Raw genomic sequence first — 72089 nt, 5'->3', positions numbered from 1 at the left:
CTGGGCACAGATTCCGCTGTCATATTCCCCCCTTCGCCTATTGGAATCTTTCTTGAATGATCGGACGAAACCTGCCTCTATTATGTCCTAGTTGTCAACTTTGGCATTAAGTTTCTCCTCAAGGTTAATGAATGGTAGCACTCTAATCAATAGTTATTTCACACTATAGGCATCTCTGCATCCTAATTTTTCCATGAAGGAGCTATTGTTCCTTAGGTCATTCTCAAAGATCCAACACTTGATTCCTTCTTCAGCTCCATCTATTTCCATCGTCACATGCGTGAAATGTTCAATGTACGAATGCACACTCTCTTTTTCCCCTGTGTTATCCTAGTGAGGGAAGTTATTGTCACATGTTTCCTTTTTTGAGCTGTGAAATGAGCGATGAAGCTTTCACACAGATTGTTCCAAGAATAGATGCTGTTAGAACAAGATTTGTTCTGATCAATATTCTTAGTTTTGATGATAACAATGTATATGAATTTTGCTTGAGATAATGTGGTACTCTAATCCTATGCAATTTCCATTTCAGGAAATATATAAGGAGTATGCACAAAATCAGCGCAAGAAGCACTGACTCAGAAGGTTCAAGTATGCAACATCAGAACATGCTCTCGCAAGACATTAGAAGATGATCAAGCAGAATCAGAACATGGTCTATTGAAGCATCAGAAGAACTTGAGATCAGAAGCAGAAGCACTGAAGTTCTCATGGTAACACGCTAGAAGCACTTCAAGGTCAGAAGACAAGAAGATGCTCTGCACCAAGCATCGGATCAAATGTTGTTTACACAAACATCAGATCAGAAGCAAGTACAAGATGGCAGGCTACGCTGACTGACAAAAGGAACGTTAGAAGTTATTAAAGGCAACGTTAGTTACAGCAGGAAAAGCAAGGCTCGAGGTAGTTGACAAAAGAGTGAAACATTAAATGCAATGCTGTACGGATCACGCAACACATTAAATGCTCCCAAGGGTCATCTTCTCAAACGCCTATAAATAGAAGTTCTGATGAGAAGCTGAATACAACACTTTGCGCAAACATACAGAAACGCTGTCAAATTCAAAAGCTCTCAAACTTCATCTTCAACCTCACTTCATTACTGTTGTAATATCTTAGTGAGATTAAGCTTAAACTTAAGAGAAAAATCATAGTTGTGATAATAGCTTATTAAGAAGCATTGTAACTCTTATAAGAATTTGTTTACATTCATTTGTAAGAACTAGAGGAGATCAAGTTGTGATCGGATTCTCTAGAAAGTCTTAGAGGGTATCTAAGCATTGTGTTCCTAGAGTGATCAGGTTGTGATCAGAACACTCTAGAAGACTTAGAGGTTATCTAAGTGGAAAACCATTGTAATCTTGTGTGATTAGTGGATTAAATCCTCAGGTGAGGTAAATCACTCCAAGGGGGTGGACTGGAGTAGTTTAGTTTACAACGAACCAGGATAAAAATCATTGTGCAAATTGTTTTTATCTTAAGAGTTTTAAAACTACACTTATTCAACCCCCCCCCCCCCCCCCTTTCTAAGTGTTTTTCTATCCTTCAATTGGCATCAGAGCGCCGGTTCTAAGGTGCAAGCACTTAACCGTGTTTAGGAAAGATTCAGGAAGAGAAAAATGCTTAAGTCAAGATGGCTGGTGAAGATCCAACACCTACATCTACATTTGGCTCTGCTGAGCAATACAATGGAAATGGTAACAATGGTTATACTAGACCACCAGTATTTGATGGTGAAAACTTTGAATATTGGAAAGATAGACTTGAAAGTTACTTTCTTGGTCAAGATGGTGACTTATGGGATCTTCTGGTGGATGGTTACAAACATCCAGTGAAAGCTAGAGGAGTAAAGCTAACAAGACAAGAAATGAGTGATGATCAAAAGAAAGAATTCAAAAATCATCACAAGTGTAGGACTATTCTGCTGAATGCTATTTCTCATGTTGAATATGAGAAGATATCAAACATAGAAACTGCCTATGATATATATGAATCATTGAAAATGACTCATGAAGGAAATGCCCAAGTCAAGGAGACCAAAGCTCTTGCCTTGATCCAGAAATATGAAGCCTTCAAGATGGAGGATGATGAAAACATTGAGAAAATGTTCTCAAGATTTCAAATGCTAACTGCTGGATTAAGAGTTCTTGACAAGGGATACACCAAGGCTGATCATGTCAAGAAGATCATCAGAAGCTAGCCAAGAAGATGGGGTCCTATGGTGACTGCTTTCAAAATTGCCAAGAATCTGAATGAAGTCTCTCTTGAAGAATTGATCAGTGCCCTGAGGAGTCATGAAATAGAGCTGGATGCTAATGAACCTCAGAAGAAAGGTAAGTCTATTGCATTAAAATCTAATTATAAAAGATGCACTAACGCTTTTCAGGCTGAAGACCAAGATTCTGAAGAATCAGAATCAGAAGAAGAAGATGAACTGTCCATGATCTCCAGAAGGGTAAACCAACTCTGGAAAAGCAAGCATAGGAAGTTCAAGAACTTCAGAAGTTCTAAGAAGCTTGAAAAAGGAGAATCTTCTGGAGGCAGAAGATCTGACAAGAAGAAGGTCACATGCTATGAATGCAATGAGCCTGGTCACTACAAGAATGAGTGTCCAAAACTTCAGAAGGAGAATCCCAAGAAGAAGTTTCATAAGAAGAAAGGTCTTATGGCAACATGGGATGATTCAGATTCAGAATCAGAATCAGACTCTGAAGGCGAGCAGGCAAACATTGCACTAATGGCCACAGTTGATGATGGATCAGAATCTACATCAGAATCAGATTCTGAAGAGGTATTTTCTGAACTATCTAGAGAAGAGTTAGTTTCTAGTTTAACAGAACTTTTGGAACTCAAGGCTCATCTTAGAATCAAATACAAAAAGCTGAAAAAGCTATTTGATTCTCAAACTAAGAAGCTGGAAGTGGAAAATTCTGAACTGAAGGAAAAAGTTTTAAAATTATCCAAAGATATTGGATCTCCTTCTGAATCAGAAAAATCCATTCCTAGTCTCAATCATATTCTGAAAGAATATGACTCGAGCTTCAGAAAGTTCTTATCTAGAAGTATTGGCAGAAGTCATATTGCTTCTATGATATATGGTGTTTCTGGAAACAAAAGGATTGGTGTTGGCTATGAGGGTGATACCCCACACAAATTTGAACCTGTAGATGATATGAAAATCACATACAAGCCATTGTATGATCAGTTCAAATATGGCCACTCACATGATATTAGGCTCACTTCACATGCCAAAAGCTTTCATCCTACACACACTAAGAAGCATGTGACACAACCTAGAAAATATCATGCTGCTAAACCTAAAGAATATCATGCTGTACCTCCTGTTGTTTATTATGCTAAACCCAAGTTCAATCAGAACTTGAGGAAAACTAACAAGAAAGGACCCAAGAAGATATGGGTACCTAAGGAGAAGATAATTTTTGTTGCAGATATCCTTGGCAGCAAAAAAGACAAAGCACAACATGTCATGGTACCTGGACTCTGGGTGCTCGCGACACATGACGGGAAGAAAGTCTATGTTCCAAGACCTGGTGCTTAAGTCTGGTGGAGAAGTCAAGTTTGGAGGAGATTAGAAGGGCAAGATAATTGGCTCTGGAACCATAAGTATTGGTAACTCTCCTTCCATATCTAATGTACTTCTTGTAGAAGGATTAGCGTATAACTTATTGTCCATAAGTCAATTAAGTGACAATGGTTATGACATAATCTTCAATCAAAAGTCTTGCAAGGCTGTAAGTCAGAAGGATGGCTCAATCCTATTTACAGGCAAGAGAAAGAACAACATTTATAAGATTGATCTTTCTGATCTTGAGAAGCAAAAGGTGACTTGCCTTATGTCTGTTTCTGAAGAGCAATGAGTCTGGCACAGAAGATTAGGCCATGCTAGTTTGAGAAAGATTTCTCAGATTAACAAACTAAATCTGGTCAGAGGACTCCCAAATCTGAAATACAAATCAGATGCTCTTTGCGAAGCATGTCAGAAGGGCAAGTTCTCCAAACCTGCATTCAAATCTAAGAATGTTGTCTCTTCCTCTAGGCCGCTAGAACTTCTGCACATTGATCTGTTTGGACCAGTCAAAACAGCATCTGTCAGAGGTAAGAAATATGGATTAGTCATCGTAGATGATTATAGCCGCTGGACATGGGTAAAGTTCTTAAAACACAAGGATGAGTCTCATTCAGTGTTCTTTGAATTCTGCACTCAAATTCAATCTGAGAAGGAGTGCAAAATCATAAAGGTCAGAAGTGATCATGGTGGCGAATTTGAGAACAGATTCTTTGAGGAGTTCTTCAAAGAAAATGGTATTGCCCATGATTTCTCTTGCCCTAGAACTCCACAGCAAAATGGAGTTGTAGAGCGAAAGAATAGGACTCTACAAGAAATGGCCAGAACCATGATCAATGAAACCAATATGGCTAAGCACTTATGGGCAGAAGCAATAAATACTGCATGTTATATTCTGAATAGAATCTCTATAAGACATATTCTAAATAAGAATCCTTATGAATTGTGGAAGAACAGAAAGCCCAACATTTCATATTTTCATCCTTTTGGATGTGTTTGTTTCATTCTGAATACTAAAGATCATCTTGGTAAGTTTGATTCTAAGGCACAAAAGTGTTTCCTTCTTGGATATTCTGAACGCTCTAAAGGCTACAGAGTATACAATACTGAAACATTGGCTGTAGAAGAATTAATCAATATCATATTTGATGATAAGCTTGGTCTTGAAAAGCCAAAGCAGTTTGAGAATTTTGCAGATATATATATATTGATATATCAGAAGCTGAAGAACCAAGAAGCAAAGTATTAGAAGCTGAAGATCTCAGAAGCAAAGGATCAGAAGATCAAGTTGCTGCGTCTTTAGAGAATCTCAGAATTTCTGAAGAGCCAACGGTCAGAAGATCTTCTAGACTAACCTCTGCTCACTCAGAAGATGTCATTCTTGGAAAGAAGGATGATCCTATTAGAACAATAGCATTCCTTAAGAACAATGCAGAATGTCAATTAGGTCTTGTCTCTTTGATCGAGCCAACTTCTGTTGATCAAACTCTAGAAGATGCAGACTGGATAATTGCCATGCAAGAGGAACTAAATCAGTTTACAAGGAATGATGTATGGGATCTTGTTCCTAGACCAAAAGGATTTAACATCATTGGTACAAAGTGGGTCTTTAGAAACAAACTAAGCGAAAAGGGAGAAGTGGTAAGAAACAAAGCCAGACTGGTAGCTCAGGGCTATAGTCAGCAAGAAGGGATTGACTATACAGAATCCTTTGCACCAGTGGCCAGGTTAGAATCTATTCGCTTATTGATTTCCTTTGCCACTCAGCATAACATCACTCTATATCAGATGGATGTTAAGAGTGCCTTTTTAAATGGTTATATAGATGAGGAAGTCTATGTCCACCAACCTCCCGGTTTTGAAGACTCTAACTCTCCAGAACATGTTTTCAAACTAAATAAATCATTGTATGGATTAAAGCAAGCTCCTAGAGCTTGGTATGAAAGATTAAGTTCTTTCCTTCTGAACAATGGTTTCACTAGAGGACAAGTGGATACTACTCTTTTCTGTAAAACATTTAAGAAAGATATTTTAATTTGTCAAATTTATGTTGATGATATTATCTTTGGAACATCTAATGCTACACTTGGTAAGGAGTTTGCTAAGTCTATGCAGGCTGAATTCGAGATGAGCATGATGGGAGAACTCAAGTATTTTCTTGGGATTCAAATCAATCAAACTTCTGATGGAACATATGTTCATCAAACGAAGTATGTGTAAGAACTTCTGAAGAAGTTTAATCTTTCTGAAAGCAAAGAAGCCAAAACTCCTATGCATCCAACGTGTATCCTAGGTAAGGATGAGGTAAGTAAGAAGGTAGATCAGAAGTTGTACAGAGGTATGATTGGATCTCTTCTATATTTAACTGCTTCTAGACCTGACATTTTATTCAGTGTTTGTTTGTGTGCAAGATTCCAATCAGATCCTAGAGAATCTCACTTAACAGTTGTTAAGAGAATTCTGAGGTATCTGAAAGGTACTACTAATGTTGGTTTAGTCTACAGAAGATCTAAAGAGTACAACTTAGTAGGATTTTGTGATGCTGACTATGCTGGAGATAGAGTTGAAAGGAAAAGCACTTCTGGAAGTTGTCAATTTCTTGGAAGTCACCTGATCTCCTGGTACAGCAAGAAGCAAGCTACCATTGCCCTCTCAACAACATAAGCGGAATATGTTGCTGCTGCTGGTTGTAGCACACAGATGCTCTGGATGAAGAGTCAGTTAGAAGATTATCAGATATATGAGAGTAACATTCCTATCTTCTGTGATAATACTTCTGCTATATGTTTATCTAAGAATCCTATCTTACATTCCAAATCTAAACATATTGAGATTAAACATCATTTCATTAGGGACTATGTTCAGAAGGGTGTTCTTTCTTTAAACTTTGTGGATACAGACCATCAATGGGCTGATATCTTTACAAAACCCCTTGCTGAAGATAGGTTTAAGTTCATTCTGAAGAATATCAGTATGGATTTATGCCCAGAATGAGAAGATGAGAAGTTCTGATGTATGGATTAGTTCTGAAATGATCTTGTGTTATCTTCTTATAAGAAGTTCTGATGGTGATCAATTAGAAGTTCCGATTCAGCCATCTCTGACGTTTCATTATCTAAGTTGATTCAGAAATTCCTTTAAAGCAAAACAGCTGTCACCAGCTTTCCAGAAAATGAACACATGTTCACTCTTTTTGGACAAGCATGCATACAGTTGAGGAGACGCCGCCCTAGGTAACTGTGCAAATCATTTCAAATTTCGCATTATCTCTTCTAACGTCATCTCTCATTAAATGCATTTGATTCCATGTTTTCTGTAATCATATTCATTCAAACACGTATTGCATTTCATTTCAAATCCGTTTCTTTATATACTCATCTCCTCATTCACTTCATCTTTTTTTTACTCTCTCTCTCCTCATTCATCTCTCTCTTTCTATTTTTTCTCATTGTTTGCATAAACCCTAGTTCGTAACCGAATCTCAGTGAATCTCCATGCTATCCTCATCAAATTCTTCAAAGATAGAAGAAATGTCTTCTGCTCATCTTGTTCATCGCAAGTATGGTTATGTCCCTTTGAAGACTTGTTCTATTCCTTCAACTGAACTGGAAGTCCTGTGTGAATCTTCAGTAGATTTTGAAAATCTAAGAATACATGGTTTCAACCCTACTACTGAGACAATGGCACAAGGCTGGTCAAACTACCTTGATAGATTGGTTGGACCAATTTATCCTGCTTTAGTAACAGATTTCTGGGCTCATGCAACGGTTACCCCAACTGCAATCATCTCCTTCGTGTTAGGGCATGAAGTTGTGATAACTGAGAAGTTAATCAGAAAGTTGTACAATCTAGATGACGAAGAAGGAAGCACAGGTGCTCTTCCTGGTAGAGTTGATTGGACAACAGTCGAGAGACAAATATCTAATCTTTGTGGTATTTCATCTCATCAAACTGGTTTGTTGAAGCCGTTCTACAAAGTTTGGGGTGAGATTATTCTAGGATCTCTCTATCATAGAAAGAGATCTTTTACCTCAACATACATCAATCCGAATCAGAAGTATGCTCTCTTCTGCATTGGAAGAGGGATTGAAGTCAACATCTCAAACATTCTATTTCAGAATTTGAAAACATATATTGAAGAGTCACGAGATGAAGAACGCAAGAAGTTTCCATACCTCAAGAAGAATGATGTTCCCTTCGCCAGAGTGATTTCAGACATTCTGATAGAAAGTGACATGTTGGAACCTCTGAGAACTGTTGGAACGTCAAGGTTCTCTAGTGTCATTCAAGGACATGTTATGAATGGTTTTGATCTTCAAAGGATGCGTCTGATTGAGAAGGTAACTTCTGCTCCAAGAATATTTCCAGATATTCTGACCAGAAGGGTTCCTGTTGAAGGCTTTGCTCCCTTGTTCAAAGAAGAGCTTAACAAGTCTGTTAAGCGTTATTTGAAAACTTCTGTAATAGCTCAATCTTCTGTTGTTCCTGCATGGATTCGAGGAAGAGTTCTTCCTTCTCTGGCTGAGCTGCAGCAGAAGGAACAAAAGAAGAAAGAAGCAAGACTCAAGAGAAAAGCTTTAGAAGAAGAAGCTAAGCAAGCTAAGAAGCAGAAGATTACTTATGATCCTCTCAAAGTAAATTCCAAAGAATATCGAGAGAAGCGCATCAGGGATTCTTTCCGTGCTTTAAGAACTGATAGTTCCTCTCAGCAAAAGCCTCCTTCTTCTGAACCTCAAAATACTCTCATCATCCCAAACAGTATCCAACCACCTCCTTCTCCTGTTATTCTTAATCCCCTGCAACTAAATGTCTTTCCCCCAACATCTTCTGATATCCCCTCTTCATCTACCCTCACCACAGAATCTCCACTTTCTTTAACCCTTTCCTTACGTGACAGAGAATCCAACCCTTATTCTCTTCTTTACCCTGACTATTGCTTCACCTTTAACCCTCCTGAACCCACCATTCCTATTGACTTTGCTTTGTTCAATTTAAAGTTCAGAAATAGAATGGAAGTTTTGAGAGCTACTTATGACTCCAAGCTGGATCATGCTGCTACTCGAAGCTTATGGAATCGCTTTAGAAGGGAATTTTGGAATGATGCACTGAAAATCCAGAGGAGATGTGTTGCTGAAGCATCTGGATCTTCTGGTTACTACTTGGATCTTGATGATGGCAAGTACTATCATCAAATCAGAAGCTGGAGACCTCTTGAGGAGAAGATGTTCACTGATGAGTTGGAAGATGAACCATGTCTGACTATGGTTGTTTGGAAGCCTCAATCTCCGGTTCTGACCGGAGATTTTCAATGGCTATTCAACTGGCTAAGAATGAATCCTTCTGAGGAAGCACCAGATATGGCCATTCCTGAAGTTGTCTACCCTTCAGAAGTTGCTGCTCCCATTCCTCCAAAGAATCTGGCTGAGATTCTTCAAGCTCTGGAGAATGAAGATTCTGAGATCCCTGATCCAGAATATGCTGAAGTTGTTTCTGAGTCAGACTCAGATGTTGAGATGGAAGATGCTGAGAATCATCCTGCTAAAGATGATATTCTCACTCTGGATGCTGCTGTTGGTAATGCTATCCCTCTGAATGATAGCAATGCATCTTCTTCTGCTGAACCCTCCGTTCTGGTGAACGCTATCAAGGCTATTCAACAGAATCAAGATGTTCTTGCTTCTCGCTTGGACAAGCATGATGTAGCACATGAAGAGTTCAGAAACTTCATGAAGGAACAGAAGGAAAGCAATGCTGGGATTCATGACCTTCTGGCCAAAATAGTTTCCAAACTAGGCTAGTCGTAGTCTTTTGTGTCTTAGTTGTCTCCTTATTCTTGCATCTGTTTCTTTGCATCTCCCTTGTATCCTCTGATTAATTCTGATGAATGAAATCTTTTATCTTCTCTCATATTGTTTGTTTTTAATCTGAATCTTTTATGCTTTTTGATGTTATGACAAAAAGGGGGAGAAAATGTGATAAATGATTTGATTTATATTATCAGTTGCTGGGAGTAAGTCTCCACATTTCTAACAGAATTTGCAAGTTTTATGTCTTTGAGTGTTTTGCAGGATTGAAGACATTCTAAAAAGCTCAACATGAGAAGAAAAGACATGGGGAAAAGCAATTCTATATAGAAACAAGCTCATGGAAATTGAAGCAAGCTTAGTGCTGTGAAGCTTCAAGATCAGAAGCAAGAAGGAAGAATGTTCTGATATTCTTGTGATAGAATATGCTCTAACACATTCTTACTCCTTATATGTTCTGATACATTTTTTTATATGTGCTATGATACATATTTTATGTTCTGATGCATTTTATGTGTTCTGATACATAGTATATGCTCTGAAACATATTTTATGTTCTGATTCATTCATGCTCTGACTTTTGTCGTTTAGTTTGTTCTGAAACATTTCAGGATGTAGAGATGCTCTGATAATGCTCTGGTACATTCAACAATGTTCTGATACAATCTAGCATGCAATGATTCAAGAAGAAATTCAAAGCTCTGAAGCTGTCTTATGGAAGCAAGAAGCAGAAGCTCTGAATGTTCTGAAGTTCTAAGCATATGTGATCGTCTCAACTGAAATGGAAAATACTCAGGGAAGTCCTTTATTTATAAATTTCTTCCAGTATTTATTTCACGGGGAGATTATTTATCTCAGGGGGAGATTGTTAACCTAAGGGGGAGACATATTGACACACTATGTTTATATGCTTATGCTATAACTGTGTAATTGTCTTTAGCCGTCAGATATTCTGATTGCAAATTCATATCATTTATATATGTTTTTGTCATCATCAAAAAGGGGGAGATTGTTGGAACAAGATTTGTTCTGATCAATATTCTTAGTTTTGATGATAATAATGTATATGAATTTTTCTTGAGATAATGTGGTACTCTAATCCTATGCAATTTCCATCTCAGGAAATATATAAGGAGTATGCACAAAATCAGCGCAAGAAGCACTAACTCAGAAGGTTCAAGTATGCAACATCAGAACATGCTCTCGCAAGACATCAGAAGATGATCAAGCAGAATCAGAACATGGTCTATTGAAGCATCAGAAGAACTTGAGATCAGAAGCAGAAGCACTGAAGTTCTCATGGTATCACGCTAGAAGCACTTCAAGGTCAGAAGACAAGAAGATGCTCTGCACCAAGCTGTTTGACTCTGATGATATTCAAACGCTGTTTACACAAACATCAGATCAGAAGCAAGTACAAGATGGCAGGCTACGCTGACTGACAAAAGGAACGTTAGAAGCTATTAAAGGCAACGTCAGTTACAGCAGGAAAAGCAAGGCTCGAGGTAGTTGACAAAAGAGTGAAACATTAAATGCAATGCTGTACGGATCACGCAACGCATTAAATGCTCCTAATGGTCATCTTCTCAAACGCCTATAAATAGAAGTTCTGATGAGAAGCTGAATACAACACTTTGCGCAAACATACAGAAACGCTGTCAAATTCAAAAGCTCTCAAACTTCATCTTCAACATCACTTCATTACTGTTGTAATATCTTAGTGAGATTAAGCTTAAACTTAAGAGAAAAATCACAGTTGTGATAATATCTTATTAAGAAGCAATGTAACTCTTATAAGAATTTTTTTACATTCATTTGTAAGAACTAGAGGAGATCAAGTTGTGATCGGATTCTCTAGAAAGTCTTAAAGGGTATCTAAGCATTGTGTTCCTAGAGTGATCAGGTTGTGATCATAATACTCTAGAAGACTTAGAGGTTATCTAAGTGGAAAACCATTGTAATCTTGTGTGATTAGTGGATTAAATCCTCAGGTGAGGTAAATCACTCCAAGGGGGTGGACTGGAGTAGTTTAGTTAACAACGAACCAGGGTAAAAATCATTGTGCAAATTATTTTTATCTTAAGAGTTTTAAAACTACACTTATTCAAACCCCCCCTTGTTTTTCTATCCTTCAGATGCTCCCGTTCGACAAAGCTTTAAACCAAAGTTTAGCAGATCTCTATAGTGTAACTAAGAATAGTTTGCATTTTGCTACCTCGTTAGTGTGGAAGTAGTTCAGGTGGTCATCAACGTGTTGTATATGCTCGTCGGGATCTCCTTTCCCATCATACTCCTTTAGCTTTGAAGGTTTTTTGAGCAAATCGGGTATTTGGTTCTCCAAGATACAGGCACAAAAGGCATGTTTCTACGGATTGTTCACTAAAGGTTTCTTTATGTCTCTTTCCCTTTTGGTGATTTTGAGGCTTCAGAGAAGCGTCTCTCTATGATGCGGATGGCTCGGTGACGATAATTCAGCTTCACTTAGAAACGGCTTCTTGCATTGTGTTCCCCTTTGGATTTGCATCGTGTTAGCTTCCTTCTAGACAAATTAATCTTTCATCGATTGCTTGTGAGTTTTGTTGCCGAACTATGTTATCCATATTGTTCATCAACTCGCTTGCATCTTGCATTTCGACCCTAGCTTGTAACAACTAAAAACCAGATAGAGCTTCCGGTCTTGAGTTTAATGGTGGTTGTGAAGGCCTGAGCGAAGGTTATCCTTGTTGGAATGGCGAAGCATTTCCTATGATCTAAGAAGGATAGATAAGATCTTGATGTAATTGTGTTCTCACAACGAATTCATTCACACCACCTTAAGAAAGAGGCAACGGATCTCCTGCGGCTTGAGCAACAACACCACCAGTGAGTGTTTCTCACTAAGAGGTGGAGCGAGTGACTTTAGATCCAGCCATTGCCGGAAAATCTAAAGATTAGAGATTTGAAAATTTTGAAACCTGAAGTTGATCTATTATTAGAGTAGATTGAAAATAGAAGATTTGAGATTCGATCTCAGGAACTCTGGACTAATAGTTTGAGAAAGCTTAAAATCGATGAATCATAGTAGGATTATTCAATCATGGAAAATGCAGGAATCCAAAGTCGAATTCCATAGATGGAGCCACTATTCAGTTATAGAACCACAAGTGATCATTGAATGAAAGTTGTGAGATACAAAAAATGACTTGAGCTTCTGATGCGATGGAGGAAGGGTTGATCGATAAGGTTAGAAACCCAACACCCAAGTCAGTATATGAAGGAATGAGTGAATGTAGTTTGAATTTGAATTGTATACCTAGAGAATGATGTGGTATCCATTTATATAGTAAGGAAATAGTAACAACTTACTACCCTTCATGCGTAAGACACGGGGAGCCATTAGATGTATGTTGGACTCTGATCTCCTACGCTCATCGACAGGGTAACACCCATATGCTGCATGTGATTTGTTGAATTATTACCTATTATGGATCGTGGTCATTGGCCTTTCTAGCCGTCCCAGAATAGGTGGAGATAGTCCAAAAAGGAATATTCGATAAAATAAACATATTCCTCGATTATGGATGGCCTGGCTTTCGGGGATATTGAAGCTAAGGATTTTGTGGTGGCTTGGAGTAAACTAGTTCCTTTAAAAGTATCAGTATTAATTTGGAGGCTTTGGAAAAATAAACTTCCGACTAGAGATAATTTAATCAAAACAGGCATCTTGGACGTTCCTCAAAATTCATGCTCGTTTGCCTATGGAAAAGAGGAGAGTGCGGTGCACTTGTTCTCTGAATGTCTGATAGATTTAGTGGCTTAGAGCGAGATCCTAAAATGGATGAATTTTTCTACCGCATTTCATAATTATGCTTTGCATAACTTATAATAGTTTTGAGGTTTTTCTAACGATGTTAGGTTAATTTAGGACAAGTTATGTGCAATTTGGTTCGTGTGCATTTGGTTTGTGTGAAGTAGGCGAAATGAGAAAATTTTCAAGAAGGAACGAGATGAAGTAACATTTATCAATGACATCAAGTTGACATATTGGAAGTGGCTTAAAAGTAAAGGTGGAAATTTCAATTACACTCTCAAACAATGGATAACAAACTCAAATGAGTGCTTCAAATGCAAAAATTAAAGGCTAAAGTGGTTGTTATGATGAATCAATCCTCTAAAAGTTCAAGGAGCAATTTGAAGGATGTTTGTTATGATATGTGTTGGCCTTGTAATCTGTGTGTACGCGGTTATGTAATTTTTTGGGATGGTAGGGAATTCTGATATATAGTAGATTCTTTTATGGTGTTCTATACTAGTTTTGGAGTTAGGTAGTGGTGGCATTTGCTTGGCGTTGTAGTGTTGTTTTACCATTTTAATGAATTATTAATGTTATTTTTTCTGCTTTACTCTTGATAATTCATTATTATCCTTTTTCAATTCTATAAATTTATGTTTTCCATATAATTAATGAAAGACAATTTTGTAAAATCCTTCATTTTTTTTCAAAATGATTATTTTTCTTAATACGTGTGAATTTTAAAATAAATTAAGATAGTATAATGTTTGTCTATATGCATTTAATATTGTTTTACTCTTTCATGATATATCTTTAATAGTGATGATTCACACTCAGATGTTTCTTTTGTGGCCACTTGCATATTGTTTATGCGAGTAAATAACAAAATGATAGTAGTTAAAGAGTTTGAGAACGAAGAGAGTAAACGATTGAGAAAAAGTGATCAAGAATAGTTTATTTTCTTGTTTAATCATTGATATTTAGATTAAGTAAAGTTAACATTGTACTATAAAACAACAACAACAACAACCAATACTTATCCCATTAAGTGAGGTCGGCTACATGGATCAACATTTGCCGTAATGTTTTATCTAGGATCTTGCTTTTATCCAAATCGTCAATATCAAGAACTTTCTTAGTAACTTCTCTTATAGTATTTCTAGGTATTCCTCTTCCTTTAGTTATTTGACTTCTCTATCTAGTCTACACTCCTTACCATAAAATCTATAAGTCTTCTCTATATATACCCAAACCACCTAAGTCTATTTCCCACAATCTTCTCTACTACAGACGCTACCCCAACACTCTCTCAAATATTTTCATTTATAATCTTATCATGTTGAGTCTTACCACACATACAATGCAAAATCTCATCTCTTCTACACTTACTTTGTTCTCATGTTGATTCTTAATTGCCCAATATTATGTCTCGCACAACATCGCAGGTCTTACTGTAGTCTGATAGAATATTCCCTTCAGCTTGAATGGTACCATTGCATCAAATTAAACACCTGAAGACATTTTTCCTTTCATCCACACATCTTGAATTCAATGGTGTACATCCCCTTTTATTTTTCCATCATTTTGAATTACGGACTCAAGATATTTAAACTGTGTGACTTGAGGAATTATATGGTCTCCAACTTTCACCTCTAGGTTAGAAACGCTTATTCTTTTGTTAAACTTACATTTCATACTCCGTCTTACTTTTTCTTAGGCAAAAACCATACATTTTTAAAACTCGTCTCCATGTCTCCAACCTCTCATTTAAGTCCTCCTCAACTCCCCAAGAAGGACTATATCATCTTCAAAAAGCATAATTCTCGATGCTAGCTCTTGGATGTGTTTTGTGAGTACATCAAAAATTAAGATAAAAAGATAAGGTCTTAAGGTTGAACAATGATCAAACCTATTGTAATGGGAAAATCGTATGTCTCTCCATCCTATGTATTCACACTAGTTGATACCCCCTTCAAACATATCTTAGACAGCTCGAATATATGCAACCCTAAGCCCTTTCTTCTCTAGGGATTTCCATAAAATCTCTTTAGGCACTCTATCATACGCCTTCTCCGAGTCAAAAAATTAAGTGCATGTCTTATTAGTCCATCTGATACTGCTCCATCACACACTGTAATAGATAGCTCGCTTTCATAACCGACCTTCCAAGCATAAAACTAAATTAATTCTCGGTGACTTGAGTCTCTTTTCTTAATATATGTTCAAACTCTCTTTTCGATAACATCATGGTATGACTCATAAGTTTAATCTCCCTATAATTTGCATTACTTTGTATATCCCTCTTGATCTTATAGATTGGAACTAAAATGCTTCTTCTCCATTCATCTGACATGTGCTTTGACCTCATAATTTCATTCAAGAGTTTGGTGAGCCACTTAATACGTCTATCTCCAAAAAAATTCCACACTTCAATAGGTATATTATCTTGCACAACCTCCTTATTGTTGCTCATTCTTTTTGGGTGCGTTTGATTTGCTAAAAAACGAGGTACTGGACAGGACAACTTTTTTGTACTCTGTTTGATGCAGAAACTAATCATGGTACTGGACAAAAAATATGGCAAGGTACTGGACAAAATCATAATTTTTTGTCCCCCACTAAACCATGGGACAACTTTTTGTCCTGTACTGTCTAGTACTATTCTGTCCAGTACTTCATAATTTACAAATCAAACGCACCCTTTAACTCTTTATCTACCTCTTGTTTCTGAATTTAACAATAGTAATTATAGTTTTAATCCTCTTCTCTAATGTTGAACCTTCTAGAATTTGTTTAGCCACTTTTCTAATCTCTTCGGCCATCTTATTCCACATATCATTTACACTTCCTTGTGGTTGTTCAAACCCTTCAAAATCTTATGTTAGAAAATTCCTTACTTTCCACCTTTTAATTGTCACAACTTGATCTATGACACTCTCATGTGACTTCTTCTCTTGGCTCTTCCTTTTATTCTTACTTCCATAACCAAAATTTTATGTTGGAGAGTCAAGTTCTCTTCCAGAACAACTTTACAATAGAAACAAATCTTCCTAACTGACTTATTGATAAGAAAGGAATCTATATGAGAACATGTCACCCCATTTTTATGTAGATTATCATCTCTTTTCATAAACATGTATTTGTTATTGTAAGATCCAAAGTCTACGAAAACTCCAAGATGGATTTACCATCCGTATTCACCTCCCCTAGACCAAACCTCCATAACCGCTCTCAAAACCCCTATATACTATCTCCATATTCATTAAGATCTCCTCCTAAAAAAAATCTTCTCTCGTCGGATATTTCTTAAAGTAAGCTTTCTTAATTCTCTCAAAATTCTCTCAATAATTCAATCTGAAATGTATAAGCACTAATACAAAGAAGAAGAAAATATTCTTCCCTAAATATTGAAATATTATTTTTACAAATTTATATTTTATATCTCCATTTCTATTTAAATTCAAAACAATTGTCACATTTTTTTTAACTATATTATATTTTTAAATTAGTACAGAATAGAAGGTATCACATTTCCATCAGTTTTCTATACTCAATATGTGTAATTTGCTTTTGTATTAGCATATTAGCTAATAAGCTCTCATAGTATAAAAATGTTATTTTAGAAATTAATACTAACCGATTTGAATATACACGAAAAAGTACTAAAACATTAATTTAGACAGATAGTTTAATATGAAATAAATATGATTCTGTTTCTCTTAAAGGTTAAATGTTGGATAGATCTCTTAAGCAATAGCATTTCATATGTTTAAGAAATTAATATAGCATTTATATATATTTACAACTTCGAGACAATAACAACAAATCCATTGTCGTCCAGCGGTTAGGATATCTGGCTTTCACCCAGGAGACCCGGGTTCGATTCCCGGCAATGGAACTTTTTTAATTTGTATTAAAAAAGTAAAAAAGTAAAAATTTCTTAATACAAGTGTTCAAGCAAAGTCGCTGATTATAGCGAAACCAGAAAATTTTCTTTTCTGAAAATTCAAAATCATTACATTTACATACCAGCTATATGAAAAGAAGAAAACCATATTAGCATCTCTTCAGAAAACATTTCAGCACGATGAGACTTTTCTTCAGCTCCCATTGGAAACCGACACAATGGACATGTTTTATGATGACCCTTTAGCCAACTATTCACACAAACCTTATGAAATTCGTGCGAACAAGGAAGCACACGAATTTCATCTTTGTTGTTTAACATAGACAAGCACACACAACACAATCCAACATCATTGGATGTTGTTGTTTTTGTTGTTGAAGATTCTGATGATTGTTGGTTGATTTTGTTTGGGAGAATTGATGTAGTGGCAACAAGGTATGGTAAAGTTGCATCATTGTTTGTGTGTGCTTCTTCTAGGCCAATAAAATTGAAGATAAGTGATACAAAGGCTTTGAGTGTCATATTGATTTTTGAAGGGTAAGCATTGCTATTAGAGAGAACCTTATTAAGAAACTGAGATGCTACTAATGGATGTTATTGGCACAATTATAGGATTGTTTAGTCATTGTTTGTGTTGTTTTGCTTGGTTTGGAAGGGTGGTTAGATGTTTGTGTGAAAGTTTCTATGGTCCATAGATAGTGTGGTTACACCAACACAAGAGTGTTACTCTTGACCTATATATATAAACTATTGGATGCCTAACTTCTTTATAGTATCTATTGTTATGTATGTATGTATTCATGTGCTAAATTATAAGTACTTTTTAACCTTATTACCCTTATTCCTTTCTTTTACTTTCTTAAATGTGTGTTAGAAAATGACAATTACATAAATAAATTTGAATTATTTTATATGATTAGTTTTTTACATTTACACATTGTTCAGTTAAATCCTAGTAGATGACTTTAAGACTTTGTTTGAATTGATGAAATTGGACAAAATAGAATGATATAGGACGGAATGAAGTAGTGTTTTATTATTTGGATGATTTAAAATCGGATGGAACAATACAGAATGAAGAGGTCTGGACTCCAATTCATTTCATTATTTACCACTATATGTCTTATTTTTGATTTGGGCAGAATGAAAAACTTACATCGTTCCTTTCTAAATTTTCTAAACGATGAAATCTTCATTCTGGTCCGTTCTATTTCGCTCCACTACTTTTCATTTGGTTTCAGGAGACAACTTGATTGTTCTTGAATTTGAAAGAGTATCATAAATGGCATGATGTGTTTAAATTGTGCACTACACGCAAAATAAAATAGAAGATAGACTTCATCTGACAACTATGCTAATCTAAAGATATGTTATCATTTTGAATTTATCTTTTCCAGTTCATACTCTTTACTCAAGTATATCTTAAATATCTTGAATCATTTTTCTCTTCCACAGTTTAGATGATTTCAAATTAAGTTACTGGCAGATCGTTTGTGTAAAACGTTAAAAGGGAATGAAGATGTTAAGTCATAGTCAAGTTGTCAATATAAAATTTATTGGTCAAATTACTTTACCAAAGTTTTTGTTGGGGTGAATTACTGTTGTTTTTGCTATGCACCATACAAACAAGAAAATGACATAAATCTGCTAGAATTAATTGTCAGGTTGGACAAAACAGAGAACTTGCCTTTGTAGTTTGTAAGTGACATATGAAAAACTTTCAGAAATTGTGGAAACATGATGAGATAAATTGATTATTTGAGGCCATAAAATTGAACTAGCTCAAATTGGAAAATCTTACAAATATAGGGGACTTTGATGTTTAAATTAAAAAGAGAAAACAAATAGAAAGGTAGGTAAGCAGTAAAACACAAGCCAAGCTATCAGATCACACCTCATTGAGGCAGACCATTGCTTTCAAGTGCAAGAAAAGCTATCTTGTATACTCTAACCTTCAACCATCTTCTCACTCTTGTTCACAAAGTCACAATATATAACATTTAGCTTGATTGTCAGCAGTAACAAAGTCAGTTTGGGTCCCAAATCGACACTCGATTGGTGAACTAAGAGACGGTATTCGCTTCTAAAAAATAAAGTTCGTTTTACAGAGCTATTACAAAACCCCTAATTTAGAAAGAGCCGTATATTTATCTTCTATAGAAGTATTATGGATCACCTCCAACAGACAAAAATGTATGAAATATAAACTTTGAATCATTAAATTAAAAAGAGACATCCAAGAGATACAAATCAAATAATAGTCAAATAGTGAAAGGGTAGGGGAAAACAGAGATTTATTTTCATAATTGTTTCAAAGAAGGAAGAGTCATATTTCAGTCCCCCCCAAAGTGTTAAAGGATAACTTCTTTGTCACGCACAATTATACCAATGGCGTGTTCACTAAGAATTTGATCATCATGTGGAGAAAGAGACGTGAGGAAGAGTGAAGAGAGGGTAACTTAATCCCTGTGAAACTAAATTTCAAACCATAAGCGTCTCTCACAAGTCATCATTTTAGGAACTTCTTCCCTTGTTATCTTCATTTACTGCATATGCATTGGCATCATTATCTGGTCTTGATGCATCTTCTTCCTCAAGTATCTTCCCATCTCTTGGAACCAAGCAAGGTATCCCATTCTTTATCTAAAGGTAGACATAAGAAAATGTAACACAAGTCATCACTAAAACTAGATGAACATTTGAGTTAGGGATTGGGTTTATAATTAGAAGAAATTATCTATAAATCATTTATTTAACAAAATTACTAGTATAAGTGCTGGGAGGAGCCTATCAAAACAGCACATAAGTATGCTCATAAATTGTTTAAAGTTTGTCTCATAAAGTCCCCAAAATTTATAGAATGAGCTTGTTCAAAACTAATATGAAGTTTACCCACATATTCTCCTAGGTTTATATAAATCAACCTTTATAAAACTAACTTGTAGCGTGAAGTCTTATCTCATCTCTTAACATACCTCATCATGCACATGATTTGACATCTAGAGTGTGATTTGATTGGCTCAATAGCGGGTGGCCTAATAACTATTAGACAGACTCTAGTATTATTTGATATGTTAGATTGACCTTAACTCGACCGGCTTGTAAAGTAAGAACTGAGAACTATTATCAACCACTTATAAACACGTTCTCAGACATTATCTCACCAAATGTAAGACTCTTGGGTTATGTTTGGGTTGATGGAAAACGATGGAATGAAATGAAATAAGCTTGCGTTCCATCATTTGTATTGGTAAAAAGAGGATGAAATGGAACGGAACATGATGGAATGCATTCCATCCAATTCCATCACTTCCCCTCAATTTTGTTACTTTTGTTACTTCAAACTTGGGCGGAATAACATTTTTGTTACATTCCATCCTAAAATATCCAAACAATGAAATATGATATTCATTCTACTTTGTTCCGTTCCACTTCATTCTACTCCATTCAATTATGCTTCTTTTTGAAATAATGTTTGAATATTGTAAAACAAACAGAGTAGAGTGGAATGGAGTGGAACAAAGCGAAATGAAATAAAGATGTCACTTCATTGTTTGGGTATTTCATGATAGAACAGAGGAATTTTGATATTCCGTCTAATTCATAGAGTACAAAAAATGATGGAATGGGATGGAGAGGTTCCGCTCCATTCCATATTTTTTTAATTAATCCAAATAATAGAACATAAATTTATACCATTTTGTTCCATCAATCTTAACATAAAGTGAACTCGTGTATTAAAAATTAAAATATCACTTAATTAAACTCTTTACAAAACTCCAAAATTGAGTAAATACTCAATTTGATCTCAGCAATTGTAGGACTGCATCAAACTATTCCTCTAAACTAACAATATATTAAAATGATCTCTCAAATTGCAAAATGTTAATCGAGTATAATAATGACATAAAGTTGAGTAGGGTTGCAATTGAAACCAATAATAACATATAAAGATTGATTCTAGAAATGAAATGGATGTTATATGGGAACTAATTTGATACAATTAGAAAGAGGAAATTGAAAATGCAAGAAGGAGTTGATAGAACTGACGGGATATGAAACGGCAATAGCATCACTGATAAGGGAATTTGATTCCTCGCAATACCTAAAAAGATGTTGAATTTGATTAGGGTTTTGCAGTTAGTTATAAAATTGAGAAGAAATGAAAGTGAGGTACCTACCTGAGGGGTTGTTTGGAGAGAGGGCAAACGAGGAAGTCGGAGACTAGTGTCGACGCTTTTTGCATAACTTGTTTGCTTACTTTCACCATTTCACTTCAATTTGTCGCTCTTACAGACCTACACTATCTACTTCTTCCGGTTCCCGAAATGGTTCTTCTGCAAATTCATTCAATTTTTTTTTTAGTTTATGGAGCTGAATTGAGATTTCAAAGATTTTTTTAGAATAAAATAATTTTATGGTTTCAAATAAAAGTTTATTGTTATAAAAAAAAATAAAAAAAAAAAAAAAAGAGAGAAAGATATAATGATTCAGTAATGTTTCTAAAAAAGATTGATCTTATTTATAGAATAATATCTAGATAATGTAATAATTACAAATGGTTATAAATAAGAAATAAAATCATTGAGAAACAAATATCCAATTATTTATAACTCTCTCTTGAATGTTTGTTTTGGATATGCCTCGTTAAAACCTTTATTAGAAAAAACCCAATAGAAAAAAAATCTAGTGAAGAAAAAAGAGTACAGTATCCTTTTAAAATAAATTTATTTCTCTCCTCAACTTGAACGTTTATTTCTCCCCCCAGCTGAACAATTATTTCTTCGACGATGAAGATCAATCATTTTACACTGAAAGGTCTTATGTAGTGCTAAAAGTTTCTGAATGATTAGATGAATTTGTTGCTATTGTATGTTTCACCGATATTCATGAAATAGTTGTACCACCACATGTAAATAAACAAATAACCTGTTTGTGATCTACCATTGTGCGGATCTGACAAGTAACTTGCATCTGCATAACCTGTTAATTCGAATTTGGTTACTTTGGTATAAAACATACCAATGTCTATTGTACCTCTAAGATAATGAAGTATATGTTTGATGTTGTTCTAATGTCTTCGTGTAGGTAAAGAACCGTGTCTTGCTAATAGATTGATCGCAAATGATATATCAGGGCGTAAATAATTAGCAAGATAGATTAGTGCTTAAATTACACTAGGATATAGTACTTCAGGATCAATTACTTTTTCATCCTCTTCTCGAGGTCTAAAAAAAATCGTTTGCAAATCCCATGATCTAACATCATAGAGGCAGACAACATACGAGATTTGTCCATCATATAAGAACATTTTAACATTTTTCTATATACGGGATTTTCTCATATAGAAATGTTTTAACTTTTTTCTATATAACCTTCTTGGTATATAAAAGTTTCATTTTCTAAATGTTCATTTAGCAAGGACTTTTACTTTTCCAAGTCTTTCATCTCGAATAATTTCTTTAAACAATTTATAGCTTTTGGAATCTCTTCAGGAGTTCCAATAATATTTATGTCATCAACATAGATAACTATTATTGAAAATTCTTTTCTTGGTCTTTTTATAAAATACAAGGACAAATGGAGTTAATTATATATCACTCTCTAAGCAAATATTTATTAAGATAGTTATACCACATGCGTCCAAATTGTTTCAGCCCATAGAGAGATTTATTCAATTTTATGGAGTAGTTTCTCGAGATTCAGAATTATGTGTCTCTGATATATAAAACTGTGAGATATTGGATCGAACTCTAGTATTGTCGAAGGGTAGCTTCTTGGTTCGACAGTTCGACAGAGTTAAGCATGAAGTCGAAGGATTGTTCACATGCTGGTGTCGAAGTGTGCATGCTGTAGTCGAAGATGGGTCTAGCATGCAGATGTCGAAGATGCTAGAGTTGTTAGCATGTTAAATTAGGTTTTAGTGTTTAAACCCTAATTTGTTAAGTTAGCTTGTGTATTAAGTTGGCTTGTGTAATGGGCCTTGCAGAAAAAGCCCATTAGTTAGTATGTTAGGTTTTATTATAAATAGCATACTAGTCTCTCATCATTGCTAAGCTGCAAATCCTAATTTAGGGTGAGAGAGGTTATTTGTTATTCTTGTAAACTTGTAATCTTGTTTTAAGAGAAAGTAAAAGAATAGCAGTTATAACCAATTCTTGTGTTCCTCTTCTTCCTTGTCCTTTATTCTTCCTTGTTTTATACTTTGTTCTTGGCATTGAATTCACAACAAATTGGTGCGGTGAGCGTGGAGAAGATGCCTTCAACAAAGTATGAGATTGAAAAGTTCACCGGAGTGAATGATTTCGGCCTGTGGCGCTTGAAGATGAAAGCCCTACTGGTTCAGCAGGGTTGTTTGGAAGCGTTGAAGGGAGAGGCAGCCATGAATGCAGAATTGACGGCAGCGGAGAAGACAAATATGATCGAGAAAGCACACAGCGCAATTTTGTTGAGCCTTGGTGATAAGGTTCTCCGGCAGGTATCAAAGGAGACGACGGCATCAGGGTTATGGGTGAAACTTGAAAGTTTGTATATGACCAAATCGCTGGTAAATCGACTCTACCTGAAGCAAGCTTTGTATTCATTCAAGATGATTGAAGACAAAGTATTGGCTGCGCAGTTGGATGTGTTCAACAAGCTGATTCTTGATCTTGAAAATATTGATGTGAAGATCGATGATGAAGATCAAGCGCTGTTACTATTGTGTTCTTTGCCTCGATCACATGCTCACTTCAAAGAAACTCTCTTGTATGGAAGGGAGTCCCTGACGTTTGAAGAAGTTCAATCAGCCTTGTACTCTAAGGACTTGAATGAACGAAAGGAGCATAAACCTTCGACTGTTGGCGAAGGTTTGGCCGTTAAAGGAAAACTCTTACGAAAGGATGGTAAGTTCGACAAGAAGAAAGGCAAAAGCCAGTCGAAGACTTACAGTGGCGAAGCATCTGGCATTCGATGCTACCATTGTAAGAAGGAGGGTCACACAAGAAAGGTGTGTCCTGAACGCTTGAAATATCATGGAGGTAAGGATAATGGCAACGCTGCCATTGTTCAAGATGATTTCGAATCATCTGATGTTCTTGTGGTTTCAAGCAGTGACTCTAAGAAGGAGTGGATTATGGATTCAGGTTGCACTTGGCACATGACTCCAAACAAAGACTTGTTCGAGGAATTATGTGATCAAGATGGTGGATCAGTATTGCTGGGAAACAACAAGGCTTGCAAGATTGCAGGTGTTGGATCTGTGAGATTCAAGCTCCATGATGAGTCAATAAGGTTGTTGACTGAAGTCAGGTATGTTCCTGATTTGAAGAGAAATCTGCTTTCTCTTGGTGAATTCGACAAGAAAGGATATGTTTTCCAAGGAGAGAAAAGTATCCTAAGAGTCATGAAGGGTTCGAAGGAAGTCTTGAGAGGCGTGAAGAAACAAGGCTTGTATACCCTTGAGGCTGAAGTTGTAAGTGGTTCGACAAATGTTGCATCCACGAAACCTTTGTCGAAAACAGAAATCTGGCACATGAGATTGGGCCATGTCAGTGAAAGGGGTCTGGTCGAATTAGGGAAACAAAATCTGCTTGGTGGAGACAAAGTCGAAAAGCTGAAGTTTTGTGAACCCTGTGTACTTGGAAAATCTTGTAGAGTGAAGTTCAACAAAGGCAAACAAAGAACACATGGATCCCTTGATTACATCCACGCTGATCTTTGGGGGCCTGCAAGGTGTCCATCACATTCAGGAGCAAGGTATTTTCTATCCATAGTAGATGATTATTCCAGAAAATTATGGGTATTCATCCAGAAGACTAAGGATGAAACTTTTGAGAATTTCAAAAGTTGGAAGACTCTGGTTGAAAATCAGACTGGCAGAAAGGTCAAGAGGTTGAGAACCGACAATGGCCTTGAATTTTGCAATGAGGCATTCGACAGTTTTTGTGCTGCCTCTGGTATTGCAAGGCATAGAACTACTGCAGGTACTCCACAGCAAAATGGTTTGGCTGAAAGGTTTAATCGAACTATTTTGGAGAGAGTCAGATGCATGTTGACTAGTGCGGGGTTAACAAAGGTGTTCTGGGCTGAGGCTGTTGCGACAGCAACATATCTGATAAACAGATGTCCTTCGACAGTGTTAGATATGAAGACACCTGAAGAAGTTTGGTCGGGACATCCACCAGATCTCGACAAACTGAGAGTATTTGGCTGCATAGCCTATGCTCACATTAGGCAAGACAAGGTCGAACCTAGAGCTCTGAAATGCATGTTCATGGGATACCCAGAAGGAGTCAAAGCTTATAGGCTATGGTGCCTAGAGCCAGGTCACAGGAGGTGTATCACCAGTCGAGATGTTGTTTTCAATGAAGCTGAAATGGCTTTTAAGAAAACTGATGATGTTGGTCGAAGTACAGAAACATCTGACGAAGAGCTGGAACAGGTAGAGATTCCTGTTGAGGTGGAGCATGTTGATGCTGAATTGCATGTCCCTGATGAAGTCGAAGAAGAAGCAGAAGATGCTGAGGAAGTTGAGGAAACTGACGATGACTACCTATTGTCGAGAGATAGGTCGAGAAGAGTCATCAAACCACCTCAGAGACTTGGGTATGCAGATCTTATAGCTTATGCCTTAATCTCTGCAAGTGAGGTTCTAGACGAAGAACCTAGAGACTATAAGGAAGTTATGAGGAGTCGAAATAAGACTGAATGGCTGAAGGCCATGGATGATGAGATGAAATCTCTTCATGATAATCATACTTGGGAACTGATCAAGAAACCTGTTGGGGCAAGGTTAGTCAGCTGTAAATGGATTTTCAAAGTTAAGGAAGGAATTGAAGGAGTGACGTCGAAAAGATACAAGGCAAGGTTAGTTGCAAGGGGTTTCACTCAGAAAGAAGGTGTCGACTTCAATGATGTGTTTTCTCCTGTTGTGAAGCATAGGTCCATTCGAATGTTGCTTGCCATGGTGGCACAGTTCGATCTTGAACTGGAACAGATGGATGTGAAGACTGCGTTCTTGTATGGTGATCTAGATGAAACGATCCTGATGAGGCAACCTGAAGGGTATGTCGAAAAGGGGAAGGAAGATTATGTGTGCAAGTTAAAGAGATCTTTGTATGGGCTGAAACAATCTCCTCGACAGTGGAATAGGATATTCGACAAGTTCATGGCACGCATAAGTTTCATTAGAAGTCAGTTCGACCACTGCGTTTACTTCAGATTTCGACCTGGTAATTCATTTGTTATTTTGTTGCTTTATGTGGATGATATTCTCATAGCAAGCAACAATGTTGAAGATGTGATGAGGGTGAAGGCTGAACTCAATAAGGAGTTCGATATGAAGGATCTGGGAGCTGCTTCCAGGATTCTTGGAATTGACATTCGAAGAGATAGAAAGAAGTCGAAGTTATGTCTATCTCAAGAGGCATATCTACGGAAGATTCTTGAAAAGTTTGGTATGTCGAATTCGAAGCCAGTTGTGACTCCAACAAACCCTCAATTCAAGCTGAGTATTGATCAGTGTCCCAGTACTGATGTCGAAAGAGCCTATATGAATAGCATTCCGTATGCTAATATAGTTGGTTCTTTGATGTATGCTATGGTTTGTACTAGACCCGACATAGCTTACGCAGTCAGTCTTGTAAGCAGGTACATGGCGAATCCTGGAAAGGCTCACTGGCAAGCATTGAAGTGGATTTTAAGGTACATAAATGGGTCTCTGAATAGAGTCCTAATTTATGGTGGAGCCTTGGGTGAAGATAGTAAAGCAGCAATAGAAGGATATGTCGACTCTGATTATGCAGGTTGTATGGATTCTAGAAAGTCTATTTCTGGATATGTTTTCACTATGTTTGGCACAGCAATTAGTTGGAAAGCAACTCTTCAGAAGGTTGTTGCTCTATCAACCACTGAAGCGGAGTATATTTCCCTAACTGAAGCTGTGAAAGAAGCATTGTGGCTTGAAGGTTTTGCGAAGGAGCTGAAACTTCAAGGTCGAGGTATCACTGTTAAATGTGTTAGTCAAAGTGCAATACACCTGTCAAAGAATTCAGCCTATCATGAGCGAACTAAGCACATTGATGTGAGGCTGCATTTCGTCAGAGGAGTAATCGAGCGTGGAGAAGTCCAAGTGCTGAAGGTTTCGACTGAAGACAATGCTGCTGATATGATCACCAAGACATTGCCGAGTTGCAAGTTTTTCCACTGTATGCAGTTGATAAAGCTGCATGAAGAAAGCTAGTTTGTTCCTTGACGTTGTAGAGTTAGGTCCAAGGTGGAGATTTGTGAGATATTGGATCGAACTCTAGTATTGTCGAAGGGTAGCTTCTTGGTTCGACAGTTCGACAGAGTTAAGCATGAAGTCGAAGGATTGTTCACATGCTGGTGTCGAAGTGTGCATGTTGTAGTCGAAGATGGGTCTAGCATGCAGATGTCGAAGATGCTAGAGTTGTTAGCATGTTAAATTAGGTTTTAGTGTTTAAACCCTAATTTGTTAAGTTAGCTTGTGTATTAAGTTGGCTTGTGTAATGGGCCTTGCTGAAAAAGCCCATTAGTTAGTATGTTAGGTTTTATTATAAATAGCATACTAGTCTCTCATCATTGCTAAGCTGCAAATCCTAATTTAGGGTGAGAGAGGTTATTTGTTATTCTTGTAAACTTGTAATCTTGTTTTAAGAGAAAGTAAAAGAATAGCAGTTATAACCAATTCTTGTGTTCCTCTTCTTCCTTGTCCTTTATTCTTCCTTGTTTTATACTTTGTTCTTGGCATTGAATTCACAACAAAAACCCTTTAGGGAGTTTTATGTAAATGTCACTATCAAGTGAGCTGCATAAATAAGATGTTACAACATCCATCATGTTTATATTAAGCCCTTCATGTACTACAAAGCTAATAATATATCAAAAATTAATTGAATCCACTACAGGTGGATATGTTTCATAAAAAAAACCAATCTTAGGTCTTTTTGAAAATCACTAAGCCACAAATCAAACTTTATATCATTCTTATTTTACTTTTTCATAAAAATTCATTTATGTCCGATTGGTTTCACACCTTGAGGTGTACGGACTACAGCTCCAAAATCAAATCACTTGTAAAGTGAGTTTAAATCTTATTCAATTAAATATATTCATTTTGGTCAATTCTCACGTTGTCTACAATATTTAATACTTTGATTCATGATTTGTTCATTTTGACCAATTCTCACCTTGTCTATAATCTTTGATAGACTTTCTTTCATGGTCCTCGTTATCATTTATCATCTTTAGCGCTATATTGATACAAATACATTGTTAATGTCGACTTTATTTGGTTATCTTAATTTCGGTTCCATTTCATTTCATCCATGACATAATTTATCGAGATCTCTTTATTTCATATTTCAAGTACTTGATTAGTTCTTCTGAAACTAAAAATAAATTATGTCAAAGTGCTTTTAAAATTTTCATATCCTCACTTGGGTCATCTTTAACTTTAGTTTCTTTTCTAGGTAGAGGACTTTTAACATTGAAATCGACTTTCATACTACGCTTCAGGCGCGGCTACAACTCATTTTCAATATTAGATTATGCAATAGGAGAATCCACTATGAGTGGAATATTGACAACTGATAATTTATTTCATAAACTTTGCAAATGAATAATATTTTGAACTTTTTGCTCGTATTGGTTTGTAAGAGGATCAAGACAACAATTTATTTTAAATTGTTCATTTAAACTTCTGGTTCACTTTTTTAGCTGTTTATTCTCCCCCCCTAATATTAGGAAAATTAATTTCTCAATCAATAATCAGTCTACCGGACTCCAATCAACTATCCAATTATTGGATTAAGATATATCTCAAATATGAGATTCATATAAAAATATATTTTCTCTAATATTCTTTCAAGACTCTTCTTAGTGTAATATATTAGAGTAATCGAATTACACACAATACATCCAAAAGTTTACTTAGATGAGAAGTATTAGGTTATCAACCTAAAATAATTTAAAAGTTAAGGGAAGAATTAACATATAATAATTTGTTGGCTTAATGCGAATGTGAGATATTGGATCGAACTCTAGTATGGCCGAAGGGTAGCTTCTTGGTTCTACAGGGTTAAGCGTGATGTCGAAGGTTGTTCACATGCTTGTGTCGAAGATGCTAGGGTTGTTAGCATGTTAAATTAGGTTTTAGTGTTTAAACCCTAATTTGTTAAGTTAGCTTGTTTATTAAGTTGACTTGTGTAATGGGCCTTGTGGAAAAAGCCCATTAGTTAGTATGTTAGGTTTTATTATAAATAGCATACTAGTCTCTCATCATTGCCAAGCTAAAAATCCTAATTTAGGGTGAGAGAGGTTATTTGTTATTCTTGTAAACTTGTAATCTTGTTTTAAGAGAAAGTAAAAGAATAACGGTTATAACCAATTATTGTGTTCTTCTTCTCCCCTATAATTCCCTATTATACTTTGTTATTGGTATCGTTTTTCACAACAAATTGGTGCGGTGAGCGTGGAGAAGATGCCGTCAACAAAGTATGAGATTGAAAAATTCACCGGAGTGAATGATTTCGGTCTGTGGCGCTTGAAGATGAAAGCCCTACTGGTTCAGCAGGGTTGTTTGGAAGCGTTGAAGGGAGAGGCAGCCATGAATGCTGCATTAACGGCAGCGGAGAAGACAACTATGATCGAGAAAGCACACAGCGCAATTTTGTTGAGCCTTGGTGATAAGGTTCTCCGACAGGTATCAAAGGAGACGACGGCATCAGGGTTATGGGTGAAACTTGAAAGTTTGTATATGACCAAATCGCTGGTAAATCGACTCTACCTGAAGCAAGCTTTGTATTCATTCAAGATGATTGAAGACAAAGTATTGGCTGAGCAGTTGGATATGTTCAACAAGCTGATTCTTGATCTTGAAAATATTGATGTGAAGATCGATGATGAAGATCAAGCGCTGTTACTATTGTGTTCTTTGCCTCGATCACATGCTCACTTCAAAGAAACTCTCTTGTATGGAAGGGAGTCCCTGACGTTTGAAGAAGTTCAATCAGCCTTGTACTCTAAGGACTTGAATGAACGAAATGAGCATAAACCTTCGACTGTTGGCGAAGGTTTGGCCGTTAAAGGAAAACTCTTACGAAAGAATGGTAAGTTCGACAAGAAGAAAGGCAAAAGCCAGTCGAAGTCTTACAGTGGCGAAGCATCTGGCATTCGATGCTACCATTGTAAAAAGGAGGGTCACACAAGAAAGGTGTGCCCTGAACGCCTGAAATATCATGGAGGTAAGGATAATGGCAATGCAGCCATTGTTCAAGATGATTTTGAATCATCTGATGTTCTTGTAGTTTCAAGCAGTGACTCGAGAAGAGAGTGGATTATGGATTCAGGGTGCACTTGGCACATGACTCCAAACAAAGACTTGTTCGAGGAATTATGTGATCAAGATGGTGGATCAGTATTGCTGGGAAACAACAAGGCTTGCAAGATTGCAGGTATTGGATCTATTAGATTCAAGCTCCATGATGAGTCAATAAGGTTGTTGACTGAAGTCAGGTTTGTTCCTGATTTGAAGAGAAATCTGCTTTCTCTTGGTGAATTCGACAAGAAAGGATATGTTTTCCAAGGAGAGAAAAATATCCTAAGAGTCATGAAGGGTTCTAAGGAAGTCTTGAGAGGCGTGAAGAAACAAGGCTTGTATACCCTTGAGGCTGAAGTTGTAAGTGGTTCGACAAATGTTGTATCCACGAAACCTTTGTCGAAGACAGAATTCTGGCACATGAGATTGGGCCATGTCAGTGAAAGGGGTCTGGTCGAATTAGGGAAACAAAATCTGCTTGGTGGAGACAAAGTCGAAAAGCTGAAGTTTTGTGAACCCTGTGTACTTGGAAAATCTTGCAGAGTGAAGTTCAACAAAGGCAAACAAAGAACACATGGATCCCTTGATTACATCCATGCTGATCTTTGGGGGCCTGCAAGGTGTGCATCACATTCAGGAGCAAGGTATTTTCTATCCATAGTAGATGATTATTCCAGAAAATTATGGGTATTCATCCAGAAGACTAAGGATGAAACTTTTGAGAATTTCAAAAGTTGGAAGACTCTGGTTGAAAATCAGACTGGCAGGAAGGTCAAGAGGTTGAGAACCGACAATGGCCTTGAATTTTGCAATGAGGCATTCGACAGTTTTTGTGCTGCCTTTGGTATTGCAAGGCACAGAACTACTGCAGGTACTCCACAGCAAAATGGTTTGGCTGAAAGATTTAATCGAACTATTTTGGAGAGAGTCAGATGCATGTTGACTAGTGCGGGGTTAAAGAAGGTGTTCTGGGCTGAGGCTGTTTCGACAGCAACATATCTGATAAACAGATGTCCTTCGACAGCGTTAGATATGAAGACACCTGAAGAAGTTTGGTCGGGACATCCACCAGATCTCGACAAACTGAGAGTATTTGGCTGTGTAGCCTATGCTCACATTAGGCAAGACAAGGTCGAACCTAGAGCTCTGAAATGCATGTTCATGGGATACCCTGAAGGAGTCAAAGCTTATAGGCTATGGTGCCTAGAGCCAGGTCACAGGAGGTGTATCACCAGTCGAGATGTAGTTTTCAATGAAGCTGAAATGGCTTTTAAGAAAACTGATGATGTTGGTCGAAGTACAGAAACATCTGACGAAGAGCTGGAACAGATAGAGATTCCTGTTGAGGTGGAGCATGTTGATGCTGAATTGCATATCCCAGATGAAGTCGAAGAAGAAGCAGAAGATGCTGAAGTTGAGGAAACTGACGATGACTACCTATTGTCGAGAGATAGGTCGAGAAGAGTCATCAAGCCACCTCAGAGACTTGGATATGCAGATCTTATAGCTTATGCCTTAATCTCTGCAAGTGAGGTTCTAGACGAAGAACCTAGAGACTATAAGGAAGTTATGAGGAGTCGAAATAAGACTGAATGGCTGAAGGCCATGGATGATGAGATGAAATCTCTTCATGATAATCATACTTGGGAACTGATCAAGAAACCTGTTGGGGCAAGGTTAGTCAGCTGTAAATGGATTTTCAAAGTTAAAGAAGGAATTGAAGGAGTGACGTCAAAAAGATACAAGGCAAGGTTAGTTGCAAGGGGTTTCACTCAGAAAGAAGGTGTCGACTTCAATGATGTGTTCTCTCCTGTTGTGAAGCATAGGTCCATTCGAATGTTACTTGCCATGGTAGCACAGTTCGATCTTGAACTGGAACAGATGGATGTGAAGACTGCGTTCTTGTATGGCGACCTAGATGAAACGATCTTGATGAGACAACCTGAAGGGTATGTCGAAAAGGGGAAGGAAGATTATGTGTGCAAGTTAAAGAGATCTTTGTATGGGCTGAAACAATCTCCTCGACAGTGGAATAGGAGATTCGACAAGTTCATGGCACGCATAAGTTTCATTAGAAGTCAGTTCGACCACTGTGTTTACTTCAGATTTCGACCTGGTAATTCATTTGTTATTTTGTTGCTTTATGTGGATGATATTCTCATAGCAAGCAACAATGTTGAAGATGTGACGAGGGTAAAGGCTGAACTCAATAAGGAGTTCGATATGAAGGATCTGGGAGCTGCTTCCAGGATTCTTGGAATTGACATTCGAAGAGATAGAAAGAAGTCGAAGTTATGCCTATCTCAAGAGGCATATCTACGGAAGATTCTTGAAAAGTTTGGTATGTCGAATTCGAAGCCAGTTGTGACTCCAACAAACCCTCAATTTAAGTTGAGTATTGATCAGTGTCCCAATACTGATGTCGAAAGAGCCTATATGAATAGCATCCCATATGCTAATATAGTTGGTTCTTTGATGTATGCTATGGTCTGTACTAGACCCGACATAGCATATGCAGTAAGTCTTGTAAGCAGGTACATGGCGAATCCTGGAAAGGCTCACTGGCAAGCATTGAAGTGGATTTTAAGGTACATAAATGGGTCTCTGAATAGAGTCCTAATTTATGGTGGAGCCTTAGGTGAAGATAGTAAAGCAGTAATCGAAGGATATGTCGACTCTGATTATGCAGGTTGTATGGATTCCAGAAAATCTATTTCTGGATATGTTTTCACTATGTTTGGCACAGCAATTAGTTGGAAAGCAACACTTCAGAAGGTTGTTGCTCTATCAACCACTGAAGCGGAGTATATTGCCTTAACTGAAGCTGTGAAAGAAGCATTGTGGCTTGAAGGTTTTGCAAAGGAGCTGAAACTTCAAGGTCGAAGTATCACTGTTAAATGTGATAGTCAGAGTGCAATACACCTGTCGAAGAATTCAGCCTATCATGAGCGAACTAAGCACATTGATGTGAGGCTGCATTTCGTCAGAGGAGTAATCGAGCGTGGAGAAGTCCAAGTGCTGAAGGTTTCGACTGAAGACAATGCTGCTGATATGATCACCAAGACATTGCCGAGTTGCAAGTTTTTCCACTGTATGCAGTTGATAAAGCTGCATGAAGAAAGCTAGTGTGTTCCCTTGATGTTGTAGAGTTAGATCCAAGGTGGAGATTTGTGAGATATTGGATCGAACTCTAGTATGGCCGAAGGGTAGCTTCTTGGTTCTACAGGGTTAAGCGTGATGTCGAAGGTTGTTCACATGCTTGTGTCGAAGATGCTAGGGTTGTTAGCATGTTAAATTAGGTTTTAGTGTTTAAACCCTAATTTGTTAAGTTAGCTTGTTTATTAAGTTGACTTGTGTAATGGGCCTTGTGGAAAAAGCCCATTAGTTAGTATGTTAGGTTTTATTATAAATAGCATACTAGTCTCTCATCATTGCCAAGCTAAAAATCCTAATTTAGGGTGAGAGAGGTTATTTGTTATTCTTGTAAACTTGTAATCTTGTTTTAAGAGAAAGTAAAAGAATAACGGTTATAACCAATTATTGTGTTCTTCTTCTCCCCTATAATTCCCTATTATACTTTGTTATTGGTATCGTTTTTCACAACAGCGAATAAATATCTTAATATCATAATTTGGGTGTTTTAAATATATAATTTAGAATTGATGATCTCATAAGTATCAACCATATAATTAACTTTAGACGTGTCCACTTTCTTTTTATGAACATATGCTACAAGATATTCAATATCAAATTTATTAATATAAGTGATACTTATCAATATAATTTTGAAAAAAAAATCAAAAATTGAGATCTTAGTCTAAGAAAACAACTTCACAAACTTCAGGTTATGATTAGACAATAAATATTTGCATGATATTTTATTCGATGCAATAATTAATATTATGAAAAACTCAATTTCTTAGAATTTTATTTTCCTTTACACACAAAATGTATTGGTTTGAAGAAACTTCTGGTTCTTCACATATAATACATATTCATGATCTTTTAGTTGAGAAAATAATTTCATAAACTTCTGGTTGTGAGTAGACAACAAACATATGCATGATCTTTTAGTTGATACAACAATTGATATCGTAAAATATTTAAATCGTTTACATGGTTGTTATATTGATTCACAAATGTCACCTTATATATATTATATAAAAATTCAAATTATAAAAAATTTAATTTCTTTTAGGAACATACCAAACTTATTAGATTGAAGAAATTCCACGTTCTTCAATATTAATTTTCGTATCATAATACATTCGAGATGACGCAAACAATTTTGCCAACAACACTTAAGTGTGATTTTTAAACTTCTAGTTTACAATAATACATATGATTCTATTCTTCTAATTTGTGTCAATCCATAGTAAATAATAAAATTATTTGTATAAAATATATTCATATAAATTGATAACATAAAATTTAATTACATTTTTGACATTTAAATCAAATGTTTCTAAATTTTGCTAATAATTACATGATAAATAAAACACATTAATTATAATAACACAAATTAATAATAAATTGATGACATCTAGTTATTAAATAAATAATTGTCAATATTATCAAATTAGTCACAAAATTATAACATTCTCTTATAAAATAAATATTAAATTAATCACATTAATTTTGCAATCTTAATATATTAATAACATTCAATTATGAAATAAGTATTTGTCAATCTTAATAAATTAACAATCATTTTTTTTACTTGGATATCTCATAAAAATATAATACTCAATATGATAATAAAAACCAAAAATAAAATTATCAAATAGAATAAATTATCGTATTTGGGAGAATGAAATACTATTAAATTTTAAATAATATCAAATAAAATAAAATTATCATTTAATTAAAATTAACATTATTGATTCACTTCTTTTAGGATGCATAAAAATCATCATTGATATTTTTCTGAACAATTGAGACAAAATATCTTATTAATAATAATATTAATTTTAAGTTCTTTTGAAACTATAAATAATTTCATCAATCAAAATTAAAATATCACGATTTGCATAATTCTTTAAGAACACTTGAACACTAATTAAAAAAAATATATTATTTGTTTATAAACCAATGTATAACATATGCTAAGTTCTTCAGGAACTCAACAATTGTTTTTTTTAAGTTCTTCAAGAACTCAATTAAAATATAATTTTTCTTTTTTTTTTTAGCTATTCGAAAACTAAATCACAATTTTTTTTACGAAGTTCTTCAGAAACTCAATCACAAATCTTTTTATGTAGTTCTTCATGAACTCATTTTGTAGTTCTTCAGGAACTCAATCACAAATATTTTATTAATAAAAATAATAATATTTGCATTCTTTTAGGAATGCTTGATAAGTTCTTCAGTAACTATATAAAAATTGAATATGTTCTTCAGTAACTATATTAAAATTGAATATTATCCTTCAGGGATATTTGATATCCTTCAGGGATATTTGATAAGTTCTTCAGGAATTATATAAAACCTCAATATTATCCTTCAGGGATATTTGATAAGTTTTTCCAAAATTATATAAAATCTCAATATTATCCTTCAGAGATATTTGATAAGTTCTTCAAAAACTATATAAAACCTTATTACTATCATTCATGGATATTTGATAAGTTCTTCAAGAACTATATAAATAATTTGTTTTGCTATCCTTCAAGGATACTTAATAAGTTCTTCACGAACTATATAAATAATCTGTTTTGCTATCCTTCAAGGATGTTTTAACATTATTCATGCAAACTATCAGAGATGCATGAAAATCATCATTGATTTTCTTTTATATTTTCTAATCAATGTATTTATAAATAACACATAGAAAATATATAATATAAAAGAAAAAATAAAATAAATAATAGTATTTTCTAAGTATCAGAGCTTCGTGCTGATAACATGTTATAAAATAAAGAGATATAAGATAAAAGAGAAGAGAGAAACATAGAATGATTTTGTATTATTTTATCAGTATTTCTACAAACAAATTGGTCCTATCTATAGGACAATATCTAAACAATGTAATAAATACAAATGGTTATAAATAAGGAATAAAATCATTGGGAAATAAATATCCAATTATTCATAACATTTATCAAGTACTAATAATTAAAAAATTTATTGCTCCATAAAGTTTTTAAAAGTTATGAATTTATTTTTTTAATTCTTATTATCATTTTTCATACTATATTTTTTTCTTGTTTTTTTTCCTATTCTATCATTATATATCATGTTATATTATTTTATTTTATTTTTTTTATATTTATTTATATCGATAGATTATTATTCTTTTCTTCTAACACTTTCGATTTGATCTAACATTTTTAAAATAACATATTTTTTATGAGATCTTCGCTTGTTAAATTTTTGACTTAATATTTTTTTCGTCTCTTATCTTTGACTTGGGTCAATTTGGTTTTTAACTTTTAAAAAGACTGTTTAGGTTTCTTATTTCTTCAAATTGTCACGTTAATCCTTCTTGTTGGCTTTATTAGTCAAAATCAAGTTTAATGATCATGTATTGTCCACATGGCATTGATGTGAAAATGAAATTACAAAACATAAGTGGGATAAAAGTGATTCATGTTTAGTCTTGAAAGAAAACTGATTCAGTTACAAAGAAACCGTAAGGAGAAAACAGTGGAGAAAACGATGATGTAGGTGTGGTAAAGCTTCGAACAACATTTTATGGATACTACAACGGCGTATGCGCATTTAACATACAAATTTCAGAACGATTAGTCATTTCTAGCCCATTTCTTATTTAGGCTTTAACTGAACATCCTATCATTTTAGGATTTTTGCGTTTCTATGCATTCTATTATAAAATTCCAATCTTTGCATCTTTTTGTTTAAGGTTTAAAGTAACACGTATTGTTTTAGGTTTAGAGGTCAATTTAGTTATCTCCGTAGTTTTCATCCCTTTCTCCCTCATTTTAATTTAGGTTTTATTTTAAATAGGTAAAAATGATAGAATTTATCCATGTGTTTATTCATCATGGATGATCACTTGTAGATGATGAAATAACTAAGTATGAATGAACAGTTCCAGAATTGAATAAGATGTTGATAAGTGGGGCTATTTTGAGTTTGTAGATATAGTTAATGATTGAGATATAGGAAAATAAATACTATATTATACAAGGATGAAGCATTTGTGATGCATATTTTGGTTGATGATAAAGATGCCCAAGACATTGCATTTTTAGGTAAGGTAAATTTTAGTGTTGATGTTTATATATAACATCAATTGTCTCATTCTAAGTTTTATGATAGTCCTTTAGATAAAGAAGATATAAACCTCGAGGAAATTATAAATTTTGAAGAAGAAGATTTAATTTAGAAACTGTATGATTAAGTGGTGAAATGGTATAATTAAATGATCTTTGTTCCTTTTTTTAGGGGTCCGTTTTTAAAATTGGTACATGACCTCCAAATTGTTTAAGACCACCCTATTTACGAGATATTCCATTGTTAAATTTTAAATTTTATAAGTGGATAAATTGTTTATTGTGTGTTTTTTCAACTAGATTTTGAACATTTGGTAAATGTGCCGAGAAATAGCGCCATAGCTTTTTGGATGTAGTCACTAACTCCATTGCCGCATTTTTTATCTTTTGATACTATGTCTCAGCTCCTGTTAAGGATTTGGAGATGAAATAGACTATGCTTTGTATACTATTGGCTCTCTTACCATGACGAAACTAACTGCTTCCTCGGATTCGATAAAATATAGGTACATATGTTGTCCCATCGTAGGCCAAGATAGAACAAGTGGAGTTGAGGTGGAGTTGATAGGGTCATCTTTAGGGATGTGAACGCTTGTTGGCATTCAAGGGTCCATACAAAAAATGTTTCCTTCTTCAATAGCTTGTAATAAGGGAGAGCATGTTGCACTGACTTTTCCATGATTTTGTTTAAATCTGTTAGCATGTCGTTCAATTTCATGACTTCCTTCTTTATTGTAGGCATTGTTATTTGAATGACTGCTTCGCATTTGTTTGTATTTTCTTCTATGCATCTTTATTTCGAATAAATACCCATAAATTTGTTGGCTTTCACCCCGAAGGTGCACTTTTCTGGATTGAGCCCCATATTATATTGCCGGACTCTTTGGAAAACCTGGGTGAGGTGCTGGTTGGTAGCCATTCTTCGTTGAACTTAACAATCATGTCATTCATATACACCTCTAGTGTTTCACCTATTTCATCCTTGAAAATTTGATTCATCATTGTTTGATATGTTGCTCACGCATTCTTCAAACCAGAAGGGCATTATGTTGTACTAGTAGTTGTCTTATGCGATCATTAAAGTAGATTTCCCTTTGTCCGACATATACATTTATGTATGATTGTAGTTGGAATATATCTCCATGAAATACATAAGCCTATACTCGGGAAAGTTGTCGACCAAATTGCCTATACTCGGGAATGGATATAAGTCTTTGTGACATGCTTTGTTTAGATCAGTATAATCGAAGCACATTCTCTATTTTCCTAAGGCTTTCTTGACCAATGTTACATTAGATAGTCACTCGGTGTATTTCACTTCAGAGATGAAATTAGCGTCCAACTTATCTTGGAATTTCTTTCTAGTCACCTATGCCTTTTCGGGAGAGTATCGTCTTTTACTTTATAACTCGTATCGGGTGCCACAATCATTTTTCAACTAGTGATATGTGTCATACCCCAAAATTTGCCCATCATAATTTAAAATATTTTGGCTCAAGCACTGAGAAATAAGCCTGCCTAATCTCTTTCCTAAGTGTCATACCCCAAAATTTGCCCATGCTATTTTTCATACACAAAACCAAATCAAAAGACAAAGCTCCAAAACACAATCTCCCACACAGAAGTTCTAAACTGGGGTTTTGAATAATTCAGAGGAAAATCATTGAATCAATGGCTCAAGGTGGTTCCACAGGGTCACTAACATCCCAAAGTATCTCCATATAAAGTTTCAAGTCAAACAGAGCAAATTTAGTCCCTCAAATCCTGATTAGGTCAACAGTCGACTCCCAAGGGCAAAACAGTCATTATACAGTCAAAACTCAAGATATTTGGTCAACAACATTCTCATAACCCTAAAATCATCATTTGATCAAGGGTTGATCATGATGATGCAAGGAAAGATCAGAGAAGTCAAAAGTCAAGAGTTACTATTTTGGGCATGAACTAAAAAAGTCAACCAAACTTTGAAAATTCACCAAATATTCATACTTCATCAGAAAAATTCCCACCAAAGCTCATTTTGAAGGGAATTCATTCCTCTATCCAATGGTCCAAGAATCAGGGCTCATAGGTCAATGGTTTAAGAAATATGGCTTCATACATTATATGTCCTTTTCAAAAGTCAACAAAAGGACACTTTTTTCAAAAGGTCATAAAATGTGAATGGAAAATGATTTTGATGTGGGACCAAAGACACTGGTTAGAGGACTCTCTAAGGTTTCTAAAAAGTCCTAGAACACCCCCATACCTCAAAATTGAGGGAGATACACCTTGGCAAAATTGAGCTATTTTGGAGGGGAAAATATAAAGGAATTTTGAATTTTTTTGCTATTGGGCCTATGTTGTTAATATCCAAACTTGTCCCTCATGGCATTAGGAGCCCATAAACCATCTCCCACGAATTTCTTTGATTTATGTAATTTATTTTGATTTTTTGAATCATTTAAAATGATTAAAAACAAGTAAATTACTAAAAAATCAAATATTCTATCAAAGATATAATTTCAACCATCATTAATCATCATATATTCTCCAAATTCAAATCAAATTCGTGCATAAGTGATTGAGAGAATATTGAATCAATTTTAGCCAAATTTAGCAAGATTCATAACTAATTCTCAATCAAATTTTCTCAATTTGCAAATCAAAGATTCACAAGGGATTTGGTTCAGTTTTGTTACCCTAATCCATCTCCTATAAGTACTACACAAGTTCAGATGGCAAGGGTTCAAGTTTTTGCAGCCAAAGAAACCAAATCCGAGCTCTAACAACCAAGGAAAATTCAAACATCAACTCCAAGATACAGCTCGATTCAAGGCCTCTGGTACGTCCTAACACATCCTTGGAGGATTATTGAACGATTTGCAGTCATCTCCAAGCCGCGGAACATCAAGAACAGTCCCATACCACTCACGGTTTGCACAAGGTTTTTTTGAATTCGATTATGCTCATATGTGTATTATAAATCACATTTGAATGCGTATTCTTGATTGTGATGATGTTTTCGAACTTTCTGTACCGTTTAATTGTTGATTAATTGCGTGTTTGAGATTCCACCATTGATAGGGTTTTAGAGCTCCAAAATAGGGTTTCTTATTACAGGCGCAATTGAACGAAACCAACGACGCCGTTGCACTCGGGAGACAATTTCGAGCAAGACTAGACTTGCTCCGTTAATTTTCGTTGCGTATTTGTTGGTTTTGATATTTGCAGCGCCTGCAGCTACACTTGCAAACCGTAGCTAAAAGTGTGCATCTGAAAAATACAACGAGGAAGAAGAAGGTCCTCAGGCGCGTTTCCCCAATTCAAAAAGTCTAGTTTTCTTTATTAATATTTTCGTGGCATTATTTTTCAATTGACTAACATGGCGCGTTTGGCAAGTCACTTCGTTTGGCAAAGGGCATGGCACCGGTTCGATCCTCACTGGGTGCTGTTTGTTTTTATGACTTATATGTTATTATTTGATAATTGATCTGGTAGGCCTCCCTCGCGCGTGACCACCATACGGCCTCGCGTAGCTACCCTTAGATCTCCCAGCATCAAGATCTAACATACCAGGATTGAAAGACCATCATGCACCTCACCAAGCTGCCACACTAGATTTCAGCTAAGTTTATTTCTATTTTTCTTTTATATTTTGTTATTGATATTTCTTTTTCTTTTCCTTTTACTACAACTTTTTTTATTTATTTATTTTATTTTAGATTTTAACAAATTAAGTTTATAATAATTTCATAATTATTTTATTATCGAAAATCCGGTTTTTCCACGAATAATTGTTTTTTTATATATATTATTAAAATTCGAATACACTTTTAATTAATTGATAATTAAGATTAATCTTATGTTTATTTTAATTATTTGATCAAACTTTCAATTTCATTAACTTTTAGGGTTTGTTCAATCCCATTTGGGTTTTTACCCATGACTAACGAATTTTAAATGCACTAACGCTTCTCTTCTTCATGTCAACTCTTTTAGGATTAATCAGAAATCTTCAATCTTCCGACTACGCACCTCGCCTTCTACGAAGCTAAGTCCCGACTTTACTCTTCTTTATTATTTTATCATTTAAATATTCATTTGCCTTATAGGGTTAAAAACCTCGAAAGTCAATGGACTATTTTACACTCACGTGCCTTGTTTTTTTTGCCTTTTCAGGGTTACCTCGAAGCTATCTCCAACCGCCAGCCCTATCAATCATTTCAGATCAAATGAAGGGTTTGTCAAATGCCAAAGCTACGTCATTGGTAACCCTAAACCTCATTTTATTTTATGCCTTTTATTATTATTACTTGTGTCAAACCCTGATAAGGGATCCGCTGGTTACAATTTCCCTCCCCCATATTACTGTTTCTTGCCTTATATTATCTGCGTGGTTAGTAAAATAGGGAGTGGCAACCATGAATTGAATTTAGAATCGCTAATTTACAAGATAATATAATTGAATATAATCACGTGATTGGTGCACACACGCACGCTTTTGGGTAACCTCTCTGTTGCCTTGTTGCCTGTTGCCTTGTTGCCTGTCGCCTTGTGTTTTTTCGCAGAATAAGCCAAGTCCCTCGAATACGAGGATACCTCAGCCATGTTGCCTCGATAAAAAGGTCACGACCCTAAATGATGCTGCCTTCGATACACAAATGACCTCGACCCTCGGAAGTTGCCTACGGAAAAAGGCTGAGGTATCTTCTGGCTGCCTACTAATAAGGCTTATTCTGATCCTTGCCTTAGATTACCTGCCCTTCTATGGCATGGGACAGTCTTATGGCAAAGGATGCTTCGACGACCCTTCAACCTCCAAACGAAAGGCTTCCTGCCCTCTTATGGCAAGGATAGACCCTTTCACCCTGAAAGGCTAAAAGAACCTCTTTTTCAAACTATAAGGTAATTGCCCCTAATAGCCTTGCTCTGGCTAAAATGTCTTTTTTCTACTATTTTCTAAGCACTTTCAAGGCTACGCTCATTTACGAGCTAAAGTCCTTGTTTCTTCATCTTCTATACATTTCTAAACTTTTGGTTTCAAAACGAGCAAAGCAATTAAGAGCCCATGGAAAACCATGGATGCAAAGGGTGCCTTACACCTTCCCTTTGCATAATTACCCCCCGAACCCTATTTTATTTAAAAGGTTTTTCCTGTTTCTTTTAGCCTTTCTAACTTGTTTGGATAAAATAAAAGTCGGTGGCGACTCTTGCTTACCGCGACATTCCGATTAATAAAAAGTCAGTTCACCGTATTACAGAACTGGCGACTCTGCTGGGGATTTTTCGATTAAGAGGGGTTACCTTAAAAGTTTAGGATTCACTTAAATGTTTTCTATTGTTTGTTTTGCTTGCTTTACTTTTGCAGGGCTGCTTTGGGTATTCTGCTGTGTGAAAGGTCCTACACCCGGATCTAGTGTACCTTAAGTATGTGGCATGAGACCAGGGAGGCTGTACGACATGTATCGTTACGGTTGAACTGGTGGCCACCGTTAGTGCGACGCTTTGGTTTGTCCTGATGGCCCTTGAATCTGATCGAGGAGACATTTGGCTACCGCGTGGTGTCATGAGCACTAATTCGCCCTTAGAACCTTAGTCGAACTTGACTTTGGCTTATAAGAAGTAGCGAGATGGCTGGCTTCGGATTCCTGACTGAAGCCGGTTGATACTCGATGCTACACTCATTGAGATTGGACTCAAGGGATGCTTTTGGCTGGCCGATTGAGTGCTATGTTGAGACAATGCCCACGAGAAAGATCAGGGATATGAGCACCATAGAACCTGGTTACTTTTTAGGACAGGTTGAACCAACTAAACGAAAGGAAGAAGGGTATATACCTATGAACTTCATGCAAGCCTACCCTTAAGGCAATTGTGTGACTTGTTTGTGTTTGTTATCTACTTGGCATCATAACATCATAACATCATAACATCATGACATATCATAACAACTAACAAATTTCAAGGACCAAGAAATTTATATTTACACTGTTTTGTAGGACATGGCTTTTTCTACCAGAGATTATGTACGACTCAACTTTGTAGGGATACCTTCTGAGCTTAAGGAGCTCGCCTTAGAAGTCCCTGGAGACTCTAAGTTTGCTGAAAGACATGGTTATCTTCTTCGACTGGTCACCTCTCAATTTGAAGAAGATATGATGAGAGTCTTATGCCAATTCTTTGATCCCGAACATCATTGCTTCACTTTTCCGGATTATCAGTTGGTACCTACTTTGGAGGAGTTCTCAAACTTACTTGGTGTACCTATATCTAAGCATCTGCCCTTTACTGGATTGGAAAGCACTCCGAAACTCGAGACTATTGCTGCTGCACTTCACCTAAAGAGATCAGACATCGCCTCCAACTGGGACACCAAGAATGGAGTAGAAGGTCTCTCAGCCAAATTCTTATTTGGAAAAGCTCGACAATTTCTAAAGGCCATGAGCTACCATGCTTTTGAAGATGTTTTGGCTTTATTAATATATAGTTTGGTTTTGTTTCCTAATCCTGATCAATTCATTGATGTGCACGCAATCAAGATTTTTCTGACTCACAACCCCGTGCCTACGCTACTTGGAGATATTCTATATTCCCTTCACTCTCGTGTCATGAAGAAGCGAGGGACTCTTATGTGTTGCACACCCTTGCTGGCTAGGTGGTTTATTTCGCACCTTCCACGCTCAGTAGTCAGAAACGATCAAAAGATGCAATGGTCTCGAAGAATCATGTCACTTTCTCACTCAGATATCCGTTGGCATGTTATGTCTCAAGAGTACGTCACTATCATCGATCATTGTGGGAAATTCCCTAATGTGCCTCTCCTTGGCATTAGAGGAGGAATCACCTACAATCCTTCATTAGCTTTACGACAATTTGGTTATGCTCGAAGGGATGGTCCTCATCACTTGCTCATTGAAGGGGTTGTTTTCAATTATGAATAAGATGTTCGTAATCAACGCCAAGAGTTCATACGCGCTTGGAACAAGGTGTACAGGGTGGATAGCAAAAGTTGGGGGCAAAAGAACTCCCTTCCCTCAGAACCTTATCTTAGATGGGTACGCACTCGCGCTCAACGCTTTGTCATGCCATATCCTTATGTTAGACCTGTGATTGTTGAACCTGAATGTGAAGAGAAGGTTCCTTTAGTTGTTCTCCATCCAGACATGCCCACTGATCTAGAAGAACTACAAAAATCATGGGTCCAATTGAAAGAAGAAAGGGATACTTTTGAGGCTCATTTCCGCGCCAAAGAGAAACAAGTGTTAGAACTCACAAGGCTACTTCAAGCAGAACAGAACGTCAACAACTTCATCGGATCAAAGAGGAAGCGTCCATGGGAAGCTTGAAAAATTCTAGTTTATTGTTATTATTATTCCTAGTTGTTTCCATATTTATTTTTGTAAGCCAAAATGGCAAAGAACCATAAACTAAAGTACAATTTAATTTTTATTATTATTATTAACAAAGCTTTTTCTTTCTTTCTTGTTTAAAGTGAATTTAAATTTTAAGGTCCTTGAAAACATTGCATATGCATAATCATATCATTCATAAACATCGCATCACAGGTTTCATAAAACCAAATGCCTCATCTTTGTTGCTGTTTATTTCAGTAAGAAAGATGAATCTCGAACAATCTGTGAAGAATCTCCAAACTCAGAACAACCAATTCCAAGAAATGATCCTTAACTTGGCCAAGGGGCAAGAAGAATTGAAGGCACTTCTGATCGAGAAGGAGAAGAATCAATACAAGTATCAAGGTGGTCAAGATAATCAGAGATCCAAGCCTAAGCGGTCATTTACTCCATTACATATGTCGCTGTCTCAAGCTCTGCAACAACTGCTCAATCAGAACTTGATAACTCTATTGCCTCCATATTTACTTCCTACTAATCCCGCTCCTGGGTACAAGTACCATGCAAGATGTGCTTATCATTCAAACAGTCCTGGTCATGATACAGAGGATTGTGGACCGTTGAAACACAAGATCCAAGACCTCATTGATGACAAGACCATTGATTTCCACTCACCTGAGGAACCTCATATGGCCAATACTGGGTACAATTGGAAAGGTCGCAATGAACCCAACCAACCTGTGGGGACAATTCTAATCCCTACACCAGTTCAACAACAAAGACACAAGACAGATACACCTAAGCGCCAATTCGCAAAGATCAATATGACTCTGGCCGAAGCGTTGCAACAATTGCTGAAGAAAGGGCTAATCACTTTGAAGGACCCTCCGAGGAATCCTAGTACTTCCTCTTCTCGTTATAATCCTAATGCAAGGTGTGCGTATCACTCTGATAGTCCTGGACATGACACTAATAACTGTTGGACACTGAAGAATAAGATCCAAGACTTAATCGATGACAAAACCATTGACTGCCACTCTCCGGAGAAACCTCACACTGTGTACGACCAGAAAGATCACGATGAACATAACCAATCTATGGGGACAGTTCTGACCTCTACACTAGCTCCGCAACAAAGACACAAGTCAGATACATCTAAACGTCAGTTTACAAAGATCAACATGTCACTGGCTCAGGCATTACAACATTTGCTGAGAGAGAATTTGATTACTTTAAGGGATCCTCCTGTAAAGCCCAACACTTCCTCCCCTAGCTACAAGCCCAGTGCGAGGTGCGCATATCACTCCAATAGCCCTGGGCATGATACGAATGATTGTTGGCCATTGAAGAACAAGATTCAAGACATGATCGATGCTGGTGAAATTGAATTCTATCATCCCAAGACCCCTGTGGTGATCACTACTCCTATGCCTAATCACAAAAAGATTGATTAATGCCTAGAAGGATGAACTTTTTAGATCATTAGATTTACTTTCATTTGCAATTTCTGTTCTGTTTGTTTAAACACTCCAATTATGATAGACATTATTTGTTTTAATAATCATCATCAGTGCATTGCATATGTTTGTCTTGAATAAATTATTTCGCTATCACTCATTTTAAATTATGTCTTTACCTTGCATATGTTTTTGTGATATTCAACTCCTGCTAAGGTGTAAGCCTCTTGAGGGAGGATGACGAAAATGATACCGCAATCTCATACAATATGCTTTCGAACAGACTATGCTGACGATGTACAGGCATTGTTTCAATTCCTAAACAGTGGAGATATAAGGATGTTAATCCCTCGTCAACCCCTTTGAGCCTAAGAAGTAGAAGTTTCTTTCTTGTACTAATTAAAACCCTTGATCATAACCTGGGGCAGGGTAGTTCTCAGTTAATTTAGCTGTGCATTCTATTTTAGCCAATGAAGGTTCATCAATCATTAAACAAGGCAGTCAATATCTAAAAAAAAAAAAAATGATGGAAAAAACATATACAAAGAAAAGCCTGCTAAGTCAAAAATCAAAAAGGTGACTTAGGCAAAATCAAGGCATCCCGCTGACTGTAAGCTCAAAATAGACAGTTCAGGCAAAAGTTAGGGATATCAAAAAGATGAAAAAAAAAAAAATCGAAGCCAATAAATTCTTTAACAACTCAAAGTTGCGACTACCAAAAGAAAGAAGGGACTGCCATCTCAAAAAGTTCTCTTTGTTTGTGAACCATCATCATTATCAAAGGCGCAAATCCAAAAGTCTCTTGGAACCTGAATGCATAAGTTGAATCAACTGAGCTTAGGATTGAAGATCATCACGAAGAGGGGTGGGTACAATCAAATTTTGAGCCTTTATCCTTTGTTTCTTAAACCGTGAACCAAGCCACGTTACAACCCTTAAAAGTCCTAACTGAAGCATGGTTAGTTCGAAAGCATACTGTCACAAAAAAGGTATCCTGACTCCTTAAGGTTTACCACAAATGCTGAGTTGACACTTCGTTTTTTACAAACATCAAGTTTTTATAAACATCATGCTTTTACATATCCAGTTTTAATGTTTTTCAACAAACTCAAGACAGACATATGCATTGCATCTCATGAATTCATTATTAAGCATATTCTGCTACATAATTTCAAATGTTAGCATCAGAAAGAACTTGCACAGGGTACAACTAATGACTGAAAGTTATCCCGACAGACAATATTACTCCAAGAAGCAATGTCTCCTACGTATACAAGGGGCATGATACGTTTTTTCCAATCAATCTGGGGCAATCAAGTCAAGATTCCAAGAATCTCTCAAAAGCCAAACAGTCAGGGGCATCATCCTAAGTTTACGACTACTAGGGGCATGTCACCTACAATATACACTTCAAAAGTCCTCGTGAGGTGAATCTTTTCAAAAGTCCCTACTAGGGGGGGCAGATCTATGCAAGTCCAGTTTGACATCTTGATCAACATTCAGTGGCGTGTCCTAATCAAGTCTAGGAATGGTAGGTACTATAATACTGGGGGCAACATTCAAGATATCCGCGTCTTCCCACAAAACTGATTTCGCAAGATCATATCCCCACAGAGTAATCACTAAGAAGATATCTTCAAATACTCTTATCCCGACAAAGGCATGGCTCCCCAACATCAAGTTACGGATCATCCCCAAGCAGAAATTATGAATCCCCAGCAGAGAGTCTAAGGGAAAGATTTAATAGTCATTAATCTTTTTAGGCATCATTTTGAAAGAAATCATAAATTCCCAGCTGAGCATCTTCAAGACAAGATCAGACAGTACAATTACAAGGACATAAAGATCTACTTTCTTAATTAAAGACAACATAAATCATATTCACATATCATATGTCATAAACATATTCATACATCGCATACATTACCTCATAATGAACTCATACATAACATGCAAAAGCTCTCATTTATTTTGAGGGATTCATTACATAACCCATGCATCATGACATTGCATAAAGATTAACCTTACCTTTTTCAGAATACAGGTACCGACAAATGAACGAAATCTCCAACTTTCCAAGATCTAATTCAGTTACTACGAATGGTACTGACACGATCAACGCTCGAAGATCTAATTCATTTACCACGAACGGTAATGACACGATCACTTTCAAAGTCTAATTCAGCTACTACGAACGGTACTGACACGACAGAAGATCTAATTCAGATACTACGAACGGTACTGACACGGTCAACTCTCAGAGATCTAATTCTATCATCACGAACGGTGTAGACACGATCACTGACCTTCTCAGTCTAATTCAGCTACTACGAACGGTACTGACACGACAGAAGATCTAATTCAGATACTACGAACGGTACTGACACGGTCAACTCTCAGAGATCTAATTCTATCATCACGAACGGTGTAGACACGATCACTGACGTCCACGGTCTAATTCAGTTACTACGAACGGTGCTGACACGACAAAAGATCTAATTCAAGTATCACGAACGGTACTGACACGATCAATTCCCAAGAATCTAATTCATTTACTACGAACGGTAAATGACACGATCAACGCGCAAACGACATCTTCTCAGACTTCAACTACCAGACGGCATCCACAAGCCCATCTCCGACAAAAGTCCCTACTTCAAATAGGGCAAATTTCTTGGTATTCTTATGTTCAATCATCTTCCACCTTCAGATACCGACTGGCGCGCAGACCATTCTACATCTTCAGGTTTAAGATAATTGAACAGGGGCAGCTGTCATACCCCAAAATTTGCCCATGCTATTTTTCATACACAAAACCAAATCAAAAGACAAAGCTCCAAAACACAATCTCCCACACAGAAGTTCTAAACCGGGGTTTTGAATAATTCAGAGGAAAATCATTGAATCAATGGCTCAAGGTGGTTCCATAGGGTCACTAACATCCCAAAGTATCTCCATATAAAGTTTCAAGTCAAACAGAGCAAATTTAGTCCCTCAAATCCTGATTAGGTCAACAGTCGACTCCCAAGGGCAAAACAGTCATTATATAGTCAAAACTCAAGATATTTGGTCAACAACATTCTCATAACCCTAAAATCATCATTTGATCAAGGGTTGATCATGATGATGCAAGGAAAGATCAGAGAAGTCAAAAGTCAAGAGTTACTATTTTGGGCATGAACTAAAAAAGTCAACCAAACTTTGAAAATTCACCAAATATTCATACTTCATCAGAAAAATTCCCACCAAAGCTCATTTTGAAGGGAATTCATTCCTCTATCCAATGGTCCAAGAATCAGGGCTCATAGGTCAATGGTTTAAGAAATATGGCTTCATACATTATAGGTCCTTTTCAAAAGTCAACAAAAGGACACTTTTTTCAAAAGGTCATAAAATGTGAATGGAAAATGATTTTGATGTGGGACCAAAGACACTGGTTAGAGGACTCTCTAAGGTTTCTAAAAAGTCCTAGAACACCCCCATACCTCAAAATTGAGGGAGATACACCTTGGCAAAATTGAGCTATTTTGGAGGGGAAAATATAAAGGAATTTTGAATTTTTTTGCTATTGGGCCTATGTTGTTAATATCCAAACTTGTCCCTCATGGCATTAGGAGCCCATAAACCATCTCCCACGAATTTCTTTGATTTATGTAATTTATTTTGATTTTTTGAATCATTTAAAATGATTAAAAACAAGTAAATTACTAAAAAATCAAATATTCTATCAAAGATATAATTTCAACCATCATTAATCATCATATATTCTCCAAATTCAAATCAAATTCGTGCATAAGTGATTGAGAGAATATTGAATCAATTTTAGCCAAATTTAGCAAGATTCATAACTAATTCTCAATCAAATTTTCTCAATTTGCAAATCAAAGATTCACAAGGGACTTGGTTCAGTTTTGTTACCCTAATCCATCTCCTATAAGTACTACACAAGTTCAGATGGCAAGGGTTCAAGTTTTTGCAGCCAAAGAAACCAAATCCGAGCTCTAACAACCAAGGAAAATTCAAACATCAACTCCAAGATACAGCTCGATTCAAGGCCTCTGGTACGTCCTAACACATCCTTGGAGGATTATTGAACGATTTGCAGTCATCTCCAAACCGCGGAACATCAAGAACAGTCCCATACCACTCACGGTTTGCACAAGGTTTTTTTGAATTCGATTATGCTCATATGTGTATTATAAATCACATTTGAATGCGTATTCTTGATTGTGATGATGTTTTCGAACTTTCTGTACCGTTTAATTGTTGATTAATTGCGTGTTTGAGATTCCACCATTGATAGGGTTTTAGAGCTCCAAAATAGGGTTTCTTATTACAGGCGCAATTGAACGAAACCAACGACGCCGTTGCACTCGGGAGACAATTTCGAGCAAGACTAGACTTGCTCCGTTAATTTTCGTTGCGTATTTGTTGGTTTTGATATTTGCAGCGCCTGCAGCTACACTTGCAAACCGTAGCTAAAAGTGTGCATCTGAAAAATACAACGAGGAAGAAGAAGGTCCTCAGGCGCGTTTCCCCAATTCAAAAAGTCTAGTTTTCTTTATTAATATTTTCGTGACATTATTTTTCAATTGACTAACATGGCGCGTTTGGCAAGTCACTTCGTTTGGCAAAGGGCATGGCACCGGTTCGATCCTCACTGGGTGCTGTTTGTTTTTATGACTTATATGTTATTATTTGATAATTGATCTGGTAGGCCTCCCTCGCGCGTGACCACCATACGGCCTCGCGTAGCTACCCTTAGATCTCCCAGCATCAAGATCTAACATACCAGGATTGAAAGACCATCATGCACCTCACCAAGCTGCCACACTAGATTTCAGCTAAGTTTATTTCTATTTTTCTTTTATATTTTGTTATTGATATTTCTTTTTCTTTTCCTTTTACTACAACTTTTTTTATTTATTTATTTTATTTTAGATTTTAACAAATTAAGTTTATAATAATTTCATAATTATTTTATTATCGAAAATCCGGTTTTTCCACGAATAATTGTTTTTTTATATATATTATTAAAATTCGAATACACTTTTAATTAATTGATAATTAAGATTAATCTTATGTTTATTTTAATTATTTGATCAAACTTTCAATTTCATTAACTTTTAGGGTTTGTTCAATCCCATTTGGGTTTTTACCCATGACTAACGAATTTTAAATGCACTAACGCTTCTCTTCTTCATGTCAACTCTTTTAGGATTAATCAGAAATCTTCAATCTTCCGACTACGCACCTCGCCTTCTACGAAGCTAAGTCCCGACTTTACTCTTCTTTATTATTTTATCATTTAAATATTCATTTGCCTTATAGGGTTAAAAACCTCGAAAGTCAATGGACTATTTTACACTCACGTGCCTTGTTTTTTTTGCCTTTTCAGGGTTACCTCGAAGCTATCTCCAACCGCCAGCCCTATCAATCATTTCAGATCAAATGAAGGGTTTGTCAAATGCCAAAGCTACGTCATTGGTAACCCTAAACCTCATTTTATTTTATGCCTTTTATTATTATTACTTGTGTCAAACCCTGATAAGGGATCCGCTGGTTACAATTTCCCTCCCCCATATTACTGTTTCTTGCCTTATATTATCTGCGTGGTTAGTAAAATAGGGAGTGGCAACCATGAATTGAATTTAGAATCGCTAATTTACAAGATAATATAATTGAATATAATCACGTGATTGGTGCACACACGCACGCTTTTGGGTAACCTCTCTGTTGCCTTGTTGCCTGTTGCCTTGTTGCCTGTCGCCTTGTGTTTTTTCGCAGAATAAGCCAAGTCCCTCGAATACGAGGATACCTCAGCCATGTTGCCTCGATAAAAAGGTCACGACCCTAAATGATGCTGCCTTCGATACACAAATGACCTCGACCCTCGGAAGTTGCCTACGGAAAAAGGCTGAGGTATCTTCTGGCTGCCTACTAATAAGGCTTATTCTGATCCTTGCCTTAGATTACCTGCCCTTCTATGGCATGGGACAGTCTTATGGCAAAGGATGCTTCGACGACCCTTCAACCTCCAAACGAAAGGCTTCCTGCCCTCTTATGGCAAGGATAGACCCTTTCACCCTGAAAGGCTAAAAGAACCTCTTTTTCAAACTATAAGGTAATTGCCCCTAATTGCCTTGCTCTGGCTAAAATGTCTTTTTTCTACTATTTTCTAAGCACTTTCAAGGCTACGCTCATTTACGAGCTAAAGTCCTTGTTTCTTCATCTTCTATACATTTCTAAACTTTTGGTTTCAAAACGAGCAAAGCAATTAAGAGCCCATGGAAAACCATGGATGCAAAGGGTGCCTTACACCTTCCCTTTGCATAATTACCCCCCGAACCCTATTTTATTTAAAAGGTTTTTCCTGTTTCTTTTAGCCTTTCTAACTTGTTTGGATAAAATAAAAGTCGGTGGCGACTCTTGCTTACCGCGACATTCCGATTAATAAAAAGTCAGTTCACCGTATTACACTAAGCAAAAGCTTCCAACTAGGGTTTTGTCTCTCTCTAAGTAAAATCAGGTTCTGATACCTCAAGTGGACTTCATGGCTTCTCATATGCTTCAAAGGATCCTCATGCCAACTTTCAAGCTCTGATTCACAAGATTGCTCAATCAACATTTCAAAAAGTCAGTTCTCCTACCGTATTACAATATATTACACTAGGATCTATTCAAGGCATCTCATAGGGAGATATGACCTAAAGATCGACGTTGGCTATCAAACATCTAACTAATTTTTCTTTACTTTGGAAGGTAGGCGAACTCCTATCCTTACCGACCTCATCAAAATATTGCCTGATGAGACAATTTTGAAGTCTCAATTTGAAACCGATCTTATAACCTTTAATTTGATCTCATAAGGGACTTAACTCATCTCCCAACAGGGTTTCTTCACAAGCATTGAGATCAACAACATTTGTCGCTCTGTCAGCTTACACGACTCTTCCTTCAGGGATGATGTCTGCTACGAAGGAATTTTTCAATATCTTTTCTTGTATTCTACGTGCTCCACGAAGGTCAACTTTGACTACAACAAGTTTGTCAGAATCATTGTGGTAATTTATCTCCAAGTGGACGAGGGAAGTCACGACATCCAGATCCTCCAGAAATGATCATCTGAGGATGTTGTTGTAGATGCTTTCGCATGGAACCACAAAGAACCAATATTCCACCGTCCTCTTATTATTTTCTTCTCCCAAGGAGACTCTTAAGTACACTTGTCCATATAGACGGGTAAAAGAGTCATTGAACTTCACATGGAACCACGAAAAGCAAACTTATGTCGTCCTCTTATTATTTTCCTCTCATAAAGAGATTGTTAAGTACACCTGTCTACATAGACAAGTACAAGAATCATTGAAAGCTAAAAGGCTTTGGCCTTCGCATGGCCTCAAATCTTGTTCCCTCAAGCCAAGTTTAGTGAAAATTATGAAGCAGGTCATATTGCAGAAATATCCACCATCTATGAGGATCCCTGAGATAGAATAATTAACGATAGTATCGACGATGATTAATGGAATAGTAGCATTAGGAATTTCGTCCTCCTTCTCATGATCTTTGAAATCCTAGGATTGGTTTATCATCCTTTTGCTTCTTACTTAAAGAGGATGGTTTAATAGATTCTTGGAGGGAGGGAGACTCTACTTGTTTGAACGAATCTTTATCGATCGTGTTAATGGTGAAGGTTGACGGTTAGGGGTGGGAGTAGGTTAGGCTAGACTTTATGAGACTTGAGTCTGACCTACAATAAACTTACAAGGCCTAAGCTTGGCCTATTATAGGCTCTTTTTTTCAGCCTGGCCTAAAAGCTTATTTAAAAGTCTCTTTCTCATTAGTATTTTCAATTAATTCATATTACTTAAGAAGCCTTATAGGCCGACCTATATATGAACATTTATGCCGACCTATTTAGCATTTTTTCTATATATATATATATATATATATATATATATATATATATATATATTATGCATATATAGACCAATCTATTTACTATTTTTCTAATATATATATACGAAGACAGCATTCAACATAAAAATAGACTTCAACATAAAATCAGGATTATTTCAACGCATGTGTGAATAAGAACTCACCTCACAACAGAAGAGGAGCCGTATTGAGCTAAACGTTTTATTCCATCTTTTATCTTTACAGACCTCATCAATTTCTTGGAAAGATGAAACAAAGAAAAATACATTTGACGCCCCGCCAGATTGAATAAGCATGCAAAATGCAAAATGAGTTCCTTGTGTTATACTAAAATAAACCAGCACTAAATTAATCATCTCAGACCATAAATGTGACACTGACACGGTATTCTTTAGTAAAAGGCGAAAGAATAGTTCGCTATGACATCATCACAAGGCTCCATAAGAGTTGATCAAAAGAGGTCCTTTCATTTTATATGTAAGGAGCATAGGTTATTTTCTGAAGTAGACGATGTGGGACTTAAGTCTGATACCCACTCCTATGTAAGGAGCATAGCTATAATTAGATTTCAATGTAAATACAGCACATGAATAAAAACCCACCTTGCAACAGAGGAGAGGAGCTAACAATCTTTAAAACCCTTCATCATTTACTATGGCTATATAGCCTACACTGTAGGAGATAAAGAGTATTCGCCTTAGTTCGTAGACTCAAAACCCTTTTTTGCAACAGACCCAAAACATCATTTGCAAATATTTATGAAAAAAAGTTGATTTTTTGTATTGATTACCTTGCTTGGTTCACAAAGAGAACATGCATGGAAGGTTCTCGCCGGTGTTGTTGATGCTCTATACAAAGCTTTGCAAATGGAAACATTAAAAGAAGAGAGAGCTAGAATCCTTACCCTTTCCAAAAACACAACTTGCCCGGCTTCCTTCTTCAAAGCATAAGAGTGACAACATAGAGATTCATGCTCCATATCAAAATCATAATGGACTAGAAATATCTACTGAGAAGACAAAATGTTTATGAGAAAATGATCTTCCCTTTCTTTCCTGTTGTTGTTGGTTTGGTAAAGTGTTTTATTTTAGCTTGGGGAATTGTTGCCACGTAACTAAATATGTTCAAGGCACTCTAATAATGTGAATTGTGACACGTTTTGCCCATAACTTAGAAGAGTACTATGTTGAATATAATTTCTTTTCAAAAAGAGGCTTAATTGCAATTTTAGTCCCTCTGTTTTGTCTTTTTCTTGATTTTGATCCCTCTATTTTAAAAATCACTATTTTAGTCCCTTTTTAAGTTTTCTGTGCAATTTTCGTCCCCCTATTTTGCTTTTTTATGCAAAATTTGTCCCTATTTCTGTCTCTTTTTCAATAGAAAATTCAAAAGGGGGACCAAAATCGTGGTTTTAAAAATGAGGGGACTAAAATCGAGAAAAAGAAAAAATAGGGGGGCCTAAGTTGCAATTAAGCCAAAGAATTATAATTATTACAACAATTGTTTACGGGAAGTTAAAAAACTAAACACATACACTATCTAGCGAACCTGATTACAAGAACAAAACTAGATAACAAAACAAAAGTGTTGTGTAGATCTTCACAACCTTTAAAAATGGTAAATGAGTCGGCCGCCAACACGAACTAATTCACGTACCAACAGTTCTCTGTGATAAATCACATCAAACATAAAAAGCTCTTTCAAGCTTAACAATCTTATATCACTGAGAACCATACCTAAGTACAACAAGACAGCAACAAGGTTGTAAAACATAACAAAATCGTTGTTGTGGTAGTATCAATCCAAACACTTTGATAACTGCAGATTTCAACAAATCTGAGTTGAATCAAATATCAAAAGTAAGACACATCACTCCTAACAACGATATCAGAACCGGAATCGATGAATGATTCAAAACCAGAAGGAAAAAAACAACAGATTTGAAAAAACAAACTTTCAGATCCAGATTTTCCAACTCATAAACAACAAGATCTACAATCAAGCAAGTTCACCAAAGTCCAGAACCCATAAAATAGGCTACCAAATTCCGACGAAACACTATTGCAGAACCCATAAATGGCAGAGACAGAAAACTGTTGCAAGAAACAACCTCAGAAGAGGTTAGGGGTGGAGCGGTCAAGATGGGCATACACCACCATACCGGAACTTACATGGGTGGTCGGAAAATTTTGAATTTGGGGAGAAAGAGGGAACTGTTTTAGAGAAAGGGCAGAGAGATTGATTTTAGAGATCTTTGTCTTTCTGTCGGCATCAGTACTATGTTGAATTGAAAGTAGCTGTTGAGAAAAAACTTCATAAGATATTTAGTGAGAAAATTTATTAACTGTAATTTTTAAAAGAATTTGACTTTAAGTTTATTTTATTTATATACTATATCCTATTAATTTTTAAATTTTCAAATTTATTTTATTGTTTTCATCACTATATATCTCAACTCAAATCAACTACCTAACTAAGATTGGAACTTGCATAAGTTTTCTCTAATTTATCTTTTTTTGCAAAATTATTTTTGACTAAATTATGCCATTTTTCGTAATCAACTACCTAACTAAGATTGGAACATGCATAAGTTCTCCCTAATTTTCCCTTTCTTGCAAAATTATTTTTAACTAAATTATGCCCTTTTCCGTAATTGACTAAATCAAATTGTATTGACAAATTAAAACAATACTATCGCCACATGGCAGCTCCATCCGGAAATCAACTTTCCCTCTCTCAACTTAAACAATTTCAATTTTCTCCATTTGTTTTCCCTCCCTCCTTTTTCTGAATAATTCACTCATTCCTCTCTCTTGTCAAGAACATCAACCTTCAACAAAATTTCACAAGTTCAAAGATAACTTTTTCTGCATTTTGGTCCTCTTCATCTTCTGCATTTTTTAATCAACCGGGTTCTACATTATTGTTTTTCATATTACTTCTCATTTATCATTTTATGTTCATCTTCCTAATTCTTATGCTATTTCACGAAACCTTTAAAGCTCCATATTTCGGTTTTACTCTTAACGGTTTTAGATGGTTTTTCTTTTTCCTCTGCTTCGAGTGATGTTCATCTTTGTGGTTCGAGTAATGCATTTGTTCTTTACATTGTTTCCGTACTTTTCCACCATGACATTTCCCTGTGACAGTGACTTAACTTAGATGTAGTGTTCATCTTCCTGGTTCTTCTATTTTCTCACAAAACCTTTAAATTGATATTTTGTTTCAAATTCCTCTCTTGTCTATCCAAAAGTATTAACTTTTTCATCTGCATTTTAATGTTTAGAATGAACTACTTTTGATATGGATTCCTTCTTTTTATACTATTTTGAATAGATTGTTGTTTGTACTTCTTTAGTGTTTTAAAAATGTCCATCCTTTTAATCTTCAAATCGATGTCACAAGTATTTATGTTGATTTGCTACTGTTTTTATTATTTATTTTTAAACTTCCAAAATAACTTTTGTTTTAGTCCTAAGTGTTTGACATGTTTTTGGTTTTGGTTTCATTACTTGTACCACGTTTCAATTCAGTGGAAAATCATGTCAAGATCACCAATTCTGATTTGAGACTTAAAGCCTGAACAAAACATATGGAAACTTGTTTTTTGTGTTGTGGATCTATGGATCTTAAAAGAATGAAATGAACAACAACATGTTGAAGCTATTATACATGATACCAAGGTTTTTATGTCCCATCTCCTATGTTGTATCTTTTTAAACAACTTTTCAAATTAATTATAACTATTACATATATGTATAGGGTGACAAAATCCATGTCGTTACTCAGAACCGAGAACTCGATGTCTGGAAAAAGACCTTACAATAGCATCAAACCTTATTAAAAATTTGACTGATTTTCCAAAAATAGAATATTATAGGTTTTTCAAAATGCGCGGAAGGCCAAAAGTAAAAATAGAGATCTAATGCTTGTATTGAAAGTCAACGACTAACTGTTCAAATACAATTTGCAAAAATTGCATATAATGACTAATTGATTAATTGTATATTACACGAGGTGTGTCCTGTACAATGATTCAATTATTATGAAATTTAACGTCACTAGTTTTCCGATTTCAATAAGCACTAAAGCTCAATTAGGTACCAATTATAACAAAACCTAACCTTATGCAATAAATCACTACCGAGAGATATAAACAATAAACTACGCTAAAAATTGATAACCTAGGCATGCAATATCCTATGAAAATTAAAATGCAAGAGTGTGCCTGTGCGTGTGTGTGTGTGAGAGAGAGAGAGAGGGGGGAGAGAGTACACTTGGATGTATAGTGGTTTGGCTCTATCATCCTCAAAGGAGTCTACTCCACTCTCCAATGGTTTCTCATTGAAAGTTTTCTTTTCACAGTGTTTTGACAAATAATGCTGAGAAAAGTAAATTTCCTATATGTATCTTGACTTGTATACAACCTTTATGTCGAACTCTCTGCGAAATATTTACTCAATTCTCATTCTTGAATCTTCCAGCTTCGCCAATCTGCTCCAAGTCTGTGTGGAAAACTCCCTTGATTCCACCGATTTCTTGAGCGATGAATTATCCAAAGATCTAGAAGAACTCTTACCCTGTCCGTAGGCTTCCACACAGCACTACCAAAGTCAACTAGAGAGAATAACCTCACTCTTTTCACTATAATTTCCAATACCAGCTATAATAGCCACAATCTTGCAAGCTTCCCGAAAATCTTAATAAATTCTTCATGAATAGTTAGTTTCAAGACATGTCTCCCTCAACAATTAAAATCTCCATAATCAAGATCTGAATCTAAATAAGAGGTTAAAGATGAAATAGAATTTGTTTTCAAGAGATTTTGAGTTTTCAAAAATGGAGGTTGTTAATTCGCACAAAATCACTCTGAAAAACATTATCAGTTATGTGAATTATTTTTCGAAATGAGATGACAAAAGGAATTTATAAGGGTTTGAGATTAAGCACCGAAATAGACGGAAGATGCTAGTAAGGTTCGAGTCAAGAACATTTTATGATTTGAGACAAATGAGCAAGTATAGTGAAACAAGATCTCATAAAGAAATGCTACCCATTTTCCCATGATTCGAGTCACCTTGTAAGCTTGATCCGAGTCATGAAGGCTCATGATTCAAGTCATTTACAAAGCTTGATTCGAATCAAATTAGACAGAGCCAAATAGGAAAACATGAAAAACTTTGTGATTCGAGACATGTAGAAAGCTTGATTCAAATCAAACTAGGAAGTGGCTAACAATAGGTGTGTGATTCAAATCATGTGCTACTTGTGATTTGACTCATAGTGTTGCATGATTCGATTCATGTCTAAATTGTGATTCGAGCCACAGCCACAAAAAAATTCATGTTCTCCTCAATTTGATTTGATGCGAGCAAGAGATTATGAGTGACTTGAATCACACACAATAAATGTCAATTTTTCAAGTTTTTAAAAAACGTTTGAGATTTCACTTCCCACATAACTTGAACCAATACCAAATATGGTTCTTGTTCCAATAACTCAAGCAATTGACTTAAAACATCATGATCAAACTCAAATACAAATAATTCAATTATGCATGCTAAAAACGAATTGATTCAAAACTCAATTCAAATGTGTGCAATTGATGAGGAGTGTAACTCTCAAGGCATACAAGGGTGAGGAGTGGTTGGCGGTGGACAAGGCATGACAAGGAGCAACTCCTGGCAATTTCTAAGCAAAAAACGAATTCACATTGGAATGAGAGAGATCCTGAGGATACGCAGGTATGAGACCGCATGGTTAAAGGAAGACTTATAAGGACTGATTGGTACCACATATAATAATAAGAAGCATATTCTTTTCAATAGAATACTAAATAAGAACTTTATAGTTAAGCATGTTTAACTTGGAGTAGTATTTAGATTAGTGGCCTTCTGAGAAGTTTCCTAAAAAGCATGTGAGCGAGAACAAAACATGCTAATGAAATACTTTTTGATTTGTGGGGTCACTCAATAACCGTGAAAGAAGTCTGGGCATTACAAATGGTATCAGAGTAGACTTCTCCCAATACGATGTGGTTCGGGGATGAATCAAGCGGAAGTTGGTGGGTATGTAACACTCGAAGTCGACGAGGGCGAAGAGTGGATATTGGTGCACAAGGCACGACAATGAGTGGCTCCTGGAAGCTTCTAGGCTAAAATCTAATTCACAACAGAATAAGAGCAATCATGAGGCTATGTAGGTATGGGACTGTAGGTTGAATGAAAGCTTATAAGGATTTATTGGTACTGTCAATACCAACAAAATGCATCTTTTTAGTAGCCTAACAAGTAAGAACTCCATAGTTAAACATGTTTGACTTTGAGTAGTATTTGAATGGGTGACCTTTTGGAAATTTTTCTTGGAAGTATGTGAGTGAAGACAAATCATGCTGAAAAGATCTTTGTTTGTTTGTGTGGTCGGTAGGTAATCTTGAAAGCAGTCTGGGGTGTAAAATTGTATTAGGGTCCCCCCTGAATACAAAAGCTTAGAATACAAGCAATAAAATTGTATTAGGGTTCTCCCCTGAATGTATTAGGGACATGGAACTTCAGAAAGAGGTCGGATGCTTTTGTGGTTCCATATTTCCATCATACTCTTTTGTAGCGGGGAATCATAACTACCTTCGCACAAGTTCCTTAGTGATTCCTTATGTGAAAGGAAGATGTGTCACATCCTTATTTGGTCTCTTTTAACCCCTTCATATTTTAGAAAGATGGTTGACTTACTAACCTTGAACAAGAGATCTTGTTGTCAATATCGTCTTTTAGGGTGAGTTAGCTTGCCGCTTAGAATTTTTTTATTGATAATCACCCGTTTCTTTTTAAGACCCTCAATTCAAGATTCCATATTGTATATGGTATTCTATAGTATCTACTAAAACCAACCATGCTATTGTGGTTCTGATATGCTACAGTGTATGGATTTCTTTGGTTTGTTTGTTTTGAGCCAAGAACATCAAAAAATTAGACTTTATATCTATCACCTCATATATAATCCACCATTTAGAAGGTTAGAATTGTGGTTTTGATGACTTGGATTATTTTTAAAGTGACTTTGGTGGGACTTGATTCTTTATTACCACCATAGTGACAAGATGTTGTGGTCTATGTAAATTTTAAGGGGGGCGTGATGGACATGAACTTACGAGGTGATTCACATGGAATGTTGATATAATCTTCATGCCAATGGTTGTGATATTCAACTGTGGTGCTTTGATTTTTACACTTTTTCTCAAGTGAGGGGGTATACTTGCAAAGACATTCAAATGTCAAAGTAATTCACGGTGTATACAAATAAATGTTATGTGAATTGAGTAATGCGTGATCATACCTGATGTACGCTATAATAGGTTGTTACACCTAATGTAATGATCCCTAAAATTATTACTAAATAATCATAACTTTGTTATCTGAACTGAATATGAGATAGGCAGTGTCACTTACATAATTTCAATACACTATATGATGTTCATAATGGTGGAAGCACATCAGTACTTCTTGATCCCTTATTTGTAGTTGTGTTATTTTTTTGATTGACATTGAGCGTAATTTTTCATGACTCAAAATTTCTTTTGTGTTTAAGTTTCATAGTTAGACCCGTTTGTTCCTTCATAAGTGAATTTCCTGACTAAAAAACTGATAATATATTTTGGATTGATTCTTTTAAACATGGCTCGTTACCTAACCTAATTATAAAGTTAATTTTAAATTTTTTTTGCTATATTCTTTGTACTATAGAAACTTATATGCATGCATGCCCCCTGCAACGGTAAGGAGACTCAGAGATCTTTGTAGGTGTATATCACGTTTAAGTAATGAGAGCTACCTCACGATGACGAAAAGCCATGTACGGTGGTTTTTTTAGACTGTATAGGGGACCACCATAAAAATTAGTTAGGAAATCAAGAACAATCCATAGTCTGAGTCAAATGAGCAAGTGAAGTGGAATAAAAGGAAATCAGATTTTTTTGACCTATTTCACGTTTGATTTAAAATCAAGAACAAAGTCTGATTCGAATCAAGAACAAAGTCTGATTTGAATCAAAGAGCCTGTTACTCGAATCAAGTACAAATCCTAAATCAAATCAATTGCAATAGGCCCTAATGGAAAATATTGAAAAATGGCTTGATTCAAATCAGGTGTAAAATCTGATTCGAATAAAATCAAACAGGGGTAACCAGGAGGAGGAGCTTGATTCGAATCAAGTGTAAACTCTGATTCGAATCAAAGTGTTAACAAACCACTAATTTTCCTCTGTTCAATTTGATTTGAATCAGAATGTGTGCTTGATCTGATTGATTCGAATCAAACACACAAAATCTCAATTTTTAATGGTTTAAAAAGTACTTTGAGATTTTTCTTTGCACCTAACTTGAATTAAAAACACATATAGTTTTTATTCCATGGACTAATGCAATTGATTAAAAGCATCATAATTAAGTTCAAATATAACCATTGATTTATGCATGCTAATGATGAGGGAGACTCACTAAACGATAATAAACGAAAAGCGATAAGACAAACAACAAAATAACCGTATTGGGGGTGCTCTTCCCACGTGTGTTAGGGACATTCAACAATCTCCCCATAGGAATATGCGGCTTCAAGAGTGGTACCCGTTTAGGTAGTAGAAGATGTGTATGACTCATAGTCCATAAGCGTTATGCTTTATAGGGTGTAAAAGAATGATTTGTCTTTTCTCCTTAAGGGATAATGTATTTATAAGGGTTTGTTCGACCTAAGATTTTCACCTATTTACATGTTCATAACCGTCATTCTTTTACCAGGGTAAATTATTGACTACCTATCTTCTAAGGGGCTAGGAAGATTCCTTCTTACTCGACTCACACGTACGAGGAACACCTTAGACAAATCCCTTAAATTTTTTCTAGATGATACAATGGTGGAGCGAGTCTAAAATTTTACTAAATATAACACTACACAATCTCTCAAACACGAAAACTTTTCTTAAAATACGAAGTGTTTAAAAACTATTTTTTCCTTGTTCGGAATCCGCCCTCTATTGACAATAATAATAATAATAATAATAATAATAATAATAATAATATAATAATAATAATAATAATAATAATAATAATAATAATAATAATAATAATAAATTTAGCGTTAGAGAGAACGCACCGTTTAGTGGTGCGCATCGAAAACTCGTTTACCAGAGCACAGAATCGAATCAAGGAGAGCATGTTCGTCAATGGCGATTAACCTTTCAACCCCAGAACTCTGTGAAACTCAACCTCCAAATGAATGGCCAGAGTTTCATCTCGACAACTTGTCCCCTTTCTTTCCCGCCCCATCACCACCACCACTACTAACATTCCTCCTTCTTCTTCATCTTCACCTTTTCTTCCACAAGACAAAAAACCAACACTCCCATTCCTCACCCACCTTCATTTTCAATCCCTTCTCACACCCTCTTCTTGCCAAACCACTCGCCACCTTCTTCAAATCCAAGCCCTTCTCATTACTTCTAGCGTTTACCGCAACCCCTTCTTAGCACGCACACTTTTGAGCCGTGCTTCTAATCTATGTGACGTTTCCTTCACCTTACTCGTTTTTCACCATTTTAATAACCCTTTGGATACTTTCTGTGTTAACACTGTGATAAACTCGTATTGTAATAGCTATGTTCCGAATGAAGCTGTTGGTTTTTACTTTCGGTCTTTGAGGATTGGGTTGTTTCCTAATAGTTATACGTTTGTTCCACTCATTCGGTCTTGTTCTAATATGGGTTGTGTTGAGAGTGGTGGAATGTGTCACGCTCAGGCTGTGAAGAATGGGGTTGATTTTGTGTTGCCGGTGCAGAATTCTTTGGTTCATATGTATGCTTCTTGTGGGGATGTTTTTCTTGCTAGGGTTGTGTTTGATGAAATGCTTAGTCCGGATTTGGTTTCGTGGAACTCAATGATTGATGGGTATGTTAAAGTTGGCGACTTGAATGGTGCACACAGGCTGTTTGATGTAATGTCTGAGAGGAATTTGGTTACTTGGAATAGTATGATTAGTGGGTTTTTGAAGGGTGGGAATCCTGGTTATGCGTTGAAGTTGTTTAGGGAAATGGGTAGGCTTGGATTGAGAGGTAATGTTAGGAGTATGGTTTGTGTGATTACGGCTTGTGGTCGGTCAGGTAGACTTAAAGAAGGAAAATCAGTTCACGGAAGTGTAATCAGGTTGTTCATGAGGTCGAGTTTGATTCTCGATACTGCTTTGATAGATATGTATTGTAAATGCCGGAGGGTTGAGGTGGCGAGAGAAATTTTCGAGAGGATGGGTAATAGGAATTTGGTTTCGTGGAATGCAATGATTCTGGGGCATTGCATTCGTGGGAGTCCTGAAGATGGACTGAGTCTGTTTGATTTAATGGTGGGGATGGAGAGGATGAAAGTTGAGGTTGATGAAAGTCCAAGTGCAACAGATAAAGGTTTGGTTAGGTTTCTCCCGGATGAAATTACATTCATTGGCATTCTTTGTGCCTGTGCTCGGGCGGAACTGTTGACTGAAGGCAGGTTTTACTTCAAGCAAATGGTTGATGTGTATGGCGTGAAACCAAATTTTGCTCATTTTTGGTGCATGGCAAATCTTCTTGCTAACGTGGGGCTTGTTGACGAGGCAGAGGAGTGTCTGAAGAGCATGTCGAAATTTGACGCGGACATGTCACAGGAGTCATTGTTATGGGCAAGTTTGCTTGGTTTGTGTCGGTTCAAGAGAGACGTGTACTTGGGGGAACAGATTGCTGAACTTCTTGTTGACATGGATCCTAAGAACCTATCTTATTACCAGTTTCTGCTGATCATTTATGCCGTGGCTGCTCAATGGGAGAATGTTTCTAGAGTGCAAAAACTGATGAAGGAAAGAAAGTTAGGGATAATCCCTGGAAGCAGTCTTGTGGACATGAAACATATTGTTCACAATTTCAAAGTGTCAAACAAACGGCATGAAGGAATTGAAGCAGTAAACAAGATGATGAATGAACTATCTCATAAACTTAGGTTGCCATGTGCTGATTCAAGCCAGTCATCAGAAGGGCAGAAAGAGTTGCGAAGACCAGGATGACAGATAAAGCAAACCTGTAGACAAGTAGCCTTAGAATTCGAGCTTCGAGCCGCATTTTTTAAATAAGTTGCCTTGATTTTTTTACCAATCCAAACAACCAGAGTTTTATATTGGTACAAGTTTCTCTTGGGGCATCGATACGGATACTAACAGAATACCCAATTTTGTTTTGAGGTGTTTAATTTATATGAAGTTTTGTAAGTGTGGGTGGAGTTTAGCATCATTGGTGCTAAACCTACTTTATTTTTCTTTCATGGTATTTTTTTTAACCACCCTGCTGTAGAAGGATCAGGGCCGGCCCAAACAATTCTGAGGCCCCGTACGAATTTTAAAATTGAACGAATAAAAATGCTTTTTTTAAATCAAAATTTTTATTTGTTTAAATTTTAATTAATATACTTGATGTTTGATAAAATATCAAAAAATAAGTGAAATTTTAATTATTGTACTTACTTTTTAATAAAAGATCGAGAAATAAGTGGAATATAATTTTGTTGTTAATTTTATATCTTACATTCATTCTATTGTTTTTCATATACTCTAAATGTGAAATTATTATTATACACTTTTAGTTTAATAGTGTTTCATTTATCTAATGTGAGGTAGCTTTCTATTATAATAATAATTAAACTAAAAGTCAGATTAAAATTTTGTTCATTATAATTCAATTAAACTAGATTGCTGTTATTATGCAGTTTTTTATTTATCATATGTCAATCAAAATAAAATTAAACTTTTTATTCTACAGTGTTCTAAGCATGGTAATAAAATATTGAGTGTAATATATAAAAATTCATTATTTTTCTACCCAAATCATGTAATAGTAGTAACTAGTAGTAATAGTATATAGATATATTTGTCCCACATCTACATTGGAAAACATTGAAGAAATAAATGTCAGTATTAATATATAGTGTGAAACAAGTTTTAAACATAGTATTGTATAAGCACAGTAAAAGTAAATACCATGTAGTCGTTATTTCAAGATTTTTAGAGGCCCCATAAAATATGAGGCCCTGTGCTGTTGCCCATGTTGCACAGCTACAGGGCCGGCCCTGAAGGATTATATTAGAAATTATTGATCCCCTTATTGAAATGAATTAGTTAGAGGATGCTAGAAAAGTTATGTTAGTCTGGGTGAAACAAGATACAAACGTCAAACTCGTTGTAGCATCTCACTCTTAATAAGAGTGCGCTCGTAATACACCGGGGAAACCATTATTTTGGTCGCTATAATTTACTGTCACATTGGTCTATAATTGAATCGAAATCGTAAACATATTTTTTCATGTTTCTCTTTCAATTTCAATAGTCATTTTGATCATAAAATCGGTTATTAAGTAGTTAATATAGTCTTCAATTTATTTTTTATTTTGATGATAAGAAGAAGTGATAGAGATATGTTTGCAATTTCGACATCTTAAAAATAATATACTGATTATACTTGCCACATTAAAATATTGAATATATATTTTGTCTTAATACATAATACTGTTGAGATTGAGTGGCATAGATTTTTTATTGGGTGAAATACAGTGAATAACAAGCCAGAGTTTGTTATAGATTTTAATGTGTATGAGTGCTTTACTCCATTGGGATGAACTAGAGAACTATCACCCCATTTCTGTTTATAGTTGTAGTATATTGTATTTATGCGGCGCCACTGCCTTTGTGAAAATATATCGTGAACAACAATACGTTAATAAGTTTTTCAGGGGATTGAATGAGTGTTTTTTTTCCATCCCAAATTTCTGATTATGATGATGAATCCTTTTTTTATATTGACAAAGTCTTCTGCCTTGTTATTCAATAAGAACATAAGTTGTTGATATGCCGCAAGTATACGACTATATTAGAGTAATAAAAAGAGTTATCGTCTTTAGAGATCAATGATCAAGTATTGATCTCTTTATGTGTATCTAAAAATATGTGAAAAACTAGTTTAATTGCGCAAAAATACAAAATATTTGATTTCTTTAATATTAAAAAACTAGAGCTTAAGATTATCATTCTTGTCCCCTAACATCACTCATGCAAATTGGCATATGGATTCGTAACAAGAATTATGATTTTTTTAGAAAATACTAAAATTAAGTTTGGGAGGGCAAATTGAAAGTTGTTTGGCTTGCAACTTCGTGATCTATTTGGTTATCACGTAATGAAATTTGCTTCCGGAATGATGGTTGGAGTGTTGATAATACGGTTTGGAGTATAAAAATTTTGATTTGGAAGTGAACAGTATTAGGAGAAATTACTAATCCCAATTATAGCTTTTACGAATTTAACAAATATCCTCAGTTTTGTTGTGTAAACAGGTTGCTTACACAAAAAAAATGTCCTTAGTTCTTTCATTAATATCATCTTGCTTACACAAAAAAAAGGTCACCACCACTTAAGTCGGCGTGTCACCGAACCTTAAACCCGCAAAGCATCTACTTTCGCAACAGGAATTGTGAATTCAAAAATCTTTATAAAGTAAAAGTAATCTCTAAATCAATTCGGAAACACTTTCTCAATCTCAAAAAGATCGTTCAAATTTCTAAGTCGGATACCGTTTATGCTAGGGGTGTACATGGGTTGGGTAACCCAATAAACCCAAGCCGACCCAAAAAAACCGAGTTGGATCGGGTTATTGAATGAAAAAGGTTTTAAAAAAATGAAAACTCATTCAAAATAATTGGGTTATGGATAAACCCACAAAATCCATGGTTTATTGAGTGATTATTTTTTAATTCTTTTTTGTAATTTGATGAATGATGACTTTGATGTCTTTAATCTTGCCTGCTTCAATTCTAACTTTTTAAACATATTTTATTTTGTAAGTAATGATTTTAACTTATTAAAGATACCTCACTTTGATTATTTTGATACTAATTCTTATAAGTTGTAAGTATTTTATGTAATTCTAGGTATTACCCTAATGTAACTTTGATTTTTCCAAATATATTTATGATGAATTTTATGGTGTCTTTATACAATTGATGTTTAAAAAAATAACGACAATAGGTTAAACTATTTATTAAGAAAAAAGTGTGACACATAATTTATAATTATATAAGGAAGAGAAAAATTGGAAAATCCACTACCCAACCCAATTCAACCCATAATTGTGTTTTTACCCAAACCGACCCAATAACATTGTGGGTGACTATTTTACCTCACTCAAACCGGTGTATTCTTTATGGGTTCGGTCATGATTTTGGCTAAATTCAACTCAAACCTACCCTTGTACAATCCTAGTTTACGCCATATCGGCGCATAAATGATATCTCTGTGCAACTACTTTCGCAACGACCAACGAACGTCTTTCCTTTAAAAACATAAACTTCATTCTTGTTACGATTAATGTTCATACAATTCACATCAGGTTTGTCAGTATTATAGTCCTCGTGTTTCAGACTCTAATCCATTTACTCAAACATGATGGACGATGAAACAATATAGATATACATAACATACATTATAAAAATAACAAAATAGAACCTTGAATAAAATAAGTATCTCTAAAAATAAGATGCTCCAAAGAGACTTTTGATCTAGTACAACTAAAATTAATACTTTGATATAGCAGTAGAATAGTAACACAACATAATAATAAGAATTTTCAAACTTCAAATTTGATAAAACAAAACGGAAAATAAGAGTAATTTTTAGTACAAATAAAGCTTGAATCACTTTACTATGTTTAAGTATAATTTATATGTCTATTTTCGCACTAAAATGATAGTTGAACGCACTCAAAGTCGTGCAAAACCGCAAGAGAACATGATGGAAACCGCTGGAAAATTGTTGGAACGTGGGATGATGGCCCACCCGTCATGATTTTTAAATTCGAATTTTAAATCCATGACCGACATCATTGAAGATGGTTGTCTACCTGTTATGGTTGTCAATTTCTTGCTCTTTGTTTGCATTTTCTTCTCTTTTCCATCAACGATTCGTGCCTAATAATCTATGCTTGAAATAAATTGAAAACTCCATTTTCTACATTAAAATGAGACTAAAATATACAAAAAAAAACATGGAAAGAGAACTAAATAGAAATGGTAAAAAAAAAACTCGGGATCAATTGCTTAGATCCACTATCAACCATCCCATTCCTAATAACTATGATCCCTCCACAACCTTCTAAGTAAGTTTTTCTAAAGGCAATTTCCCTGGACATGTTTTCCAATTTGGAAAACTGAGAGATTAAGGTTTAGCGACTCGAAACAGCTACGAACAAAAGTTTCTACATTACATCTCAAATTTTAGTACATTATTTCAATCATTATTTAGTTAAATTTGTATTCTTATTTTATATTTTTGTAATTTTTTTACTTCTTAAAATAATCATTTTCTAGTTTTATTAATATCGTTATTTTGCTCCTATCTTAGTTATTGTAACTCTAATTTGTGCAAAACCAACGCTAAAATGACTGTGTGGATATTACCAATATATACAGCCAGTTTAATTCTATTTTGGAGTATTTTATTTAACATGATTTTGAAATTGAAATTTTGAAGTGTATTCTTGATCAACAGTGTTTTTATAGTTTTCTAGTTCGACTTTTGCTTATGTTTTGTCTTGTTTTTATCCCTTTTACTTCCAAAAGGATGATATTTTGTCTATGTTGCAGGCACAAGAAGGAATAACATTGATTTCGGAAAAAAAGAACAAAAGAAGCATTAAAAAGGGCGAGCAGACAAAATAGTGGTTACGAACAGTCCACAAGCATCTATTACGGTCATAACCACTGCAGAGCGAAGATACCCCATTAGCAAACAACAAGGATTATAATAAACACGTAAGACCCATTACAGTCGTAATTCCTCCAAATTCTAAACGTGGCTTTTAGCTTATCTCTATTTCTATTTTGCATCCATTGAATTTCTTGCGGTTAAGCTTTGACATTGGGGTAACATTGTATTACATTTACTCTAAATTTCCAAGTTAGTTTCTTGCATTTTTACTTTCAAATGTGGTTATATTGTTCAAGGCTTTGTTGGAGCGTTTTATAGCAAATTTGTTTATGCTTTAATCAATTTCTAAATTTGCAGTTCTTATTATTCCCATTTATGTTGTGTATGTTTTTGTTTTTACCGCTGTAACAATTAATATATCTGAGTAGTTTTCTAGGGACTAAGGGTCGTGAGGATTGTCTTATGAAAGACCATATGTTAAAAGGGTGTGTTTTAATATCTGAACACAAAATTACATATAGTTGAGTTCGAGATGATGAAAGTGTCTCGAATTAAATTGAGGAAAAAAACTCCACTTTTAATAGTTGCGCAAAATTTAATCTTAAACAAATAAACTACACCGACGAGAATGGATAGGTTATTTGTTTCAGACGTAACAACTATTGAAGAGTAATTCAATATTCAGATGTTAAGCATCAGAAATTCTGGGTATCAAATCCTCTGATGTGGGTTGATCTTCTGATGATTACTCAGAAAATAGTATTGACCAGAAGTTGTTGATGTTGAGCATCAGAAGTTCTGATGTGGAACGTGAACAGATCTTCTGGGTCCTGTTAGCTTAGCTATTTAGTTAGTAAGGGTACTTTAGTATTTTTTAGTATTGTACCTTAGACTTGTTCACTAAGTTTACTCTATTAGGGCTTATGTGGCAAAATTTTCTTTTGTATAAATAGCCTTGTAGTAGCTATCATTAATATACAACATAACAATTATTCTCTCATTCTTTTCCGCTGTTATTCCTTTTGTTTATTCTCTTTGTTATCATCTTTGATTCTTGTGCACCAACAATTGGTATCTAGAGCTCCGGTTTCAAACACAGGGAAACACGAGTGAACGTGAGTTTGTGTGACTGTGTGATTGATTTTGTTTCTGGGAAATAAAGTTGTGTTGAATCACACTTTTCTTGGTTGTTTGTGGGTTTGGGAAACACTGCGTGAGTGTGAGTGAAATCTTTTTTTTCTGCACAAGTTTGAAAATGAGTGGAAGCAACTTGAATACCAAACTTCCAGTTCTTGATGGTAAAAACTGGAATAGATGGATGATTCAAATGCGTGTATTATTTGGTGCTCAAGATGTTCTAGATCTTGTCACTGAAGGATATGTTCTGATTGCAGCGGATGCAACGGAAGAACAAAGAGAAGTGCGGAGAGAAACGAGGAAGAGAGATCAGAGGGCGTTGTTATTCATCCATCAGTGTGTGGATGTGAATGTGTTTGAGAAGATTGTTGATTCTATGACGTCAAAGGAGGCGTGGGATATGCTGGTCAGGTGTTACGGTGGTGACGTATCAGTGAAGAAGGTGAAGCTTCAATCCCTGAGAAAGCAATATGAGAATCTCAACATGAAGAACAATGAGAAAGTTTCTGAGTATATCTCTAGATTGATTTTAATCACTAATGAGATGAAGGCTTGTGGAGAATTGTTCCTTTAGAGAAGTGGACTAAAGAGAAGCAGAGTGTTATTCATCTGAAGGTTTTTGGTTCTGTGTGTTATAAACACATTCCAAAAGCTAGAAGGAAGAAGCTGGATGATAGGAGCAGAGTGATGTTATTGGTGGGGTACCACAGTACAGGTGCATACAAGCTCTATTGTCTAGAGACTAACAAAGTTGAAGTCAGCAGAGATGTCATTGTAAAAGAATCAGAAGTTTGGGATTGGAGAGAGTCTCAATCAACTTCTGATGTAGAGATAACTTTTGAAGA

At 35.7% G+C, this 72089-nt stretch overlaps 3 protein-coding genes and 2 non-coding genes across 5 annotated transcripts; 2 read left to right on the top strand and 3 right to left on the bottom strand.

The window, feature by feature from the left end:
- Positions 1-16988: 16988 nt before the first annotated feature.
- On the top strand, positions 16989-17060 carry TRNAE-UUC (transfer RNA glutamic acid (anticodon UUC)). Its single transcript has one exon. It is a non-coding gene; the product is annotated as a tRNA-Glu (tRNA).
- A 54-nt stretch (positions 17061-17114) lies between these two features.
- LOC131652018 (E3 ubiquitin-protein ligase RHA2B-like) lies at positions 17115-17811 on the bottom strand. The gene has a single exon (XM_058921781.1). The coding sequence runs from the start codon at positions 17589-17591 to the stop codon at positions 17184-17186; it is 408 nt and encodes a 135-aa protein (XP_058777764.1). The 5' UTR covers positions 17592-17811; the 3' UTR covers positions 17115-17183.
- Positions 17812-19263: 1452 nt separating this feature from the next.
- LOC131652017 (uncharacterized) lies at positions 19264-21453 on the bottom strand. Its single transcript, XM_058921780.1, has 3 exons — positions 21251-21453; positions 21120-21174; positions 19264-19712 (listed from the first exon to the last, which is right to left on the bottom strand). The coding sequence occupies exons 1-3, from the start codon at positions 21337-21339 to the stop codon at positions 19584-19586; spliced, it is 273 nt and encodes a 90-aa protein (XP_058777763.1). The 5' UTR covers positions 21340-21453; the 3' UTR covers positions 19264-19583.
- Positions 21454-54675: 33222 nt separating this feature from the next.
- Positions 54676-54790, bottom strand: LOC131654258 (U5 spliceosomal RNA). Its single transcript, XR_009299303.1, has one exon. It is a non-coding gene; the product is annotated as a U5 spliceosomal RNA (small nuclear RNA).
- Positions 54791-63484: 8694 nt separating this feature from the next.
- Positions 63485-65678, top strand: LOC131646743 (pentatricopeptide repeat-containing protein At3g51320). Its single transcript, XM_058916707.1, has one exon. It carries the CDS (start codon positions 63619-63621, stop codon positions 65422-65424), a length of 1806 nt encoding a protein of 601 aa, XP_058772690.1. The 5' UTR covers positions 63485-63618; the 3' UTR covers positions 65425-65678.
- The last annotated feature ends 6411 nt before the right edge of the window (positions 65679-72089 follow it).

The sequence above is a fragment of the Vicia villosa genome, linkage group LG2, assembly GCF_029867415.1.
Source record: "Vicia villosa cultivar HV-30 ecotype Madison, WI linkage group LG2, Vvil1.0, whole genome shotgun sequence".
Classification (NCBI taxonomy): Eukaryota; Viridiplantae; Streptophyta; class Magnoliopsida; order Fabales; family Fabaceae; genus Vicia; species Vicia villosa.
Note: the sequence above shows the minus strand (reverse complement) of the source record. Positions and strands in the feature narration are given on the sequence as shown.

Excerpts from the sequence above, each read along its gene's own strand:
- LOC131652018 (XM_058921781.1), bottom strand. The coding sequence starts at position 17,591 with ATGACACTCAAAGCCTTTGTATCACTTATCTTCAATTTTATTGGCCTA.
- LOC131652017 (XM_058921780.1), bottom strand. The coding sequence starts at position 21,339 with ATGGTGAAAGTAAGCAAACAAGTTATGCAAAAAGCGTCGACACTAGTC. Across the intron at positions 21,175-21,250 it reads CTCTCCAAACAACCCCTCAG|GTATTGCGAGGAATCAAATT; the intron begins GTAGGTACCTCA and ends ACATCTTTTTAG. Across the intron at positions 19,713-21,119 it reads CTATTGCCGTTTCATATCCC|ATAAAGAATGGGATACCTTG; the intron begins GTCAGTTCTATC and ends GTCTACCTTTAG.
- LOC131646743 (XM_058916707.1), top strand. The coding sequence starts at position 63,619 with ATGGCCAGAGTTTCATCTCGACAACTTGTCCCCTTTCTTTCCCGCCCC.